The 72,089-nt window shown below is 38.7% G+C and overlaps 3 protein-coding genes across 4 annotated transcripts; 1 reads left to right on the forward strand and 2 right to left on the reverse strand.

Annotated features, from left to right (window-relative positions):
• Positions 1-26,614: 26,614 nt before the first annotated feature.
• On the forward strand, positions 26,615-29,101 carry LOC104086504 (uncharacterized). The gene is made up of 4 exons (XM_009590778.4): positions 26,615-26,790; positions 26,865-26,941; positions 27,893-28,115; positions 28,851-29,101. The coding sequence occupies exons 1-4, from the start codon at positions 26,700-26,702 to the stop codon at positions 28,886-28,888; spliced, it is 429 nt and encodes a 142-aa protein (XP_009589073.2). The 5' UTR covers positions 26,615-26,699; the 3' UTR covers positions 28,889-29,101.
• A 1,524-nt stretch (positions 29,102-30,625) lies between these two features.
• Positions 30,626-35,141, reverse strand: LOC104086505 (ubiquitin-conjugating enzyme E2-17 kDa). Of its 2 annotated transcripts, none has more exons than XM_009590779.4 (5): positions 34,983-35,141; positions 33,982-34,088; positions 32,890-33,017; positions 32,062-32,166; positions 30,626-31,012 (listed from the first exon to the last, which is right to left on the reverse strand). In XM_009590779.4, exons 2-5 carry the CDS (start codon positions 34,049-34,051, stop codon positions 30,869-30,871), a joined length of 447 nt encoding a protein of 148 aa, XP_009589074.1. In that variant the 5' UTR covers positions 34,052-34,088; positions 34,983-35,141; the 3' UTR covers positions 30,626-30,868. The 2 variants fall into 2 exon arrangements, with proteins under 2 accessions (XP_009589074.1, XP_070052474.1); XM_070196373.1 differs by having other exon boundaries at positions 33,982-34,107; positions 34,983-35,114.
• A 6,149-nt stretch (positions 35,142-41,290) lies between these two features.
• Positions 41,291-50,171, reverse strand: LOC104086503 (26S proteasome regulatory subunit 6B homolog). Its single transcript, XM_009590777.4, has 6 exons — positions 49,574-50,171; positions 47,717-47,947; positions 42,344-42,502; positions 42,093-42,245; positions 41,811-41,894; positions 41,291-41,560 (listed from the first exon to the last, which is right to left on the reverse strand). The coding sequence occupies exons 1-6, from the start codon at positions 50,051-50,053 to the stop codon at positions 41,426-41,428; spliced, it is 1,242 nt and encodes a 413-aa protein (XP_009589072.1). The 5' UTR covers positions 50,054-50,171; the 3' UTR covers positions 41,291-41,425.
• Positions 50,172-72,089: the final 21,918 nt, after the last annotated feature.

The raw sequence follows: 72,089 nt of genomic DNA on the forward strand, positions 1-72,089 counted from the left end.
TTTCTGCCATATTCAATCTTTCTTCGTACAGTAACTATCACTCCAAATAAAGTCCGTAGGACAAATCACATTCTATCGCGATTCCAAATCGTTCAACACTTCCTCTAGGCACGCGATTACCCTACCACATAATCCATATGCTAATATGCCACTCTTACTTCGGTTAAACCATCTCCTTTAAGCAACTTCTCAACCTCTACTTCTCCTACTTGACCTGCTAGTACTTCAACCACCACGAAACACTTCCCGTCATGTCTTCCCTCACACTTTGCTTCCCAACTGTTGCATCAAATCAAAATGCATCTCTGTCGCACCTGAACTAATAAAATGTTACCGATTCTAAGCCTCTCCGAAGATCATCTTTCTCGAGCCATCAATATTAGAAATACCCATTCGCAACCACAATTACTACATAATCACTTACTCTTCTTGAGTCCAAACTCATTGACAAGACATGAGAATTAATTTGTCCCAAAATTTAACAACGTGAAATATCGTTCAAAACATTCACACTCGAGACCGTATGTCGCATCAAAATGAAAATCAAGCACTCAATGGACTTTTTTTATATTTCAAGGAAACACTTCTCGTCACATTCAAATCGTCTTAACACATCCCGCAGTTATATCATACTCATCACAAAGCCATTCCACCTTTCATTGAGCCACAAATTCCACTCATAGGGACATTACCGGACATATGCGTCCAAATGTACAGGTTTCAACTGAAGTTACCGAGCCTAAGCTGCGGTCTAAACCTAGCCTCAAGTCCTCAAGACTGGCCTATCACCAGAACACGGAATACATATCTCAAACATTATTCATGGAATCACAAGCCGGCGATGCACAACTGATACCGAGCTCTCATGTGCGTATACAAATGCGTGGAAGGAATTCAAAGAGTTATGTTTCAAGATGAATCAATTCTGCACGATAGAATACAAGAAGGGAAATTTTTCCTAAGGGTTCGACAGCCTCTCGAAGATAAGTACAGATGTCTCCATACCCATCCGCAAGACTATACTAAACCTGCTCATGACTCGTGAGACCTATGTAACCTAGGCTCTGATACCAACTTGTCACGATGCCAAATCCTAACCTGTCGTAATTGTGCCTATTTCAATACTAGATAAGCCAAAAATCTCAATGAACCACAAATTCTCTTAAGTCTAAAAATGTAATGTTTTAAATACAATACATAATTCCACAAATACTAATACGAAAACTTCCCAAAACCTGGTGTCACTGAGTCATGAGTATCTAATATGAATACAAGTCTGAAAAAATATGGTCTATAATATATAGCCTGAGACCAAATACAGTAAACGAAGAGATAGAGAAGGAGAGACAAGGTCTGCGGAACACGGTAGCTACCTCAAAATCTCCTGAAAATTAACCACGCGAGAGGATCAACACCCGCTATATCCGGGAATACCAGGATCTGCACATGAAGTGCAGGGTGTAGTATCAGTACAACCAACTCAGCAAGTAACAATAATAAATAAGGAACTGAAGATAGTAATGAGCTACACAGTTATGATTCATTTCCAGTAATTCCAGCAAAGAATAGACATGCTATCAAATCTGGCAGTTTAATGTCAAATCAATTTTTATACAGTTCATGTTCATATAATCCGTATATAAAAATCTTACAGAGATTTCAAAACAATGACAGATAGAAACTAAGTGCAACAACAAATGAAAATCAAGTACAACCTCTGAGGATAACAATCACTCACTGGGCTCCCAGCCCTCATCACTCACTAGGCTCCTAGCCCTCATCACTCACTCTCAATGGGTACCCACGCTCACTGGGGCTGTACAGACTCCGGAGAGGCTCCTACAGCCTAAGCGCTATAATCCGCACGGATAACTCACGTGTCATAATATAAATATATGGATCCGCACGGCCAACTCACGTGATGCACAGCCAACTCACGTGTTGTAGTATAATATAAGGATCCGCATGGCCAACTCACATGCTGCACGGCCAACTCACGTACTATAGTATAATATAAGGATCTGCACGGCCAACTCACGTGTTGCACGGACAACTCACGTGCTATGATATCAATATCTCACAATCAGGCCCTCGACCTCTCTCTCAGTCATAAATCTCTCCAATCTCTCGAGCTCTCATTAATCATGAAATCAGCCCAAACAACAATGATATAATGTATCAATAATAATAACAGAGACTGAGATAAAATGTGCAAGTAAAAACTGAGACTGAGTACATATAGCATTTAGTAGGCAATTCAACAAGTACACGACATCTGTGGGTCCCAACAGTACTATCACATAGTCTAAGAATGATTTCTAACATGATTTACAGTCAAATTTTATTAACACATAGAGAGCATATAGCTAACAACAAATTATTCAACTTTACAGTTTTCCGGGACGGACCAAGTCACAATCCCCTCGGTGCACGCCCACATGCCCATCACCTAGCATGTGCGTCACCTCCAAAATAATCACATGACACCAAAATCCGGGGTTTAATACCCTCAGGACCAGATTTAAAACTGTTACTTACCTTAGAGCGTGAAATTCTTTACTCTGATATGCCTTTGCCTTGCAAATCGGCCCCCGAATGCCTCGAATCTAGTAACAAATAATTCGTTTTAGTCAATAAAATTTATTGGAATTAACTCCATAAAAGAATGCTAATTTTCCATAAAAATCCGAATTTTAGCTCAAAATCGCCTGTGAGGCCCACGTCTCGAAACTCGACAAAAGTTACAAAATCCAAAAGCTCATTCAACCACGAGTCTAACCATACCAATTTTATCAAAATCCGACCCCAACTCGACCCTCAAATCTTCAATATAAACTAAGAGGATTTTCCAAACTTTTCCAACTTAATTCACCAATTAAATGATAAAAACAACCATGGATTCGTGTAATTTAACCAATATTGAGTTAAGAACACTTACCTCGTTGTTTCCTCTGAAAATCTCCAACAATCGCCTCTATCCGAGCTCCAAATCATTAAAAATAAAAAATGGGATGAAGTCCCATTTTCTGAACTTAAACTTTCTGTCCAGACCTCTCTTCTTCGCGATCGCGACAGGTCCTCACGTTCGCGAAGCACAACTTGACTGCCCACAAATTTAACCCTTCGCGAACGCGACCACGGCTTCACGAACTTGAAGATTTACCAGCTCAGACCTTCGTGAACGCGACCACCACCTCGCGAACGCGTAGAACAAGGACTCGGGGTCCCCAATAGCCTCACTCCTCTTCGCGAACGCGACACCACTCACGCGTTCGCGATGCACACACAGACCATACCTTCGCGTTCGCGTCCTCCCCTTCGCGAACGCGAAGAACAAAACCTCACACTCAGAAAACACTCTTCGCGAACATGTCCTACTCCTCGCGTTCGCGATGCTTCCACTGTCCACACCTTCGCGAGCACGAGCTCTTTTTCGCGAACGCGAAGAACAAACTTCTGCAACAAAAGCCATAAAAATTTGCTACTTCTCTAAGTCCAAATATTACCCGTTGAGCATCCAAAACACACCTGAGGCCCTCGGGACCTCAAACAAATATACCAACAAGTCCTACAACATCATACGGACTTAGTCGAACCCTCAAATCACCTCAAACAATGCTAAAACCATGAATTACACCCCAATTCAAGCCTAATGAACTTTGAAATTTCTAGTTTCTACAAACGACTCCGGAACCTATCAATTCACGTCCGATTGACCTCAAATTTTGCACACAAGTCATAAATGACATAACAGAGGTATTCAAATTTTCAGAATCAGATTCCGACCCCGATATCAAAAAGTCAACCTCCCGGTCAAACTTCCCAAAAATTCAACTTTCGGCATTTCAAGCCTAATTCCTCTACGGACCTCTAAATAATATTTCGGATACGCTCCTAAGCCCAAAATCACCATACGGAGCTATTAGAATCATCAAAATTCAAATTCAAGGTCACTTACACATAGGTACATATCCGGTCCACTTTTCTAACTAAAAATATTTAATTATGAGACTAAGTATCTCATTTCAATCCGAATTCTCTCCGGACTCGAACCAACTAACCCGGTAAGTCTTAAAATGATTGTAAAGGATAAATTGAGCAGTAAATGGGAGAACGAGGTTGTTATACTCAAAATAACCGACCGGGTCGTTACACAAATAATTCATTTCAGTCAATAAAATTTATTGGAATTAATTCCATAAGAAAATACTAATTTTCCATAAAAATCCAAAATTTAGCTCAAAAATCGCTCATGGAGCCCACGTCTCGGAATCCGACAAAAGTTTCAAAATCCGAAAGTCCATTCAATCGCGAGTCTACCCATACCAATTTTACCAAAATCCGACCTCAACTCGACCCTCAATTCTACAAATCTTATTTCCAAACTTCTAAGTTCAAATCTCCGATTTACACCTCAAAAACATGTAATCTAGTCGGATTATTCGATGATAATTCAATATTATGGAGTAGAAATAATCACTAGGGACTTACCTTAAGTTTTCCTTGAAAATCTATCAAAAATCGCCTCTACTCAAGCTCCAATTTGCCAAAAAGGGCGAATGGGACAAAGTCCCATGCTTTATAATTCTGCCCAGACAGCCTCGGTCCTGCCTTGATCTTGGCCTTTGATCGTGGTCCTCGATCCTGGGCTTTGATTTTTGGGCTTGATTCTGGGCTCGAATCTGGGCTCAATCCTTTTCCAACCATACGTTGGGCCTTCAAATAAGAAATTACCCTGCTAGGAACAAACTCTAGAGAACCCCTCCATTCAACCTTCGGCAACCCCGTCATCGTCAACGTCACGAATTTTGCGTGGCAGTCCAGAATAGCATGACATGGAGACAACCAATTCATACCCAGGATTACATCAAAATAGACCATACCGAGTAATAAGAGATCAACCCTAGTCTCCTGTTCCCCAATAGATACCACACACGACCGATACACACAATACAGGGACTTTATATACCAGGGGCACTACCAGCCCAGCCGGCTGCAGGTGCTCAGGGCCCGGTAGTTCCCGTTATGGCAGATGATGAGCAGAGGAGACTTGAGTGATTTAAGAGGCTTCGACCTCCATCTTTTAGCGGTGCGGAGTCAGAGGATGCTCAGATTTTTCTGGATAGGTGTCAGCGGATGCATCTGGAGACCAGTGGGGTCTTGTTCACTACTTTTTAGTTTTCTGGGGCTGCCTTCAGATGGTGGGAGTCTTATGAGAGGCGCAGACCAGTTGGCGCAGTACCACTTACATGGCAAGAATTCTCCGTTCTCTTTTTGGAGAAGTTCGTGCCGCAGTCTCGTAGAGAGGAGCTGCAGAGATAGTTTGAGTAGTTACGTTAGGATGGCATGTCTGTGACGCAGTATGAGATGAGATTTTCTGAGTTGGCTCGTCGCGCAGTCTGGTTGGTTCCCACTGATAGGGAGAGGACTAAGAGGTTCATTGATGGCCTCGCATATCAGCTGCGGTTACTTATGACTAGGGAGAGGGTGTCTAGTGCTACGTTTGATAAGGTAGTTGACATTGCTCGGCAGATAGAGATGGTTCATAGCCAGGAACGTGGAGAGAGGGAGGCTAAGAGTCCTCGTGGTCCAGGTGATTACAGCGGTGTTCCTTCAGGGGATCAATTTTACCGCGGTAGGGGTCGTTCTTACAGACACGCTTAGACGGGTCGTCCAGCTCATCGTGGCACATCACCTAGCCACAGTTCTTATAATGATCACTCAGGCCAGTCTTCATTCAGTGCACTACCAGCGCAGAGTTCTCATCATGCCTCGTCCGCTCAGGCTTCTACAGGTAATTCCTCGGGATATCAGGAGCAGTTGTTCCGTCAGAGGAGGGGTTGTTTCGAGTGCGAGGAATTTGGTCATTTCAATAGAGAGTGTCCTAGGCTGTTGAGTGGGGCTCCACAGCAGAGTCCTTGACTTACAGCACCAGCACCAGCAGTTCCACCATCCACCCAGCCAGCTCAGGGTAGGGGTAAGGCAGCTAGGGGTCGCCCAAGAGGGGGAGGCCGATCAGGTGGCAGTCAGGTCCGGTTCTATGCTTTTCCTGCGAGGCTAGATGTCGTTGCTTCTGATGCAGTGATCACAGGTATTGTTTCAGTGTGTCACAGGGAGGCTTCTATATTATTTGACCATGATTCCACTTATTCATATGTATCATTGTATTTTTCTCATTATCTGGATATGCCCTATGAGTCCTTAGTTTCACCTGTTTGTGTATCTACACCGGTGGGCGATATTATTACTGAACTGGTCTAGAGTACGGGTAATAGGGGTATGAGTACCTCCCCCGGCCTGAGAAGCGGCATGTGCGGCCTGAGCCGAAACCACCTGAGCCAGACCAGTGCAAGCTACCAATATCTGGGCCAAAGTCTCCTAAAGGCCTGGAATCCCGATGGGCATAGCTGGTGCCTGAGCCGATCCTGTTGGCTCAGCTATATCTGGAATCTTCTCCTAAGCTAGAGCAACTGGTGGTACTATATGTGCTGATCCAACTGTGGTACGAGCTACACCTCGACCTCTACCTCGGCCCCGACCTATACCACGGTCCCGGCCTCTCGCGGCCCTAACTGGTGGCACTGGTGGCTGACCGTCTGATCCTGTAGTACGTGTACTCACCATCTGTGAGAAAATAGAATAACAGAAATTTAGTTTCCGGAATCAACAAATTCGCACGACAGAATACAAGAAAGTGAAATTTTCCAAAGGGTTCTGCAACCTCTCGAAGATAAGTACAGACGTCTCCATACCGATCCGCAAGACTCTACTAAACCTGCTCATGACTCGTGAGACCTATGTAGCCTAGGCTCTGATACCAACTTGTCACGACCCAAAATTCTAACCTGTTGTGATGGCGACTATCTCGAAACTAGGCAAGCCGAAAATTTCAGTAAACCACAATTTCTTTTAAGTTTGAAAATATAATATTTAAATAAAATCCATAAATCCTACAAATACCGATACAACCACTCCCAAAACCTGGTGTCACTAAGTACTTGAGCATCTAATATGAATACAAGTCTGGAAAATACAGTCCATAACAGTCGGAGACCAAATAGTGTAAATAAGGAGATAGGGAAGGAGAGGCAAGGTCTGCGAAACACGGCAGACCTCAGAATCTCCGTAAAATCAGTTGTGCTAAAGAATCAACACCCGCTATGTCTGGGAACACCTGGATCTGCACACAAAGTATAGGGTGTAGTATGAGTACAACCAACTCAGCAAGTAACAATAATAAATAAAGAAGTGAAGATAGTGACGTGCTACACAGTTATAGTTCACTTTCAATAATTCCAACAAAGAATAGACATGCTTTCAAATCTGACAGTTTAAGTCAAATCAATTTATACAGTTCAAATTCATGTAATCCGGATATAAATCCTTCAGAGATTTCACAACAATGAAAGATAGCAGCCAAGTGCAATAACAAATGCAAAGCAAGTACAGCCTCTTAGGCAACAGTCACTCAACTCATCACAACAACTCAACCACTCGGCTCTCGGCCCTCAGATCTCACACTCAATGGGTACCCGCGCTCACTGGGGGTGTACAAACTCCGGAGGGGCTCCTACAGCCCAAGCGCTATAATCTGCACAACCAACTCATGTGCTGCACGGACAACTCGCGTGCCATAGTATCAATATCTGGATCCGCACGGCCAACTCACGTGTTGTACAGACAACTCACATGCTATAGTATCAAAATCTAGATCCGCACGGCCAACTCCCGTGCTGCACGGACAACTCCCGTGCTATAGTATCAATATCTCACAATCAGGCCCTCGGTCTCACTCAGTCATAAATTTCTCTAGTGTCTCAGGCTCTCAATAATCATGAAATCAACCCAAACAATAATGAAATGATTGCATCAATAATGAATAATAGAGACTGAGATAAAATAAACAAGTCAACTGTGACTGAGTACAAATAATGATTTAGCAGATAATTCAACATGTATACGATCTATGTGGGTCCCAGCAGTACCAACATATAGCCTAAACATAGTTTCTAACATGTCTTATAGTCAAATTTTCACAACACATAGAGAGCATACAAATAACAACAAATTATTCAACTTTATAGTTTCACGGGTCGGACCAAGTCACAATCCCCTCGGTGCACGCCCACACGCCCATCACCTATCATGTGCGTCACCTCAAAAGTAATCACATGATACAAAAATCCTGGGTTTCATATCCTCAGAAACAGATTTAAAACTATTACTTACCTCAAACCGCGTAACTCTTTATTCCGCTATGCCCTTGCCACGAGAATTGGTCTCCAAAAGCCTCGAATCTAGTCATAAATAATTCATTTCAGTCAATAAAATTTATTAGAATTAATTCCATAAGAAAATACTAATTTTCCATAAAAATCCGAAATTTAGCTAAACAATCCCCCGTGGGATCCACGTCTCGGAACCCGACAAATATTACAAAATTCGAATGCCCATTCAACCACGAGTCTACCCATACCAATTTTATCAAAATCCGACCTCAACTCGACCCTCAAATCTACAAATCTTATTTCCAAATTTCTAAGTTCAAATCTCCGATTTACACCTCAAAAATATGTAATCTAGTCGGATTATTCGATGATAATTCAATATTATGGAGTAGAAATGATCACAAGGGACTTAACTCAAGTTTCCTTGAAAATCTATCAAAAATCGCCTCTCCTCAAGCTCCAATTTGCCAAAAATGGCGAATGGGACGAAGTCCCATGCTTTATAATTCTGCCCAGACAACTTCGGTCCTGCCTCGATCTTGGCCTTCGATCGTGGTCCTCGATCCTGGGTCTCGATACTGGGCTTCGATCCTGGGCCTCGATACTGGGCATAAGGAATTTTCAGCAGAAGGAAATTGCAGCAGCTGTTGTAGTTCAATTTTTTTGATCTGCTAACCATTCGAAACTCACCCAAGGCCCTCGGGACCTCAACCAAATACATCAACAAGTCCTAAAACATCATATGAACTTAGTTGGGTCCTTAAATCACATCCAACAATACTGAAAACACGAATCACACATAGATTCAAGCCTAATGAACTTTGAAACTTTCCATTTCTATAAACAACGCCGAAATCTATCAAATCACGTCCGATTGACCTCAAATTTTGCACACAAGTCATAAATGACATAACGGTCCTATTAACATTTTCAGAATTGGATTTCGACCCCGATATCAAAATGTCAACCCCCGGTCAAACTTCCCAAAAATTCAACTTTCGGCATTTCAAGCCTAATTTCTCTACGGACCTCCAAAAAAATTTCGGACATGCTCCTAAGCCCAAAATTACCATACGAATCTATTGAAATCATAAAATTTCAGATCCGAGGTCTTTTACACATAGGTCCACATCCGGTCAACTTTTCTAACTTAAATTTTCAATTATGAGACTAAGTGTCTCATTTCATTTCGAATTCCTTCCGGACCCGAACCAACTAACCCGGTAAGTCATAAAACAACTATAAAGCATAAATTGAGTAGTAAATGGAGGAACGGGGTTATAATACTCAAAACGACCGGCCGGGTCATTACATTAACCTTGAAAGATCCATTTCAATTATGGACTAGTTTGAAGGAACGATATGACCACCTAAAGGCCACGGTATTGCCAAGAGCTCGTCGTGAGTGGATGCACTTACGACTACAAGATTATAAGACCATAAGTGAATATAATTCTATTGTACATAAGATAATTTCCCAACTAAAATTATGTGGGGAACCTATGAATGATGAGGACATGCTAGAAAAGACTCTTTCCACTTTTCATGCCTCAAACATAGTGTTACAGCAGCAATACCATGAAAAGGGCTTTAAGAAATATTCTGAGTTAATTTCATGCCTTTTGGTGGTTGAACAACATAATGCCCTTTTAATGAAAAATCATGAAGCCCGCCACACTGGATCAGCTCCATTTCCAGAAGCGAATCTGGGAACGATAGATCCAAAGTCTGAAAAAAGACAAAATAATTATCGTGGACGTATAAATATACGTGGGCGTCGCAAGGGGAGAAATAATATTCTCCATGGTGGTGGTCGTTATAAATAAGAGAACAATAAGGGTACTCAGAATAATCCTTTAAAAGGCAAAGGTAATGTTTGCCACCGATGTGGTATGAAAAATCATTGGACATGAATTTGTCGTACACCTGAATATTTTGTCAAACTTTATCAAGCATCTATAAAAGGAAAACAAAATAAAGTTGAGACTCACTTGACTTTTCAAAATGATGTTGAGGCGGGCCCTATGAATAATCATGATAAAGTTGAAGCAAACCTTGCCTATAAAGATGATATTTTTGAAGGCCTTGCAAATATTACTCATTTAGAAGCTGGAGACTTCTTTGAGCATCATAACTGAAAACTTATTATTGGGAAAAATTATAAGAATAAATGTAATTTTTTTTATGAAGTTCATATTTTGAATAAAACTTTTTATGTTGTCAGTATTTAATTTCATAAATGTAGTTTCTTTTGTTCTTAAATTTTTCAATATTACTTATGATGTATTTTTTTTTTTCTTCTTGAAGAATATGAAAACTTCCCAGTCTTCAGTTGTCCGTATGAATAATAAAGAAGAAATATGTCTTTTGGATAGTGCTATGACGCACACCATATTAAAAGATAAGAGATATTTCTCTTATTTAATTAAGAAAGAAGCCAATATCATAACAATATCTGGTAGTACAAAATTAAATGAGGGATCTGGAAGAGCGACTGTATTACTACCAGGAGGAACTATATTGGCTGTTAATGATGCATTATATTGTAGTAGGTCTCAAAGAAACTTGTTGAGTTTCAAAGATGTTCGCCAAAATGGCTATCATATTGAGACTACCAATGAAGGAAATGTTGAATACCTTTATATTACTACAATAAAAGCGGAAAAGAAGTATGTGTTTGAAAATCTTCCCGCATTTTCCTCCGGATTATACTACACTAATATTAGTGTAGTTGAATCACATGACATAGTAAACAAGGAGTTTACTAATGATTTTATTATTTGGCATGACCTGTTGGGCCATCCCGGTTATAATATGATGCGCAAAATAATTGAAAATTCATATGGTCATTCATTGAAGAACCAGAAGATTCTTCAAACTAAAGAATTCTCTTGTGTTGCATGTTCTCAAGAAAAACTGATTATTAGACCATCAGTAATTAAAGTTAGAGTTGAATTTCCTGCATTTTTGGAACGTATATAGGGTGATATATGTGGGTCCATACACCCTCCATATGGACCATTCAGATATTATATTATTTTTATAGATGCATCTACAAGATGGTCACATGTGTGCTTGTTAACAACCCGCAATTTGGCCTTTGCGAGGTTACTAGGTCAATTAATAAGATTAAGAGCACAATTTCCAGATTATGCAATTAAGATGCTTCGTCTTGATAATGCTGGTGAATTTACGTCTCAGGCCTTTAATGATTATTGCATATCAACTGGATAACAATTGAGCATCCAGTTGCTCATGTTCATACTCAAAATGGTCTAGCGGTGTCACGACCCTAAATTTTCACATTCGGACCGTGATGTCGCCTAACATTTAACTTGCTAGACAAGCCAACATTAGAAAAATATTATCTATTTTTAAAATAATTTTTAAATTTATTAATAACAAAGAAACAAATGCGGAAGTAAAGTCTGAAATGTAGGAAATAATCCATAAAAACAACGGTGTCTAAATACCATCCCAAAATTAGTGTCACAAGTGCACGAGCTTCTAGAATAATACAAATAAAGGTCTGAATAAAATAAAGTTGTCTGGAAATAAACACACAACTAAAGTAAAGTAGACGGGGACTTCAGAACTGCGGACGCCGTGCAATTATACCTCAAGTCTCCTCTGATAGCTGAAATCCGAGCAAGTCTATGGTACGCCGCTGGGACCAACACTGAAATCAGCACAAGAAGTGCAGAGTGTAGTATCAGTACAACCAATCCCATGTACTGGTAAGTGTTGAGCCTAACCTCGACGAAGTAGTGAATAAGCTAAGGCGGGTCACTTATATTAACATGTACGCAATATTAGTAACAACAACAAATAATAGAAATTAATCAGATAACTCATTTATAATAATTGAAGCCAACTCGGCAGTCATAACCCATTATTATTTCAACCAATTTTTGTTGCAGCGTGCAAACCGCTCTGTAATGACCCAACCGGTCATTTTGACTTTTAGAACCTCGTCCCCTAAATAAAACTTCCCGTATATGCTTTTAATGATTTATGACTTGCGGGGATGGTTGGTTCGGGATTTGAAAATGTTTGGGTTGAAATCGGAACACTTGGTTTCTTAAGTTGGCTTTAAAAGGCCAAGTTTGACTTCGGTCAACATTTTGAGAAAATGACCCCAGAATAGAATTTTGACGATTCTAACAGCTCCGTATGGTAATTTTGGACTTAAGAGCTTGTTCGGAATTTTATTTGGAAGTCTGTAGTTAAATTAGGCTTGAAATGGCTAAAATAGGAATTTAAGTTTGGAAGTTTGACCGGAGAGTTGACTTTTTGATATCGGAGTCAGAATCCAGTTCCGAAAATTTTCATAGCTCTGTTATGTCATTTATCACTTGTGTGCAAAATTTAAGGTCAATCGGACTTGATTTTGACAGGTTTCGACATCGAATGTAGAAGTTGAAAATTCTAAGTTTCATTAAGCTTGAATTGGAGCATGATTCGTGATTTGGTTGAGGTCCCGGGGGCCTCGGGTGAGTTTCGGATGGTTAATAAATCAAAAATTGGACTTTAAAAGCTGCTGCAATTTTTCTCTTCTGCTTGATATTCTGGGTTGTGATCGAGCCCAGATATCGAGCCCAGGATCGACGGCCAGGGTCGCAGCCAGAGACAAGGCTCATCCTCGATGCCATGATCGAGGCCCTGATCGAAGGCCCAGGCTCGATGCCATGATCGATACCCTGATCGAAGGCCCAGGCTCAATGCCATGATCGAAGGCCCAGCCTCGATGCCATGATCGAGGCTATGATCGAAGGCCCAGTCTTGATGCCAGGATCGAGGCCATGATCGAAGGACCAGGATCGAGGCCATAATCGAGGCCATGACCGAGGTCCATGCTCGATGCCATAATCGAAGCCATGACCGAGGTCCAGGCTCGAGCCTGTGATCGAAACCACGATCGAGGCCCAGTCCCGAAGGTTGCCTAGGCAGATTTATAAAAGAGGGCATTCGTCTCATTCTCTATTTTTAACAAATTGGAGCTTGAGGAGAGGCGATTTTGGATAGATTTTCAAGGAAAGTTATTGGGGTAAGTGATTCTAACTCGGATTTGGTCTATATACACAAATATATCATTGTTTTCACCATTTAATTAGTGTTTTGAGATTGAAATTTGAAAAAAAATTTGAAATCGCATAGAAACGGATTTTCGAGATTTCGGTATCGATTCAGAGTTGGATTTGAGTGAAATTGATACGGTTGGACTCGTAATTGAATGGGTTATCGGATTTCATAACTTTTGCCAGATTTCGAGATGTGGGCCCCACAGATGAATTTTTAATTAATTTCTGAACTTTTATTGAAAATATAGTATTTTCTTATGAAATTGATTCTATAATTTTTGGTGACTGTATCGAATTATTTTTTGTTAGATTTGAGCCATTCAGAGTTGGATATCGAGGAGAGGGTCTACTAGTAGATTAAATTGGAGCAAGACGTGGTAAGTCTCTTGTCTAATCTTGTGAGGTAGAAATTACCCCATAGGTAATTAAAGTAATAATTGTTGCTAATTGTGGGGGCCACATACGCACGAGGTGATGAGAGTCCGTGCGTAGCTACTATTAATGCTAAAGTCTGGGTAGTTTATGACTCAAAGCATGAATTACTTGTGTAAATTGTATTCTTTGTTTATTTAATTTTATTCTATATATACATATATATATTGATATGTTAGATAAAAAAAATATTAAAGGATGAAAATCTATACTTGATTTTCTGTTTAAATTAATTAATTATAAAGAGAAATTATTCTTCCTCCCGAATATATCTTGTAATAAATATAGTCTCCTTCCGGAGGGACATAAGAAAATGTCCTCCTTTTTTCTGGAGCGGGCCGAATGCCTCGGCAGGATAGATGCATCTATGGATCGTGCCGCACATCCCTCGGCAGTGTACACGACACTCTGGATCGGGTCGTACAACCTCGGCAGAAATCGTGCTTAATAATAATAATTAAACGATATTTGGATAGTTTATTGCAGCTTGTGAAGCTAATTGATAAATTAAAAATCTTTGGAATTTAAAGAATTAATTATCTCTGCTTGTTGCATTTGAAGGAATTTAATTATTTCTGCTGATTAAATAAATTATTGTTAACTCTCTGAATCATGTTGATTTAGATATTTTAGTTTTATTTCAATTATTATTATTGACCCATAGTGAGTGTCAAAGTCGGTCATCTCGTCTCTACCACTTCGAGATTAGGCTTGATACTTACTGGGTACACGTTGTTTACGTACACATGCTACACTTGCTGCACATTTTGTGTAGGATCTGAGGCAGGTACTAGTGGAGGACCTATCATCGCACATCCACGTTTTCCAGAGGCATAGTGGTGAGCTGCCTTTCTGAGCCGTTCTGCAACTATTTGTGCCTCTTCTTACATTTTATTCTATTTATTTTTATTTCAAACAGTATTTGGAGTTTTGTATAATCTACTAGATGCTCATACACTTGTGACACCAGGTCTTGGCACACACATTGGTAGAATTTAGAATTGTATTATTTTCTTGGATTAAAGTTAATCGGTATCTTTTCTAATTTCTTAATATTGCTAGTAAAATAATAAAATTTCTTAGAAAATTATTCTGAAAATAATTAATATATGTTTAATTTATTTGTTGGCTTGCCTAGCTGTAGTGTTGGGCGCCATCATGACCTACAGGTGAAATTGGATTGTGACAACATGGTATCAGAGCACTAGGTTCACGTAGGTCTCACAAGTTATGAGCAGACCTAATAGAGTCTTGCGGATCGGTACGGAGACGCTTGTACTTATCTTTGAGAGGCTATAGGGTGTTAGGAAACTACCTTTCTTCATATTCCATCGTGCAATTAATGTAGTACTAAATATCCTTCTCTTATTCTCTCACAGATGGTGAAAACACGCTCTAATGAGGTTCCAGACCAGGGAAGAGCTACTCCCCCAGTTGCTAGAGGCTGAGGCTGAGGCCGAGGGAGGGCTCCAGCCCGTGGTAAAGGGAGAGGACGTCCCAGGACTGTTCCAGTTATGCCGCCAGTGGGTCCAGCAGAGAACCCCATTGTTGAGGAACAGGGTAAGGTGCCTGTGGCAGAGCCAGCTCCGATGGATTTCACATCTGCATCGGAATTCCAGGATGTTATGGATCGTATGCTGCGGTTCATAGACAATATGACTCAGGCCGGTTTATTTCTGGCAGACCCAGCCACATCCCAGGCGGGCGGGGGAGCATAGACCCCTACTGTACAGGCTCATGGATAGGCAGCTATTGTATATCATACCCAAGGTGCAGTACCCGTGGGTGGAGCCCAGCCAGTGGCAGCAGCTACACCTGAGCCCATGCCAGCTGCAGCCGCTAATCCGCAGAAACTATTGGACAGATGGACTAGACTACATCCTCCTATCTTTGGGGGTGACTGACATGAGGATCCCCAAGATTTCATTGATCGGTGCAAGGATAGACTGTACAATATGAGGATATTGGAGTCTCATGGGGTAGACTTTGCTACTTTTCAACTAGACGGCAGAGCCCGTAGATGGTGGCAGTCATATGTTCTTGGCATACTAGCAAATTCTCCTCCCATGACTTGGGACAGGTTCACCCGTATCTTCCTGGACAGGTATATTCCACCCTCCCAGAGGGAAGAGTTGAGGTTTCAGTTTGAGCAACTTTAGTAGGGTCATATGTCAGTGACCGATTATGAGGCGAGGTTTTCTGAGTTATCTCGCCATGCACTTATGATACTCCCTACTAAGGCGGAGAGAGTACGAAGGTTTGTTGCGGGTTTACATACTGGCATTCAGGCCACTATGGCTCGAGAGGTTGAGATGGGTACTTCTTATGAGCTAGTCATGGAGATAGCCCGTAGGATTGAGGGCGTACGTCAGCGGAGCCGAGAGCAGGTTATGAGAGTTAAATGGTTCAGGTATTCTGGAGAGTTCAGAGGTGCGCCGTTTGGGGGCAGAGGTCAGTTCATGAGAGGGCAGTCCAGTAGGCCCCCATATCCAGCACCACCACCTCCTCGGGGTGCTCCAGTGCGACCTTATTTTAGTGCTATACCAGAGAGTTCTTATCGCCCACCAGCTATTCAGGGTCCTTCCAGTGGGTATTCAGGTCCCCAGGTCCAAACACTTAGTCAACAAGCCATCGCACCAAAGAGTTGTCACGAGTGCGGGGATCCCAGTCACATACAGAGATTTTTCCCCAGGCTTCGGAGTAAACTAGTTCAACAGGGTCAGCAGCCTATGATTACCGGACCAGTTGCTCCACCAATTTTTCGACCACCAAGAGGTGGAGGACAGGTGGGTAAGGATCGTCCTAGAGGTGGAGGTCAGCTAGGTGGAGGCCAGCCAGTTGGCACTCCAGCTCGGTTCTATGCTTTTTCGGTCAGACCAGATGCAGAGGCCTCAGATGCCATGATTATAGGTATTATTTCTGTTTGCGGCAAAGATGCCTCAGTATTATTTGATCCAGGATCTACGTATTCATATGTGTCATCTCTATTTGCTCCATTCCTGGGTGTTTCTCGTGAGTCCTTGAGTACTCATGTTTATGTGTCCACTCCTGTGGGCGATTCTGTTGTTGTGAACCAGATCTATCGGTCCTGTATTATTATATTCTGTGGTTATGAAACTAGAGCATATCTTCTACTACTTGAGATGACCGATTTTGAAATTATTCTAGGCATGGACTGGTTATCTCCATATCATGCTATTCTAGATTGTCATGCCAAGACTGTTACCTTGGCTATGCCAGTGTTGCCTAGGCTGGAGTGGAAGGGTTCGTGTGTTAGTTCATTTAATCAAGTTATTTCTTTTATAAAAGCTTAACACATGGTTGAGAAGGGTTGTTTGGCTTATCTAGCCTATGTTCAGGATACTACTGCAGAGACTCCGGCTATTGATTCATTGCCTATAGTTCGGGAGTTCTCCGATGTATTTCCTTCAGATCTTCTAGGTATGCCACCTGATCATGATATTGATTTCTGTATTGACTTCGCTCCAGATACCCAGCCTATATCTATCCCGCCGTATCGTATGGCTCCGAAAGAATTGAAAGAACAACTTGAGGATTTACTAGCCAAAGGGTTCGTCAGACCGAGTGTATCGCCTTGGGGTACACCGGTATTATTTGTGAAGAAGAAGGATAGAACAATGCGGATGAGTATTGATTATCGCCAATTGAACAAAGTCACTATTAAGAACAAGTACCCATTGCCGCGTATTGATGATCTATTTGACCAGTTGTAGGGTGCTCGACTGTTCTCTAAGATCGACTTAAGGTCGGGGTACCATCAGTTGAAGATTGGGGATTCGGATGTTCCGAAGACTTCTTTCCGAACCAGATATGGTCATTATGAGTTTCTGGTGATGTCTTTCGGTTTAACTAACGCCCGGCAGTGTTTATGGATTTGATGAACAGGGTATTCAGGCCATATATTGATTCATTTGTCAATGTCTTCATTGCTGACATTTTGATCTACTCGCGCAGTAAGGAGGAGCATGAGCATCATATGAGAGTAGTGCTTCAGACGTTGTGGGAACAAAAGCTATATGCTAAGTTCTCCAAATGTGAGTTCTGGATAGAGTCTGTAGCATTTTTGGGGCATATTGTATCGGGCGAGGGGTATTAAGGTTGATTCCAAAAAGATTGAGGCAGTTCAGAATTGGCATCGTCCCACTTCGGCGAGAGGAGAGAGGGCAGAGGGCAGATAAGAGGCCTCGTCAGTTTGGTGGTTTCAGTGGTGCCTCATCTGGAGGCAGGGGTAATTTTGGTAGGGGTCATCCTCCCAGACCATTTCATTCAGCACTTCATCCATCTCCTGGTGCTTCAGGAAGTCACGGTCCTATTATGCCCTACTCTGGGCAGCCAGTATTCAGTGCACATTCAGCTCCTATTAGTGCACCACCACTCCAGAGTTACTACAATGGTTATCCGGCCCATCTGGGTCAACTTCAGCTTCAGCAGCCACGGCATCAGGATGGGTGTTATGAGTGTGGAAACATTAGCCACATCAGTGGTATTGCCCAAGATTGGCGAGTAACAGGTCTCGGCAAGATTCTCGTGCCATCATACTGGCACCGGTTGCTTCAACGCCTGCTCAGCCAGCTAGAAGTAGGGGTCAGGCATCTAGAGGGGGAGGTCAGGCCATTAGAGTTGGAGGTCGGGCCATTAGAGGTGGAGGCCAGCTAGTTAGAGGTCGTCCCAGAGACGCAGTTCAGAGTGGTGGGGCCTAGCCCCGATTTTATTCTTTTCCAGCTAGGCTTGAGGCCGAGTCATCTGATGCTGTGATCACAGGTATTATTCTAGTCTGCCATAGAGATGATTCAGTTCTATTTGATCCAGGATCTACTTATTCCTATGTGTCCTCCTATTTTGCTTCATATTTGGTTGTGCCTTGTGATTCTCTGAGTGCTTCTGTGCATGTATCTATATCGGTGGGAGACTTTGTTGTAGTAGATCATGTCTATCGTTCATGTGTGGTTACTATTGGTAATCTTGAGACTAGTGTGGATCTTCTACATCTTGATATGGTAGATTTTGATGTCATCTTGGGTATAGATTGGTTGTCTCCTTATCATGCTATATTGGATTGTCATGCCAAGACAGTGACCCTAACTATGCCGGGGTTACCTCGGTTAGAGTGGAAAGGAACTCCTGGCCATTCTGCCAGCAGGGTTATTTCTTATATGAAAGCTCGGCGTATAGTAGAGAAAGGGTGTCTAGCCTATTTGGCTTATATTCGCGATCCCATTATGGATGTCCCTTCTATGGACTCAGTACCAGTTGTTCGTGAATTTCCAGAAGTATTTCTTGCAGATCTACTGGGGATGCCACCCGATAGAGATATTGACTTGTGTATTGATTTGGCTTCGAGCACTCAGCCCATTTATATTCCACCATACCGCATGTCCCCGCCAGAGTTGAAAGAATTGAAAGAGCAATTACAAGACTTGCTTGATCAGGGATTCATTAAACCCAGTGTCTCGCCCTGGGGTGCACCAGTATTATTTGTAAAGAAGAAAGATGGCTCTATGCGGATGTGTATAGACTATCGGCAGTTGAACAAGGCCACTATCAAAAACAAATATTTGATGCCAAGAATTGATGACTTATTTGATCAGCTTCAGGGTGACAAGGTATTTTCGAAGGTCAATTTGAGGTCTGGTTACCATCATTTGAATATTAGGGCATCTGATGTCCCTAAAACAGCTTTTCGAACACGGTATGGGCATTACGAATTCCTAGTGATGTCATTTGGGTTGACAAATACCCCAGCAGCATTTATGGATTTGATGAATTGGGTGTTCAAGACTTATTTGGATTCTTTTGTGGTTGTATTCATTGATGATATCTTGATTTACTCCAGCAGTCGAGAGGAACATGAGCAGCATCTTCGAAGTGTGCTTCACACCTTGAAGAATAATCAGTTATATGCCAAGTTTTCAAAATGTGAGTTTTGGTTAGACTCAGTTGCCTTTTTGGGACATGTTGTATCAGCATAAGGCATAAAAGTGGATCCTAAGAAGACTGAGGCTGTTCAGAATTGGCCTAGACCTACTTTAGTTACAGAGATCCGGAGTTTCCTGGGTTTAGTGGGTTATTATCATCGGTTCGTGGAAGGGTTTTCATCTATAGCAAGCCCATTGACCAGATTGACCCAGAAAGGTGTCCCATTCAGAAGGTCAGACGAGTGTGAGATGAGCTTTCAAAAGCTCAAGACCGCTTTGACTACGGCGCTAGTGTTGGTATTACCCACAGGTTCAGGATTGTATACGGTATATTGTGACGCATCTCACATTGGGCTTGGTGTAGTATTAATGCAAGATGGCAAGGTAATTGCATATGCGTCGCGGCAGTTGAAAGTTCACGAGAAGAATTATCATGTCCATGACTTAGAATTGGCAGCCATTGTTCATGCGCTGAAGATTTTGAGGCATTACCTCTACGGTGTCTCGTGTGAGGTATTTACTGATCATCGTAGCCTTCAGTGTCTATTCAAACAAAAGGATCTTAATTTGAGGCAGAGAAGATGGATGGAGTTATTAAAAGACTATGATATCACCATTTTGTATCACCTCGGAAAGGCCAATGTGGTGGCCGATGCTTTGAGTAGAAAGGCTGTGAGTATGGACAGTCTTGCGTATATTCCGGTTGGTGAGAGGCCATTAGCTGCAGATGTTCAGACTTTGGCTAATCAGTTCGTGAGGTTAGATGTTTCAGAACCCAGTCGGGTTCTAGCATGCATAGTCGCTCGGTCTTCTTTATATGAGCGCATTAGAGAGAGGTAGTATAATGATCCTCACTTACTTGTACTTAAGGACATGGTGCGGCACGGTGATGCCAAACAGGTTGTTGTGGGGTAAGATGGGGTTCTACGAATGCAGGATCGTATTTGTGTGCCTAATGTGGATGGACTTCATGAATTAATTCTTGAAGAAGCACACAGTTTCAGGTATTCTATTCATCCTGGTACCGCCAGAATGTATCAAGATTTGCAGCAACATTATTAGTGGAGGAGAATGAAAAAGGATATAGTTGCATATGTAGCTCGGTGTCTGAATTGTCAGCAAGTTAAGTACGAGCATCAGAGACCTGGTGGTTTGCTTCAGAAGTTAGAAATTCCTGAGTGGAAGTGGGAGAGTATCACTATGGATTTTGTTGTTGGGCTCCCACGGACTCAGAGAAAATTTGACGCAGTTTGGGTTATTGTGGACAGGTTGACCAAGTCAGCACATTTCATTCAAGTTGCATTTACCTATTCTTCAGAGAGGTTAGCTGAAATTTACATTCGTGAGATTGTCCGCCTTCACGGTGTGCTCGTGTCTATTATTTCAGATCGAGGTATGCAGTTTACCTCATATTTTTGGAGGGTTGTACAGTGTGAGTTAGGCACGCGGGTGGAGTTGAGTACAGCATTTCATCCACAGACAGACGGACAGTCAGAGTGCACTATTCAAATATTGGAAGATATGCTCTGCGCTTGTGTTATAGACTTTGGAGGTTCTTGGGATCATTTCTTGCCACGTGCAGAGTTTGCTTATAATAATAGCTACCAGTCGAGCATTCAGATGGATCCATATGAGGCATTATACGGAAGGCGATGCCGATCGCCAGTTGGTTGGTTTGAATCGGGAGCGGCTCGGTTGTTGGGTACCGATTTGGTACAGGATGCCTTGGATAAGGTCAAGATTATTCATGATCGACTTCACACAGCTAAGTCTAGGAAAAAGAGTTATGCCGACCGTAAAGTTCGTGATATTGCATTCATGGTTGGAGAAAGAATATTGCTCCGAGTTTCACCTATGAAAGGTGTAATGTGGTTCGGAAAGAAGGGCAAGTTGAGCCCTAGGTATATCGGACCCTTTGAAATTCTTGAAAGGGTGGGTGAAGTAGCCTACAAGCCTGCATTACCACCTATTTTATCAGCGGTTCATCCGGTGTTCCATGTGTCTATGCTCCGGAAATATCATGGTGATCCGTCCCATGTGTTAGACTTCAGCTCAGTCCGATTGGACAAAGATTTGACTTACGAGGAGGAGCCGGTGGCTATTCTAGTCCGGCAGGTCCGACAGTTGAGGTCTAAGAGTTATCCTTCAGTTCGGGTGCAATGGAGAGGTCAGTCGGTAGAGGAATCTACCTGAGAGTCCGAGTCGGACATGCGGAGTAAATATCCATATATTTTCTCCAACTCAGATACCTTGTTTAACTCCGTTCGAGGACGAACGTTTGTTTTAGAGGTGGAAAATGTGATGACCCAAAATGTCATCTTTAAATTTAATAAGTAATTTTGTATTCTAAGACATCGAAAAGCATCATTTAACATTCCTCAACTTGCGTGCGCAGTCCGTATAATTTTCCGGAAAGTTTTCATGTAAAAAATAGATTAAAATATGAAATAGAGCCTTAAAACTCAACTGAGTTGACTTTGGTCAATATTTTGAGCAAACAGACCCAGATCAATATTCTGACAGTTCCAGTAGCTCCGTATCGAGATTTGAGACTTGGGCGTATGCCCGGAATTTAATTTGGAGGTCCCTAGCTCAAGTTATGACCATTTAACGGAAACTGGTAATTTAAAGGCTAAAGATTTCCAAGTTTGACCACGGGGTTGACTTTTTGATATTGGAGCCAGAATCTATAAATTTGAACAGCTCCGTTATGTCATTTATGACTTGTGTCCCAAATTTGAAGTCATTCCGGATTCATTTAATATGTTTTGGCACGAGATTTGCAAATGAAAAAGTTTAAAACTCAAAGTTTGAATCGAGATATAAATTGTAATTTTGACGTTATTTGACATGAATTGAAACCCTGAGTAAGTCCGAATTATGTTTCTGGATTTGTTGGAATATTTGGACGAGGTCTCGAGTGTCTCGGATGAGTTTCGGACAAGCCACGGAGCAATTGGAACCTGCTGCCCAGTGTTGGTTCTGGTGTGTCGCACCTGCAACATGTTTTGCGCAGGTGCGTGGCCGCTCCTGCGGAATACCAATCACTTCTGCGACATTGGACAGCCTTTCCGAGCTCCACTTCTGCAGAGAAATGAGCGCAGGTGCGAAACCGCATCCGCGATGGACAAGCCGCTTCTGTGAGGACGACCGCTTCTGCGGTCACTTGTGCGCTTCTGCGATGTCGCAGGTGCGAACCTGCGACATTTTTGGGCGCAGATGCGGCCACCGGTCAAGATGCCCTGTTCCGCAAATGCGATCTTTGTCTCGCAAATGCGACACCGCATGTGCGAAAATATAGCCCGCAGATGCGAAAATATTGGGCAGAATACATAAAATCGGGTCTTAGCCATTTTTGCTCATTTTTGAGTTTTAAGTCTCGGATTTTGGCGATTCCAAAGGGGGTTTTCATGACTTTGAATTGGGTAAGTGTTCTATAACCAAAAGTGATTATATTTCACAAATCCATGTCTATATTAATCATTTATTTTGGATTTAGATGGAAGAAATTGAAATTTTTGTAAAACTTTCCAAAAACGAAAAATTAAGATTTGAAGGTCCATTTGATATCGGAATCGGATAATTTTTATATGGTTGAACTCGTATCGGAATGGGGTATTCGAATTTCATAAGTTTTTTCGAGATTTGAGACGTGGGTTCCACTGTCGAATATTTTAATGAATTTTGGATTTTTATCCGAAAAATTAGTAAATTCATATGGAATTAATTCCTAATATTCGTATTGAATATATCGAATTGTTTGTGAATAGATTTAAAACTTTTGGTGACAAATATAAAAGGAAAAGTTGTGGTTGAGTAATTGATTGAAATTTGCAAAGCGAGGTAAGTGTCGTGGTTAACCTTGACTTGAGGGAATAGAATCCTTAAATTATTTGTTATGTGAAATGCGTGTGAACGACGTATAGGCGAGGTGACGAGTGTCTATACGTTGTTAAATTAATTGTTAGCCTGCTTACTTGAAAATCATAAATTATTTAAATCATGAATTAATTATTATAATAATTGTTTCTCTCCTATTCTTTGTCAAATATTAATTCTCAAATGCCTGCATTAATTGTTACATGCTATTTGAAATATGTGCCTTAATTGTTATTTGACATTTAGCATATTCAATATTAAACTACATATTTTCTCTCTGATTTCCATAATAATTTGCTATTTGCCTTTGTTTGTTTCATAATTAAATCATAATTATTGTATGCTTGTTATCTTATAATTTTATATTAATTATTGCATATTGGGAAAATTTCTTCTATAAGAATTGATAAATGAATATGTTGGAGGAGCGGGTTGCACGCCGCAACAGAATTAATTATAATGAATATATTGGAGGATCGGGTTGCACGCCGCAACAGACTTATTAAAAGTCCATATTGGAATATCGGGTTGCACGCCGCAACAGACTTATTAAAAAGTCCATATTGGAGGATCGGGTTGCATACCGCAGCAGACTTATTTAAAAGACGACATACAGATTTGATTAAAAATGAATATATTGGAGGAGCAGGTTGCACGCCGCAATAGAACTGAATGTGAATATATTGTGAGAGCGGGTTGCACGCTGCAACAAAACTGAATGTGAATATATTGTGAGAGCGGGTTACACGCTGCAACAGAACCGAATGTGAATATATTATGAGAGCGGGTTGCACGCTGCAACAGAATTGAATGTGAATATATTGTGAGAGCGGGTTGCACGCTGCAACAGAATTGATGGAAATGATAATTGATTATGACTGCTGAGTTGGCTTCAATTATTATAAATGAGTTAACTGATTTATTTCTATTATTGTTGTTGTTACTAATATTGTGTACAGGTAATGTAAGTGACCCGCCTTAGCCTCGTCACTACTTCGTCGAGGTTAAGCTCATCACTTACCAGTACATGGGGTCGGTTGTACTGATACTACACTCTGCACTTCTTGTACAGATTTTGGAGTTGGTCCCAGTGGCGTACTATAGACTTGCTCGGATTTCAGCTACCAGAGGAGACTTAAGGTATAACTGCATGGCGTCCGCAGTTCTGAAGTCCCCGTCTATTTTACTTTAGCTGTGTGTTTATTTTCAGACAGCTTTATTTTATTCAGACCTTTATTTGTATTTATTCTAGAAGCTCGTGCACTTGTGACACTAATTTTGGGATGGTATTTAGACACCGTTATTTTTATGGATTATTCACTATATTTCAAACTTTGCTTCCGCATTTGTTTCTTTGATTATTAATAATTTAAAATTTGGTTAATATTATTCTAATGTTGGCTTGCCTAGCAAGTGAAATGTTAGGCACCAACACGGTACGAAGGTGGAAATTTCGGATCGTGACAGAACTGTGGCACAACATAGGCATAAATATTAACCAAATAATCACTAATAATGGCAGGTGGCTCGACTGTCTTAAATATATAGACCCAAACATCCCCACTAAACTCGTCCCTTGGAGTATCCTACTTCCTTTAATTATATGGAACCTATGGGTTACTAGAAATAACAAAAATGTCAACAACACATCAAAAGGTGTCTCCTTAACTTTTAAACTTAATCAAGCCATTGAATATAATTTCTTAACATAGCGAAAAAAGAACCTAGACAGACACATCCCCATTTATGTAAGTTGGTCAAAACCACCAAGGGAATGGTACAAACTCAACATAGATGGTGCCTTCAAAGATGGAGATGTACATGGTAGAAACTCCAGTGACGATTGGGTAATGGGATTCCAGATGAAAACTTACTCAAGAGCATCTATCCACTCTGAATTACAAGACTCTACCAAGGTCTACAACACAAGTAATAAATTATACTAACCATGGGTGTATTACTTACAACTCTTTAATTAATAATTGTAGGTTTAAATATGCCCCAAGCGTTAAATGCTTAATTAGTCCAGCTTTCTTTTTTCTTTTCTTTTTAAAAAAAAAAAGAGGCATGGCTGACCTGGGATCAATCTTAAAGACCCGCTTTATTTTGTACATACCCACCGGACCCTCATGATTTTATATAACAGAGTAAATAATTTTTACATAGAATTTAATAGGCTACGGCAGTATTACTTTATTTTCCAAGTTATCATATTATGGTTGCTTTGAGAATTACATGTTGCAAGTCAACTTTATCCACTATAATAGTAAAATAACAAAAAATAAAATAACTGAATTATGTGTGAATATGAATTATCGAGGTCAAATTTTCGATGTCAGATTATGACATGTTACTGATCACGTCGGCACTTTATGACATCTCTATAAATTCCACATCATAAAATTTATAAATTTCCACCTTGTAAAATTTTTGACTACCCATATTTTAAACAAAAGAAAATAAAAAACCATTTAAATGAACCAAAAAAAAGAAAAGAAAATTACAATAAAAGTGTAAAAGAAGGGATTTGAGTATGAGAATGTTTTAGAATTGACCCAGTTTCTTAATAGACTATCTTAGAATATGATAAATACTAATATTCTTCCCATAATACAAGTTTTATATCTCGGTTACTCCAATGAAGCTTTTGTCTCTCTTTTTTTCCCAACATAAAAGGCCAAAATTATTCCTTAAATCTACTTATTTGGGACTTCTCGACGGGAATATGGATTTAATCAAGCGCAATACAAATACTAACAAAAACATATTCAAGACTTAAGAGGATTTTTAGGAATTCAATCTTTAAGGATTTTAACATTAAATTCATTTTACTTTTAGAATAATGGGTTTAAAATGTAATATTTGTTAAATTTTGGAGGATTTTTACTATATATTTAGGCTTCGTGAGAAACAAAGAATAAATCTACTTATTTCACCTTGTTCTTGTTTTCCTCAATTCACTTTATATTCTAAGCATATGCCACTAGAATGACACTACCTATTTTACAAAGAAATCATCCCCTCTCCAATGCTTCTTCTTTTCTAGATATAAAAATCTAATTATGGATTCAGACACTACACATTCTTGTAACAACTTTTTCATTATCTTGAGATTTAGAATTTGCTTTTTCTCACAATAAAAGATGGAAAATTCTCAGAGTTATGGCAAAAGAATTGGCATCCTCTTCTTATTTTGGGGCATGTTCTTATTGCTATCTGGTGTCAGTGCAGAAGGTATATTTTCAAGATTTTTTTTGTGTTTTAGAAAAATAATTCAAGTTTTAACATGTCTATATTTCATTCATTAGATAGGCAAAATCCCACCAAAAATGTGAATTTGGCCCCATTTATGCAGTGGCGAAGTGCTTATTTCTGCTTGCTAAATGTAAGTAACTTCACTCTGTTTCAATAGTCTTTCAGTTTTTCTTTTCTAGTTTCATTTTTATGTATTGATAGTGGAAAAAATTATTTATACGATTTACCATTTATAAGGTAATTACAAATAAATCTCTATAATCAAAGGAGGACTCAGGCAGTGGGGAAGCAGGCTTTTCGCCAAGGGGATTCCAATAATAAAAAAAAAGTAAATATACAAAGAAACTAAGGGGATTCAATACAACAACCCAGTATAATCCCACTAGTGGGGTCTGAGGAGGGTAGTGTGTACGCAAACCTTACTCCTACCTTGGGGTAGAGTGGCTGTTTCCGATAAACCTTCGGCTCCCTCCCTCGAAGAACTCCCCACCTTGCTCTTGGAGTGACTCGAACTCACAACCTCTTGGTTGGAAGTTGATGGTGCTCACCACTAGAGCAAGCCACTCTTGTCGAAAGAGGTTCGACTGAACCCCCTTCCGCTCACCTAGCTCCACCCCTGGATCCAGAATATAAACTTGATAGGTTTAGATTTTTAGCATTAAACTCATTGTTGTTTGAAGTTATGAGTTTAATATTTAATATTTATTTAATTATATATATATATATATATATATATATATATATATATATATATATATATGTACTATTATAATAATAAGTTATAAAATTATATTTTGTCATATTAAAATAACTAATCTTTACCCACGTAAAGTCACACAATTTTATTCGCGTTAATGCAACTGAACTATACCTACCTTAATAATAAAGTCCCAAAACTCTACTCACTGTAACACTAAAGTCACCTTGATGGTAGGTTAATATTTACAAAATAAAAATACTTTTTTTGACTTTACTGTTACAGTGAATAAAGTTCAGGAACGAAATGTAAAATTTTCTAAATTTTTTTATCTTGCTTGAATTTCGTGTAAAATTACTCATATGTTTTTATGATTCAACGCAGACATCTCCAGTTTGTTCAAAGAATCACACACTCACATTATCTGGATGGCTGAATGTGAAAAAAGAAGAAGGAAAAAAATTCTGTGAAAAAGGAGGATGCGCAGAACATACAAAAGGAGTACTCGACTGCATTAATCATGTCAAACGTGATTTTTGGTTTGCAAATAAGGCTACTGTTCAACATATCTATGACACCATTGACATTGGCTGCCACACCCCACAAGGTTTTTCTTTCTTATTTTTCGAGTTTAACTTCTCTGCATCAACGATATAAAAGAACATTTACGCTATTACATTACTTAAAAGAGACTATCCATTATAAACGGTGCTAATTACATAGAAAATGAAGTAGAGTACCTAATATGTTATAACAGATTAAATTACACTAATAATCTAAAAAGTTCTTTATACTATTTTTGAGCCGGGGATCTATCGAAAACAACATCTATACCTTCACAAGGTAGGGGTAAGGTCTGTGTACACTCTACCTTCCCCAGATCCCACTACGTGAAATTACGTTGTATTTGTTGTATATACGTGTTTCTCTTTGGTTTATGAGTTCAACTTGTATGCACATAAGTGTAAAATCTTATATTTAAAAGATACTAACTGATAACTACGACAAGGTGGGTTGCTCTGATGGTAAGCACTCTCCACTTCCAACCAAGAGGTTGTGAGTTCGAGTCACCCCAAGAGCAAGGTGGGGAGTTCTTGGAGGGAAGGATGTCGAGGGTCATTTGGAAACAGCCTCTCTACCCCAGGGTAGGGGTAAGGTCTGCGTACACACTACCCTCCCCAGACCCATGTTGTTGTAACTGATAACTACTCATAATACGTAGGAAAATAAGGCAAATAAACTGTTACAACATACTAAATTACGTTGGTAGTGTGATATTTACATGTTCAGATTAAATCCTTTTTCTATTCCTATTCCATGATTTGGTTAATGTCAATTGCAGGTTTTAATGGAACAAGCTTGTACCCCACTAAGGGTTAAAATCAGCCTCAGCTTACTCTCTCTATACAGAATCCTGTTTGCTTTGGTGTGACGTTTTGTTGAGAGACCTAAAAGATCGTGTACCTGATAGACAATAAAAGGCAACAAATAATGCAATAATATAGGATGCTATAAGCATACTTGCCTTCTATATTTTTTCTATTTATGATAACAAATGTGTCTTCGTTGTTTATTATGACATTCATCTCTTCTAAACCAGTTTACCTTATGTGTTCTCACTAGGTTGAAGTGAGAAATAGCAGTTTATGTTTATGCAGAATTCAACAGAGCTGAAAATCTAGTATTTGATGGCAGTCACAAACTAATACGGTAAAATTGTCTCTGTGTGACCTATAAGTCACAGGTTCGAACCGTGAAAGCAACCGCTAATACTTGTATTAGGGTAGGCTGTCTATATCACACCCCTTGGGGTGCAGCCCTTCCCCCGAACCTGCATCAATACGGGATGTTTTGTGCACCGGATTGTAGTTATTTACTGTAGGTAGAATTTAACAACACATTAATTATCACTCACACCAACTTAGTCTATAATTAGCGAGAGCTTATTTGTTCACATCCGCATACTGTAGTAGAAGGATCAGCAAAAATCAGAACAAATGTCTCAGAGCAGCTTGCCAATTACATGAAACAACAAACCCCTGTCGCAGTCTATGTTTTAACAAAATGAAGACTTGATTTCTTACTTGTTGATTTGCAATCAATAAAATCACAAACATGAAGCTTTTAGACCCGATCCACTGCATGGTACAGAAGGAACCTGACCGTGTTTCATAAACAGCTCCATGGCACTATTGCTTGTCCAACACCGATAGACTTGACATACCATTATTCTATTTCATTTTAATAGCCATGACGTTTAAATCAGCTTTCGCACACCAATTACCCAAAGTACATGGTACCATACCATTATTCTAATTGCAAGCAAAAAAAATACTTGCGTCTGTCAAAATCTCAATTACCCACCATAAACATCTTAAAATGTACTGAAATTAATTCATATGCTAACACATAAGTATGCATTATTTTAGTGTATTTGTTTTGACAACAAATTCCTTTGTCACTACTACTATTTGTTATCACTGCCTCTTTTTTCATCATTTTATATGAGGCTTGCTCGCTCATTGCTCCTTCAACTGACCATTCACTAGTTTGGCTATTCTCGATTACAACACTATTTTCCCTATTCATGCACCTTGGCCCCTGCCATTGGCAGATAGCAAGCCAGCAAACATAACTACTTAGCCTATAATTTTGGCTTTGGAAGGGAAGCATGCCTAAACCCTTTGACTTCAATAAACAACTAAAGCTTTACGGTAAAGCGAAAAACTTCACCATCTGCCATTCAGCAACAATTACATTTTTCCTATTTTTGGCAAACGGTCTCATGTATCTGAACCTTCACAAAACTGAAGAAATAATACAATCAAAAATAGCACAGTAGCATAAAGTTGGTGACCTCATCATACATTTATATCTGTGCGAATTACCACGCTATTCTACCTACCATAAACTCTTGAACCATTTCTGTCGTACTTTAGACAGACCTAATACCATTTACTGATACAATAATTCACCATACTACTAACAACTTGTAATATTACGGTAATCAGTAAACCTCCGTTTTCATTTTTAATATTTTGGTGTTAGAAAAGAGTTGAGGTCTATAATTGTGAATCAATACCAACTTTGAACGCAGAACCAAACAAGCCAGGCAAATTGGAAAAACTAGAGAAAGGCTCAGGTAAACTGGCAAACAAAGTAAAATTACATGAAGTTTCTCCCTTACTAATAGTCATCAAATAGATATTCACAAATTGAAAAGACATGTCTCTTGACAACCCACTTTAAGGGAGATTAAGAAGTAAACTAAGTTCTTTCGCCGAATTTATTCATTCACCACCAGCACAATAAGACATTGCTGTTACAAATACTCAGACATGCCTGGTGACGCCTTTGCCATTATCCCATAGCATATTTCTGAGTCCAGCTACGAGCAGTGGTCTCGTATTTGGACCTGTCGGTCTTGTACATGTGAGCAATTTCTGGTACAAGCGGATCATCTGGATTTGGGTCAGTCAATAGGGAGCAGATGGAGAGCAGGACCTGTAAGCATATCACCAGATTGGTCACACCTTCACACCCCAAGGCAACTCAAAAGGAAACAAAAAAGATCAAAAAAGAAACAGAAAAAACCCAAAAGCTTCTCCACTCCTTCACCCCCCCCCCCCCCCAAACCCCCGTATTACAGAAAGTTCTTCTCGTGACACTGTGACAGATAAACCAACTATCATCCATTTTTTATGATAAAATCTTTTCTGAATGGTCAATTCTTCTATTAGTTTCTTACTTTCTTCTAATTGGTATTGTTACCCTTGTTTATCTCTCTTCAAATCCAAACATAGTGATAAGCTGTCATGTTCCTAGGCATTTTATCCAGATATTATCAACTTACAATTTGCATAATGTGAAACTTTCAGTGTCAAGTATTAAATAATGCACAACTTTGTGTCAAATTTTTTGGCAGATTCTTCAAAATATTCTAGGTGGCTCTCACTACTAGGCAATAGATAAACCAACTATCATCCATTTTTTATGATAAAATCTTTTCTGAATGGTCAATTCTTCTATTAGTTTCTTACTTTCTTCTAATTGGTATTGTTACCCTTGTTTATCTCTCTTCAAATCCAAACATAGTGATAAGCTGTCATGTTCCTAGGCATTTTATCCAGATATTATCAAACTTACAATTTGCATAATGTGAAAAACTGTCAGTGTCAAAGTATTAAATAATGCACAACTTTGTGTCAAATTTTTGGCAGATTCTTCAAAATATTCTAGGTGGCTCTCACTACTAGGCAATAGAGATTGTAATAAATTCCTCAAATAGAATCATTTGGCTGACCCAAGGCCATGATTCTTTTAAAAAAGAAGAGATCAAATTTGTGCAGGTGTTAAAAATCTTTTTTTGAGATCACATGGACAATTCTTCTCAAATCTTTTTTTGAGATCACATGGACAATTCTTCTCAACTATATTATGCACCACAACATCAATTCATCTTTGAGAACTACAAACATCATATAGGCTTTGGATTCATTTCAGTCATAAAAATAGAATTAAGTTGAGCTATGAAAGAAAGGCAAGCTACAAACCTTAGATATGGTTAACGCTGGACTCCACTGCTCTTTTAGAATATCCAGACAAATACTTCCATTGCTATTGATATTAGGGTGGAAAACCTTAGTTCTAAAGGCAACCTGAAATAACCAAGACAAAAATTTTAAAAACACCAACTCAAAATTCAAATGATATTATCTGGCAATGGAGAAAATTTATTCTCACAGTTTCACAAAAATGCAAATTGCTTGATGCAAAATTAACTAATCACTTTTTCTTGATGAAGCAGATTAACTACCAATTTAACTTGTTCTAACATTACATTAATGAGACGCCAGCTCCCTAGTACTGATAAAAATACAGAGACCAAAAATAGGAAGAAAAATTGTGACCATAACTCTGACACCAGTGGAAAAAGAGAATTGATAGAAGGCCAGGGACTTCAAAGAACTCTGCCTTACATCCCAAGTGGTGCGAAATATCAGGAGGAAGAGCGTTGCCTATGGAACGTAAATTCAACAAATTCACAAGCACATACCAATATAACAAATATCAACAATGCGCAAACACTAACACACATGTTATATAAACAAAAAGAATTTGAGAAGTAGCCAATTTGAGTTAATTTTCTCAATATATACATGATCACTGCAAAATTTGTCAGACCTACATGTAAAAAAGCTTTACAGCTTATGCAAGGAGAGAAGTTTGAACAACCAACCCAAATAGTTGAGATGGATTTCCCAAGGCTCTCTATATATGAACAAATGCATGCAAAATGATTATACGTCTCCTTGTCCAGTTTAACAAGGAAATACAAGTGAACACGAAAGCAACAATGGATCTCTAAAGCTAAAGCATACCTTTGGAGGCTTGAAAGGATAATCCGGAGGGAAATGAATTGAAACCAAAAATACACCTCCAGCGTACGGGCTATCTGTAGGCCCCATGATTGTTGCTTGCCAATGGAACATATCCTCTGCCACTGGACCTGAATTAAACCAAATATCCAAGTGAACATGAGCATAAGGTTTCTTCCAGATTGCCGCTGAAAACAGTGAAGCCTAATACATTTGAAGTGCATTCCATTACATATAATGACATTCGACAAAGGCTACAATCAATGACATCATATACACGCTAGGTCTTCCTTTTACCCATTGTTAAAATGAAAAATTGGTATTCACAGAAGGGGGAAGCAGAACATGAAAAAAGACACGAAACGAAAGCATTAAAGTCAATAACACCTAAGGCCTAACCCCATCCATAAAGAATAATGCAGCTCCAGGGGCCAAATATGAACCGTGATGCCAATCAAACTGAGAAAAAGGAAAAGTACAACAAAGAATGACAGAATAATTGAAGCACCATTCTTCACTTTAAAATGGTTCATCTCCCCCCCCCCCCCCCCCCCAAAAAAAAAAAGTGAGGACATTACAAAGAGTTAATAGTGACACCAAAAATGCAATACGATCAGTTCCATTTCATTATAACGCACAAACCAGAAAGGAAAACTGAAACCACTAATGTTATTCAGACAACATTTTTACAATGTGATTCTGCTTACTATATAGGCATTAAAAGTAGACAGCTTAAAGTATTTTGATGTATCCACTTAAAATTAACCATTACCCTCAAAAAGAAGAAACCCCTATTTTCTTTTCCTTTTTTCCAATATAGTAGACTCCATAATCCACTCCAAACACCTAAGTGGAGCCCAATAACAGCCCTTTGCCGGGTGGCCTAAAACCCCCAACCTTTGGGTTGAGGTGAAGGGTCTTTACCACTAGGCTATCCTACCATGTCAAACCAACCTTCCGATATATTATTGAACAGTTACAACAGCATCAGCAATCCATGCATACACCTTCTATTCCAATTGGCTAAAAAAGTTCTACAGGTAACCCCAGAAACCAATAAATTGAACAATGGAAGAAAAGGTCTATCCAACATACCAGCACTGCATGATGTGGGAGGATCCTTCTGCAGATCCTTGAGCTCCTTCAATATCCTCTTCGACGCCATCAATTAGCCCCTTGAACCCTCAAATCCAAACACCGACCTGATATTCAATTCAAAACCTTCAGCCACAACCCATTCTATTTTATTTTATGTTTTAAGGTAAGGACCTTTTATCCAAAGCATAGATTTTCAAAATTCACAAAAGCGCCAACCAACAGGAACAAATCAGAAGGAAAAAAAATTATGCCAAGATAAAGACCGAAAGTAGGTTCGAAAATATTAATCACCAAGGTAAACTCCAGCAAAAAGTAAACAAAAAATAAGAACATCTACCAAAACAGTACAGATACATTATGAGCAGATCCACACTATTGACAAGGCATATCGTAGCACCCACTACTTTCAGCTAGTGACACATATTCGTATAGGTGAACATTACCAAATCTACTAACTCTAAAACCTGAATCCAAGCTAAGCACAGTATTAGTTAATTGTTCATAAGATAAAAACCGTAGATCTGATTCATTCCTCAAATAGAGCCATAAATTCGAGTGGATATATGCAAATTACTGCTTTCACCTCGTGACACATTAAAATAATAAACTGTACTTGCTCTGTTTCCACTTACTCTAAATCCTGAATTCTCAGCTCAGACACGTATCCAAAATCTAATTATTTGTTAATAATTAAACAAAATTCTAGATCTATTCCATTCCTAGAATAGAACCAAACATTCAAGTGGATATATATACAACCACTGCTTTTTCAGCTCGTGAAACATATTTTGCATAGGTAAAAAAAATATTAAAAATCGTAAATACAGTAAATTTACTAGCTCCGAATCCATGACTCTAAATCCTGAATTTGCAGCTCAGATACGTATCCAAAAAATTAATTAATTGTGAATAACAACAACAAAAACTAGATCTGTTTTTATTCATTAATTAGAACAAAAAGAGATGTAGATTGAAGATTTTTAGGGTTTTTGAAATACCTGAAGGTGATGAACAGTGAGAGAGGTGGATTTGATCGACTGAAATTGAAGGAGACGGAGATTGCAGAGCTGGAAGAGGATTTTGAGGCAATAATAGTAGTACTACTTTGGAAGAAGTGGAAGAGAAGTTGAAATAGGAAATTAGATTTCAATATTATACAAGGAGAAGGAGAAGTGGGGTCCATTAAACATGTTCTAGAATCCTCTTGCGTAGTCATTATTTTTGGCGTACAATCAACGCTAACGCTACCCCCCTCAGCTTTATACGTTGCCCTCTTGTTTTTCCTATCCGTTGGTGTTCTGGCTTGGATCCTTTTAGCTTCTTTTTTTTTTTCCTTTTTAATACTTCACTTAATATAATTTACGTGATGCAATTTGATTGGTCAAAAAAATAACAATAATAACAAAAAGTTTAGAACTTTTGATCTAAAATCAATTATAAATTTTTGAAGCTAGTGGAGAGCAAATACGAGGAGGAGAAGAGGGCGTTTAGATAAGAGTATAACAAGGCAAAGAAGGAGGCGAAGTTAGCAATTACGACGGTCAAAACTATAGTGTTTAGTCGTTTATATAAAGAACTTGGGAACAAAGGTGGGAAAAAAAAGTTACACATGTTAACCAAGGTGAGAGAGAAAAGCCCGTGACCTGGACCAAGTGAAGTTCATCAAAGACAAAGAAGGTAAAGTATTGATAGAGATAGCAAACTTACTTTCATAGACTCTTAAACGAAGAGGGGGGACAGGAGCATTATGATGGGGTGATTTGGAGCGCGTTGAGAGTTGCCGAGATTTTAAGTTTTGTAGGCGGATTAACGTTCAGGAGGTTATATGGCTATCCGTAAGATGAGTAGAGTAAAAGCAACTAGGCCAGAAGAAATCCTGCTAGAATTTTGAAAGAATGTGGGTAGGGTGGGCGTAGAGTGGCTTACTGGGTTGTTTAATATTATTTTTAGGACGACAAAGATACTCGAATAATGGAGGTGGAGCACGATGATTTTATTGTACAAAAACAAGGAGAATATCCAAAATTATAATAACTATAAGGATATCAAGCTTCTACGGCACACTACGGAAGTTTGGGAGAGGATTGTGAAAGTGAGGGTAAGGAGGTGTGTGTCTATCTCCGAGAACTATTTCGGATTCATGTCGATTGGTGGAGCAGTATAGGAAAAGGAAACGGGACTTGCATATGGTGTTTACTGATCTAAAAAAAACATACAATAAAGTCTCAATAGAGGTTTTATGGAGATGTTTGGATGTTAGCAGCGTACATGTAGCTTACACCAAGGTAATTAAGGATATGTATGATGGAGCCAAGATTCGGGATGAGGACGGTGAGAGGAGACTTAGAGCACTTTCATGTGGTGATGGGGTTGCATCATGGATAAACTCTTAGCCCGTTTCTAATTGCCTTGGCGATGGACATACTGACACAACACATTCAAGGGGAGGTGTCATGGTGCATGTTATTTGCAGATGACATAGTACTAATTAACGAGACGCAAGGCGACATTAACACGAGGCTGAAAGTTTGGAAACAAACCTTAGAATTAAAAAGGTTTCAAGTTGAGCAGAACCAAGATAAAATACTTGGAGCATAAGTTTAGTGATGGGACTCATGAAGTGTACGTGGAAGTGAGGTTGGATACACAAGTTATCCCAAAGAGAATTTTTTTTAGGTACATTGGGTCAGTTATCCAAGGTAAAGGGAAGATTGACGGCAATGTTATCCATTGTATTGGGCATAGTGGATGAAATGGAGGCTCGCATCCGATATTTTGTGTGATAAAATTGTGTCACTTAAACTTAAGGGTAAGTTCTATAAAGTGCTGGTTAGACTGATCATGTTGAATGAGACAGAGTATTAGCCGGTCAAGAACTCCAATGTCCAAAAGATGAAAGTAGCATAAATAGGGATGATGAAATGGATATGTGGGCACACCATGTGAGATAAGATTAAGAATGAAGAAATCCAGGAACAAGGTGAGAGTGGACTCCGAGGTGGACAAAAATCCGGGAAGTAAGGTTGAGATGGTATGGGCACGTGAAGAGGAGAGACACAGGTGCCCCAGTAAGGTGGTGTGAGAGGTTGGCCTTTGGTGGGTATAAGTATTGAGGAGAAGTGATCAGGCAACACATGTCGCATCTTCGGTCCTTGCTAAGAGGGTGTGGGGTAGAAAATAAGGGTAAAAAGTTAGTAAGTAGTCAAACGTATTTTTTATTATATACCTGTAATTTTCGTGTTATTTTTCGTATTCTCTTATTCTTAGTTATCTATTACTACCTATTGTTTATTCCACTTTGGTATCTTATCATTTTATTTTGTTGTTGTTACTGCTTATTATCACTACTTTTGTCATCTTTCGTTGAACCGGGGGTCTATTGAAAATAGTATCTCTACCGTCACAAGGTAGGGATAAGGTCTGCATACACACTATCTTCCTTAAACCTCACTTATGGGATTACACGAGTTTGTTATTATTATTGTTGTTATTAATCTAAATTGATTATAAATATTTTGTACTATAAATTATCTTATTAACATAATGGTAAGTTTAAATTCAATCATTTCTACTTATAAAACATATGTTTTTGGACAAACTAAAATAGAAAGTATGTTACATATATTGGGATAGAGAGAGTATTGCCAATGCAAGACGAATGTACCACTATAGCATAACTTTATATGTAAAACTTTATTAAAATTGCAGAGATAGTATATATGAACCTATAACTTTAAAAATATAATAGATTTAATGCTAAAAACTTTAATTTAAAGATTGAACTCATAAAATTTAAATCTCAAATCTGCCTCTGTGATAACGGTATTTGGATCAGCTTGTGTACATCACTACTAATACCACTGCACCGGGCACATGTCCAACAACACCAAGAGATAAAAAAATAAAAAAAATTATACACCTGGTGTTTATTCTAATCTACTACTAGTATATAAGTAATTATACCTATCCTCCCTTTGTTTTTATTACTAATCATATAACTAATAGTATAATTTGATACAAACACCTTATCTAAGTAATTTCCTTTTCTAAGATGAAAAAAATTCACCTGTTGTGGCCTTTATTAAGGGATGCTCAGCTAAGTTTGAGAATATAGGTCTTCTATTTTCGAAAAAGTAGTAATAGTTTGAGTTGTTTTTGCAAAAAATGAAAAGAAAAACACGATGTTATTATTGTTTGTATACGATTTTCAAACCCAGTTTTCCAAATTTAGAAGCTCGAAATGGTAAGGCTTTTTCAGGAAAATTAGGACCCGTTTGGCCATGAGTTTTGCCAAAATAAATTTGAGATTTATTTGGCAAACACATGTTTGGCCATAGATTTTGCCCACATTTTGGCAAAATCTCAAATCCCAAATTCAAAATCCCAAAATCACATCAATTGGTGATTTTGGGCCAAAACATGACCACTACATTTTTAAAATTTTTTAAATATTACCCTAAACTTTTATAGTTTGTAAAAGAGCCCACATTTATTACGACCAACTAAATATTTGATGAATATGCTCCCTTATCAGCTCAATCCTTTGTGCATCTTACTTTTACTTCTGATTTGTAGGCTAAATGGCTTTCTGAATACTCATATCAGTTAACTTTTTCTTTTTAATTAGGAGCCGTAATTCTCTAATGGAATTTCATTGTAATTAATGATTTATATAGTTCATTATAAAAATAATAATTTTATACCAAACTTATTTATGTTCAGGACTATGGTTTGTGATAATGGTACTATTGGGTATTTATGATAATTTTTAGAACTTGTGGGGTATACGTCATGTTTCATGTTTTTTCAACTAAAAAGTGAAATATGTTTTAAAAAATCATGTCCAAACACATATTCATCTTCAAACCAAACTTCACCCAAATCAGATTTTTCAAAACAAATTTGGAACTCTACGGCCAAACGCTAGCTTAGAAAACCGATTTCCGCCATCTTCAAAACTACTTCGTGTAGTGAATTTCTGCTAACTCCTAAGCAAATGTGACCTTATTATTGGGACTTTGGCTTTAAAATTTTCAAATTCTTCTGCATTTTCAAACTTTGTTTTTAACAAATGTAAAAAAATTTATGGGCACCCTATTTGGTCGTCACTATTTAACTTATACCAACTTTATTTAAAAATTATAATTAGTGGTTGTTTGGACATAAGAATTGTAAAATTCCAAATAGGGAAAAAAAATTCAGGTAAAAATAGTATTTGAAATTTAGAGTTGTGTTTGGACATGAATATAAATTTGGGTTGTTTTTTAAGTTTTGTGAGTGATTTGAGCGAAAATTTTGAAAAACAGCTTTTTGGAGTTTTTCAAATTTTCGAAAATTTCCAAAATGCATCTTCAAGTGAAAATTGGAAATTTTATGAACAAACGCTGATTTCGGAAAAAAGTGATTTTTTTTTGGGAAAAGGGAAAAAAATTCTTATGTCCAAACCAGTGGTGGAGCCAGAATTTTCGTTAAGGGGTATCAAAATATATAAAAGTAAACATACCAGGAAATTAAGGGGAGTCAATACATAGTATATATACATATAATTTATTTTTTTATCTAGCTACACAGTATATTTTTTCTGCGAAGGGGCCTTCCTATAAGGTGGCTCCGGCACTGTCCAAACGTGCTCTTAGTACCCCAAAGTACAAATAACTTCAGACTTTTTTTTCCTTCTTTTTTTTAGTTGCTGTAAAAACAAAGAGTTTCTTCCTCCTCTTCTTCTTAGTTGCAAAATGGATTTGTTAGATTTGTTATTGTTTTGGCAAACGTTGGGATTTTTTTTTATGATATTAGAAAGTTATGTTTCAAATTTGAGCTCATTTGAAAGAGATTTGGATGTTGCATCTTGTGGTGGATTGTCGAAATTCGAAAAAACAAATTTTTGTTTCGAGCAATTTGCATTTTAAACTAAAAGGTGTTAAGTGCATGTAAAAATCAGCTGCACTTCAAATCAATAATGTCTTAAATGCATCTTAAATACAAGTTTTGCATTACAAATTAAAAAATTAAGTGCATCTTACGTTTGCAACTTCATACGCGAATTTTTTTAACTTCAGGTCCATTAAGTCTGAAGTTGATCATAAAACGAGTAAACTTACATGTTTGATATGCAATACGAGTATAGCATCTCAAAAATGGGTATATATGCAAATCCTTTACAAATTCGGGTCCGAATCTGATCCCTTTTTTGTATTTCTTTCTTTTCTTTTTCGTTGTCCTTGAAAGTTGAAAGGACCAATGGAATATTTTATACTCCAACAAGAAGGAAGAAAAAGAAAAGATGCGGAGACTGTTTTCTTTCGGTGGGCAATGGAATCTTGTAGTAACTATTTCCAAGTTATATTATGGAGAAAAAGTTGGAGTCGGCACTCGGCAGTGGAAATTGACCCACGAATACATTAGTAAAATATTATGACGCGTCGCGCGTAGCCATGGTCAATTATTATGCAAAGAATATTCACATCTTACTAATGAAAATTTGAGGGAAGCAAGTGCCACTCAATCATTACTTTTAAAATCAGTACTCCTTACACTTGTCAAAATGTTTATGATTCTCGCCATTTTAATCAAACTATTGATGTGTATGTCTATATTATTTTTCTCTTCCAAGTGTCTAATTTTTCTGAAACAAAGTATAACTGAAAGAGTAGACTTCTTCCATAAAATGAGTACTCTTAACAATTTACTTGCACCACTGAAAAGGACCAAAAACAAAACTAAGAAACTAAACGCAACAGTTGGTTAGCTCATGCATCGGAGTTGAGGGCTAATCCTAGAGGCAGAGACAGGACTTAAAACTTATGGGTTCGGGATTCTAAAACTTTTAAGTTATTGGATTCTAAATTAATAATTTATATATTGTTCAATTAATTTCTTAAGACAAATACATGATTTGGACCAAAACTATTGGATTCGGCCGAACCCGTAGGTTCTACTCTCCCTCCGCCCCTGGCTAACCCATTTGGTAAGCTCTCTGCCGTCAACAGTTGAAGTTGAAATTGAGGGTTCAATTTCTTTAAAGTTTTCATAGTGGATCTCATTAATTTTGGCAAATTGCTTTTCTGACACTACAATATGGAACAAAATAATATGCACACTTTCAACTCAGAACTCAGTGCCTAGTTCTAAAACCGCCACTACTTGTGGGACAACAAGACATCCCACAGGAAATGCATCATTGGAAACTCAATGTATCTTAGCAAACCTCCCTTACAATGAGAAAAACTTATGGCTTGAGACAGCACGTGAACAGCAAATAAGATGCGCGCACCCAAATTCAAACAATAGACAGCCTAACTAACACTTTCAGAGTGAAAGAACTATTGTACTAAAAGGCTGCAACCAGCCATTTAATATCCAATACACCAGGACTACAAAGAAAACATTCAGGGGCATACATATTAGATTTCTAAAGTATTTGCTTAGCCTTTAACAATAATCACTTGTAGAATTCAAAGTCAGTGTCAGGCTTCTTAACGTTGGTCCTGTAACCCTTTTCGAAGTCCTTGGGAAGTATGACATATCGATTCTTGCGCACTGCATGCATACCAGCTTCTTGACAGATGGCCGAAATCTGCAAATATTGCAACATACATTACTAATGCACCCACAAATTTCAATTCATTTTCATTTCGCATTAGTAGTCCAGCATATTTTATTTCTGTCTTGCAGAAATGAAGGAAAAAACTGTTACAGCCAATTAAAAAAGAAAAATTAGCTCATTGGGATTGGAGGTTGGGGGTTTGGTGGGGGCTTCCAAATTTTTTATCATTACCAGAGCATCCTACAGTCGCCCAATAAAATTATAGAGTTAAAAGACAAACCTCAGCAGCACTGATTTTATCAGGGCGAGAAACATAATCTTCCAAGTCAACCTCATCACCTAAGTTCATCTTAGCAGTGCATACCTGCCAAAAAAATAATCCAGCATTAGCTTGGTTCATTTGTACGAAACACAGGTAGACTGCAGCAGAAGCAGAAAAGCAATTCAGAAATCCATCTATCTAAACTTTCTACAATATTTTTCTCTTCACTTCTTTTTAGGGGAGGAGAACGAATAAGAAGAAGAAGAAGACATCATAATATAACATAAACCAAAACCCCACCTGAAAAACGAGCCTCTTTTGACGTCTATCAGGCAAAGGAAATTCGATCTTCCGATCAAGCCTTCCAGGACGTAAAAGTGCAGGGTCCAGTGTGTCAGCTCTATTAGTTGCCATAATAACTTTCACATTCACCGTTTGGTCAAACCCATCCATCTACAGAATACAAACCCAAGGGGAAAAGGTGGCTCATCAAACAATGCAGAGTTTTGTATTCTTCCAGAACTACTTTAAATCTATGTACAAAAGCCTACCTGATTTAGTAGCTCCATGAGGATACGCTGGACCTCTCTATCAGCTCCAGTCTGAGCATCGAACCTAGCAGTAGCAATTGCATCAACCTCATCAATAAATATGATTGCTGGAGCATTTTCTTTGGCAAGGCGAAAGACATCACGAACCATTCGTGGGCCCTGCAAGAATCAGTGAATAAGTGTAAAGTGAGAAGACAAAAACTAGATTAATAGAAACAAATGGCGTCTCATCACTCTTCATGGACACAATCTGATCTAATATCATTCTTCAGTCAGGAAGAGAATGAAATTTTAACATGAACAAAGTTGTATGTTATCTGAAGTTGCATAGCAACTTGCAGTGACATGATATTGATCCGAAAAGCTGCATAAAGACTTGGGGAACATGATTGAATTCAAAGCTACTTGCCGAGAGAGCTGAACTGATCGGCTAGATTGGGTGCGATGAAAGCAAGATCTGTTTCTACAGCCACTTCTACATAAACTGTTGTATACAAGGTGTTTTACTAGTCAAGATGATCGGGGCAGGGGAAGTCCATGTTTCTATATCATTTCTATGGAGGAATATCAAGGACGTTCTATATTACTTTGTAGTGAGAGGATCTGAACAGGGCTTTTGTTACGCCGAAGAAGCTAATCAGAAATTAAAAGGTATTTAGGCAATTGCTATTGAGAGAGGTCTTGATTTTAAGTTCTAGAGAGCTACACTAGATACGGGAATTAGTCCATACACCAAAGACTGAAGGTGAATTGATCGTTGGGAGGAGATGAATTCTAGCATGGAAAAGGGGTCAAAATTACTCCTATCGTTTGGTAAATGATTTAAAATTACCCTTCATTCACTTTTTGGTCCAAAATACCCCCGTTGTTATTTGACTGCTAAAATTACCCCTCGAGCCTTGTAGCAACTGTAAAGTTATCTACGAGTGACTTATAAATCACGATCCGTGCCGCGGAAGCAACCACTAATGCTTGCGTTAGGGTAGGTTGTCTACATCACACCCCTTGGTGTGAGGCCAGACCCTGCGTGAATGTGGGATGCTTTGTGCGCCGGGCTACCCTTTTAAAATTACCCCTCGATTTAACGGTTGAACCTGTGGGTCACGATTTTAATGTGTTGGCATCTTTTTATTGGGCCACGTGGCTCTTTGGGTAAGACAACAAATATGGGTAATATTACACGCCCCATTATCCGACCCACCCCATTTATAATTCTCCTCCAATTTAGGGCTATCTACTAAGCTCTCTTTTTTTCTCTCAAAATTTTCCTCTTCGTTGGAAATTTAGTAATTCCGAACAAGAACAAGTACCATCTTGATTTCCTCCCCGATGAAGATGATAAAGCTGATGGTAATGGTGATGGGATTATGGACATTTTATCGCTGCTAATTACTGGAAAATTCCAGTAATTTCATCGTTTGTCACTTCTTCCTCCTCTTTTATGGATAATGAACAAGAATTATAAGAGCCTCTCTTTTTCTTGAAATACTCTCTTCTGCAAAATGTAACAGGGATGATGCATTCAAAATGGTACCATTTTTTCTGCTTTCTTGACCTGCTGTTTGCAAGATTTTGAGGGTTTTCCATAGCATCTCTTTTCCAGTGAAACTGAAACTGACAAATAGCCGAAACTTTCCAGCCAGGTAATGATCGCCGATTTTTCCTCACTCGCTCCTGAATTTATCTTCGAAAATATTCTGCCGCTTTTGCATCTAAGGTTAGGATTTTTGTTTTTTGTTTTAAGTTATATTTCAGATCTACCAATGTTGAATAAGTAAATATAGAATTTGGAGTTATGAATAATTTTGGTAATATTTAAATGTGACTTTTGCATGGGGATTATGAGATTTAGTTTATGTATTAAGGTATGAAGGAGGATAGTGTGAGATCAGGAGGGGTTGTACCGAAGAAAAAAAGCTCTTCTGGTTGTTTAATTATTAAAAAGAAAGATGACAGAATGGACATAGGAGGAGGGATCAGTTATTCACAAAAGAGGCCAAGGTTTGTAATGAACGATTATGAGTCAAGTGATGAGATATCGGAGTCAATTCAAAGAAAAACTTAGTTGGGCTATATTTTGGTAATGGTTATGTTGTTTATAAAAGGTTATTTTTTAACCGGTAATAAAGGAATGGGGCGGGCGGATAATGGGGCAGGCAATATTACCCATATTTGTTGTCTGACCCAAAGAGCCATGTGCCCAGTAAAAAGATGCCAACACATTAAAATTGTAGCCCACAAGTTCTGCCATTAAATCGAGGGGTAATTTTAGCAATAAAAATAACGATGAGGGTATTTTTGGAGCAAAAGGTGAATGGAGGGTAATTTTAAACCATTTACCAAACGATAGGGCAATTTTGACCCTTTTCCGATTGTAACAACATTGCAAAGTCAAAATACATTTTGAATTTACATTTTTTAAACAAAAAAATACATACATATAGGAAGGATTTACTTAGGGAAATAGGGGGTCAACCTCTGTTTTAAAAGGCGTTTCTGGGGCGAGCCCCGGGGCGAGGCGTACCAAAAACTCTCCGGGGCGATGGTGTGGGGCGAAAGTCTCAAGAGGCGTACGCCCCGCAATTTGGGGCGTACGCCCGGGCGTTCGGGGCGTACACTCGAGCGTTTGGGGAGTGTTTTTTTAGTAAGGAGTAAGCCCTAGAGACTTTTTCAAATTAAAACAAAATTTGTTGAATTAGTCCTTCATATAATACCCAAATTTTCAAAAGTCAGTTTGGTAATTACTCAAAAGGTTTAAAAAGGAACTCAAAAGTATTAAATTTAAAAGTAAAGATCATTTTTATTGATTTAAGCTCTAATTCATGGTTTTCCCAATTTTTTATCTTGTCCGCTAGTCTGCTTATATCTCCCAAAAGCAACGAATATTTAATTTTTTTTACAAATACAAAGAGAACTACATTTTTCTTCATAGCAGCAAATCCAAAGTTCAAATTGCAGGTTAATCATCCTTTTTGTTCCTCCATATAGAAAACTTTATTCTTTTAGATTCAAATTACTTGTGTTTGTAAGTAACGTATAATAGATTGTTTGATTAGTTTTTTGTGGGGATGGAACACACATATATATAATTTTCTTCAATTTTTATGCAATTTTACCTGTTTATAAATATTAACTGTCATTATATTATTTTATAAAATATTAAAAATTAAATACCTACGGGGCTTACGCCCCGCTGAGGCATATGTAAAACGCCCCGCCTTACGCCCCCGCCTTTTAAAACATTGGGGTCAACAACACCAAGCCTCAGCCATTTTTAACCACTATCATCTTCTTCCTCCCATAATCACCTACAACCGAATCACCCCCCCCCCCCTCACCCACCTTTTTTCAGTAAAAATATATTGTTGTTCCACCAACCTAAATCAACCAAAAAGCCTAAGAAATATTTATTTTAAAAGTATTTTCACTAAATGCCATCTGTGAATTACTTTGAAGACAAAAAATTACACTTCATTTTTTTGTTCTTCTATCAAAGCAACCTAATTTTTTCTCAATTCACAGAAGAAGAGAAGGGGGGAAGGGGGGGGGGGTTGATGGCAACGAATAATGGGTGAAGGTGCGAGTTATAGAGGAATTGAGGGAGGTTGGGACTAGAAAGGTGGGTGGAGACTAACAAATAAGAGAGAAAATTATTGAAGGGAGGAGATGAAGGGAAAAAGAAACGGGGAAAGGGGAGGGGGAGGGAAAGTAGGATAGAAAATGGAATTTTTGTTCGGACATGGGGTGGGAGTTTGCTAGGGAAGACGAGAGAAGTGGGAGGGGAGGGGAGGGAAAGGTCTTTTTTCTTTTTCTTTTTTCTTTCTCATTTATGTTTTATTCTGATTCTAATATTTTTTTAATTAAAAAAAAATTATCCACGCGCCTTGGCAGCGTGATTTGCACACAATTTAGCCATGTCAGCTATGCTACTTCCACATAAGCATGGTCAACAATCAAATGTGTTTCTTCGTATCTATTATGTCAAGTTGGAGTGTTCAAAGGGGAAAAATATAAGTTTATGTATCGGGTTTACAAACTGATACAAGTTTAAGTGGTCACGAGGCCATTTGGCCTATAGAATAAACTTAAAAAGTAACAGTAACTCCGACATTTTAGGTTTATAGGTCAGCAGACAAGGGAAGTGCATTATGGATCTACCAATTCCAAGATTGTTCTTAGAAATTGAAGAATCTTCAAATAGTAGAAATCTAGTAGAAGTTTTTCTTTAATTGATCCTGCTTTATCTAGTTCAATCTTAATAATTTAATATACCAAGACTGCTGATGAAAAAGCAACCCAGAATAATATGAAGGAAGTATTCTTGTGGACTGTTGTTTAGACCTTCTTTTTAACATTGTTAAGCAAGTTAAGAGTCCCATGGACCTCCCTTCTCTATTATGATCCAGGCATATGATTCCGTTTTATCTAGTTCACTTACACTTGCAACTGGCCTTAAGGATGGGTACTATTAAGGTCAAAGAGTTTATATGAGGTACTCAGCACTTTTCTTTTCGAACATGCTTCTGAAACTACTTTATGGTCAAAAAATTGACTATATAACAACAAGTTCTTAGCAATTATACTGCCCTTGTCAACGGAGTAGTATGATCAAAGAAATGCATCACCAAGCACACGTCTATATGCCTATATGGTGGTTGTGATGCAACAACACTTCTGTATGACGGACAGACTGGAAGAGTTTAGGATGGTGAAAAGCAAACATATTTGATTCTGACGAAAGCTGTTCTGCTAATCACCTCTTTTCAACTTGTCCTTTATTTGGATTTATATTGGATAGGTTTGCTGAACCCAACGCATCAACAAGTGCAGGGTGACAGCCTAAAGTAGCAGGATCATGCCCCCCAGTCAACAATTTTTTTTTTTTGATAAAGGCAGTCAACAATATTCTTCTTTAGTTGCAACTTTCTTGATGATTTCTATTTTTTTTAATTTAAAAATCGGGTAGCATCTTTCATATGGTTTCTATATTTGTAGCTTCTTTCAATGGTTTCTATATTTATAATATTTAATTTAAAAGAAACAAATAAATCAATATCCTATGCTAGACATTAATCTAGTGAATCCTCATAAAGCGAACTAGGTCATACAACTTCGAAGGAGATAGTAATAGCTCATTGCCTTATTCTCACTCCCAAACAAGGTTACTACATAGGAAATTAAAAAAATATAGACCATAGGAAGAGACTGAATGCTCTTTCAAGCTCTTTTAAGGAAATATAAGAACTTTAAGTGACAACTCTTTGTCCCATATGTTATTAAGATAGATTTAGCAGACATTTACACTGGTGATTAACAATATATTGATGCATAAAAATGACAATGTTTTGGGAATTCTAAGGCTTCAATACATACCTCACCCAAGTACTTCTGAACAAATTCTGAGCCAACAACCCTTATGAAAGCCGCGGTAGTATGATGTGCTACAGCCTTTGCAAGCATAGTTTTCCCAGTGCCAGGTGGACCGTAGAGCAAGACACCACGGGGAGGATCTATACCAATCTGCTTGTACAAGTCATGATGAGTCAGAGGTAGCTCAACAGCTTCACGGATTTCCTGCTTTTGTATGTCACATCCTCCAATATCCTGTTGTTAGAAAATATAAGCTCGGTAACTAACAAATAAATCATGACCTGCGAAAAGGTGGACAATGTGAAGGAAACATAATCGAAAAGCCTTAGAAGTCTATAAGAGTTCCTTTTCACAAAACTTGGAAGATGGTCCCTTTAGAAGTCCAACGATAATTTGCAAGGAAGGGTGCCAAAGAGCTTTCAAAATCTATAAAACAAAATGGTTTATTGAAGCTTTGCAAACATAAAAACTACTCTTCTTCCGTCCTTCAGCAAAAAACACAACTTATCTCAAGTATACAGAATGGGCCCTGAAAGCCAATTGACCAGCTCTAGAACAAGCTAATTAATAGTTATCCAGAAACGTCATAGAACCTACAAGATTTTTATTTTCTAACCGAGGAATCCTTGAGGACAGTGACACAACAACAACACACCCAGTAAAAGTGGGATTTTACTGGGGAGAGTACAGTGTACGCAGACCTTACCCTTAACCCTACCCCAGAAGGGTAGAGAGACGGTTTCCGGGATACCCTCAGCTCAACAGAAGAGACAATAATATCATAAAAGAAACAAAAGAATAGATTTGTAACCACAAAAGAAACCAGAAAAATAATGTCGTAAGAGACAGCTAATAAATAGAAGAGCAATAGCACAATACTATGCAAAACAAAAAAATATTGTGAACATAACATAAACCGCTAGCAGTCTTAGACAAAACTCTATCAGACTATCCGATACAAAGAGGGAAAAATGCTCGACTACCCCCTAACCCTAATGCTCGACCCCCACACAGAAATCTGAAGCCGCGCCATGTCCTGCCTGATCACCTCGTCCCAATACTTCTTAGGTTGTCCTCTAACTCTTCTCGTACCTGTCAAAGCCAACCGCTCACACCTCTTGAAGACAGTGACACAAGGTGCGAAATTAGGTGGAATATGGGACCACCCTTCTACCTTCTCCACTTAAACACAACTTTTGTCTACGACATGGTTCAAACCCAAGATGTGTGCCTAACCCACATATCACGTAATGTCCTCTTACCGCTATACCAAAGCCTTAGGAGACCATAGTGCCTAAAAATATTAGTAGATTATGACTTGCTCTGTAACTACAGATATTCTTCTATGCCCAACAGCCACATGTAGCTAGGTGTCTCATCGATAAGATGGTCACTAAAATCTACAGAAATTTGACTTTCTACTATATGAGATAAGTGAAGTTTGTCCCATAAAAAAATCAAGATCAAAATTGAGCTGTCTTCTTTTTTTCCCGAGGATGAAGCTACAGAAACCTCTAAGTAAAATTTATGCTGAAATATGTGTGAGATTCAGAAAACTTCTAATTTGCCCTAAAACACAAATGACTTACCAGTATAGGAACGAAATTTGGCCAAATAGAGTTAAGAAAATACAGAGAATTCATATAGACAAACCCAACTAGTTTCAAGAATGAGTCATGGTTGATTAACTGATTGATTGAATAAGACCCTAATAGTAATTACTGAAACAAGCAGTACACAATCCCTAAGCAGATTTAACATATTTAAGCAGCACACAACCATATTTAAGCATAATAAACCCTAATCAACGTATAATTAAGCATAAACCCTACTTAAATAGTTCAAAGTTACAAAACTCACATTGTACGTAACATCAGGCTTCTCCGATTGACTAAGCAACGAAATACTCGAGTCAGCTTCAGGCGGCAAAACATCAACGAGCGCATTCGAATGGCGGTGCAAAGCGACAGAAGCCGAAGGCTTAAGCAGCTCGCGATTAATGGTACTTAATATCCTAACATAGTAATTCGACCCCGTAGTGGACCCTACAATAGCGTTATTCGTATCAATCATCTCCATGAACTGGCCGATCACTAACGGCACCGATTGGATCCGTTTAACTTCTTCCTGCGCACGTAAGTGTTCGCGGCGGAGATTTTTGAGCTCGTCTTTAACGTATTCTTCTTGGATCTCGATGAATTCGAGTTGGCGTTGAAGAGATTTGAGACGAGCGTAGAGGTCGTCTTCGCCGTCGGAGGGGGAGGAAGGGATGGAGGGTTCGGGTCGGGTTGAAGGGGGTTTGGGTAAGGGTGTTGGGTCGAGGACCATAGGGGAAGCCATTGTTAATGGATTGAGTGGGAGGGGGAATAGTAGGGATTTTTGAGGAAGAGAGAATGGGAGCTTGGACTCGGGTATGGATACGAGTGATCACATTTATGGCTGGGTGTTTTGTCGATCAGTACCGTAATGCATTTTTGTTTCTTAAAATGTTATATTAAGTGTACCTAATTAAATTCGGTATTATTCGATTTTTTTCTTTTCGATTTAAGTTTATTAGGTTCAGTAATTTCGGTTTATTCAATTTGAATACTAATTAGTATGTAGAGTAAGAGACTGTAATATTTTTAATTAAAGTACTCAAAAGTACAAAACTAAAAGTGTTTGTTGACAAAAGTTTTGTCCAAAACTAACAAATATCAATCCGGAGAGAGAAAAATGTACATAAAAGAATAAATTTGATCATTAGAAATGTCTTGTTGCTTGTTTAGGGTTAATTGATGAACTTAGAGAATAAAGAAAAGTAAAATTTTAGATTTCTTATATTTATGTTATAATTAATAATATGTGTATTGTGCAAAATAATATATATTTTGGTACGGTGTCGGTATTTCGGTATTTTATTTTAAAATACCAAATACCATACCTAATACCACTCTTTTTAAATTAAATCAAATACCATACCGAATACCAAAATATCGAATACCAAATACCAAAATTTTCAGTTTCGGTACGGTAATTCGGTATTTACCAAATTATGCATAGCCCTATTTATGGCTATGTATTTAGGAGTTCGACACTTTTTAAAAACGGAAAAGGGTCATTTATATCCCTCAACTTTTAAATATTGTATAAAAAAATCTTCATTTTACTATCTCACCTCTAGGGTCCTTACTGTCATAGTTTCAGTCACAAATATTCTTATTTTAAACAGCGAGCCACGTGTCGCCTCCTAAACGAATAACCCACCCCAAACAAAATAAACTCATATATTCCATGAACCGCCCCGTTACCCGACCCAATACCCTTTTAATTAATTAGACTCGCACACAAATCATATCTTATTTCTACATAACATCTCGTCTGAACCAAAACAACCTCTTCTCTCTCACTACAATGTCGGTTTGTTAGTAATGCACGAGGCTTTCCATGTAAAATCTTCGACTGGTTATGTAATTTTCTCTTACATCTGTCGTTTATTTCAATATTTTTGGGTTAGTGGTATCCTTTTTAAATCAATCTTATTTGACTCTAGGGTTTTTGGATATTCTTACAAATGAAAATTTATGTGTTTGGATGTGTGTATTAAAGGTATTAACCGGACGGGCTGGTCCGAGCTGGACACGAAAAAAAATAACCCGTCCGGTTATTGTTCCGGGCTGGTTAGTAGGTTGGGGTTCCGGACTGGTAGTGGGCTGGGATTTTGCGATTTTTTGTGAGCACGTCCGGGATCGGGCTTAACGGGTCCGGACCGGGCTGGGTTACTTATATTTATCTTTTTTAGTATATTTTATTTTTCTTATTCAATGTTATTGATACTTAAGTGTTTGCAAACTTTTAAGGCTTAGAATTAAAATTTAAAATTTAAAATTTGAAAGTAAGTGGCTACAAAAAATTATTTAATAAGACAAATAGGCAATATACATGGATCAAACTCTGAAGGCTTTCGTTTTATATTTTTATTGAATAATAAATAATACTTCAAATTAATTTGCAAGTTCTATTTTGATTTTTTTATTTTTGAACTTGCAAATTAAAAGTTTACAATAATTATAAAAATTAAGAAAGAGTACATCACATGCTTTGCATCATTTTTGTAAGTTCATCTATGTCAACATGAGGTTCTTGATTTCCGACATCGCTTGAATCGGAACCATAAACTATTATATCTCCATTTTTTTGGTCCTCCGCTTCATCTATCTCTTCACGCCCTTGATTTCGCCGTTCTGATCTTATCTAATATCTGAAGCACACTAGAATTTTCAAAGCGTTGCTGCCCAATGAATGACAGGTATCTCCTAGTTGCTGCCTTGCTTGGCTAAATGCGCTCTCTGATGCGACTGTTGAAATTGGCACATTTAGCACGTCTCGAGCCATGGCCGAAAGAACAGGAAATTGATTTGAGTTGCTCCTCCACCAAACCAGCGGTAAAAATTCCTTTGTGCGGGGCTCTGGTGACTTTTGCAAAGAGAATTGGAGTTCATCAATGTTCTTGCTACTGGTTTGTTGATGCTCTCCTAGTGTAGACCAAATTAAATAATCTTCAACACCATCGTTATCCTCCAAAGTACCGGATGCATATGTTGAAACTGAATTTGAAGGAATATTTACATCTACAGCAGCAGAAGCATCAACAATGTTAGCATAATAATTATATAAAGTTTTGTAAATGATTGTGTAGATTAGAAATACAAGTTTCAATATCAGGGGTTTCAGTTGGTCCAATATCCATATAAACATATAAAGCAGTGATTAATTGGCGATAAATGGCCATTTTGATAGAAGGGTTTGAAATAGCACCAATTAGGTAAATAGGGGGGATTGGGTAGAAATATTTTTAAAATTTATCTAACATAGATTCAACAACAAAAGTATATCCTTCTTTCTTCTTCAAATTATGGAGTAAAAGAGAAATTTCACCAATATGAACTAAACCATTTGCAATAGTAGGATAATAAGCTCCAGAAAATTCAAGTGTAGCCATTCAGGCATGAGTCTTGGTTTTAGTCCATATTGTACACATTTTTCCTTAAATACATTTAACCTATCACTTCTATTATTCCTTGAATTACACCAACGGCTCTTCTAATTAAAGTGATCTCATTTCTAAATAATTCAAGGTCACTATTAACAATTAAATTATAAATATGACATGCACACCTCACATGAAATATTTCAGGAAGTGGTGGGTGTAGATACAATTTTAATAGTGTAATAGCAGAATTGTTGTTAGAAGCATTCTCAAATGACATACACAAAACTTTTTCTGAAATATTATAAAATATAGCAACTTCATGGATAGTATTACTTATAAATGCACCAGCGTGACTTTAATCTTCATCATATTTAAAAGCAATAATAAGTTTTTGCATACAAAAATTATCATCTATCCAATGGCATGTAACAGTCAAATAATCATTTCCATTAACAGCACGACCAATATCAGAAGTAAGATAAACTCTACAAGAAAGACTAGCGAACAAATAACGGATATATGTTTGATATTGTTCAAAAAGCCTAAAGATATCAACTTTATAAGTACTTTTGGGAATACTTTTAAACAACGAGTTATAAATTCTTTGAATATAAGTAACAAGATATGGTGAAGCAGCAAAACTATAAGGTAAACAATCTAAAACAATTATTTTAGTTAATTTTTCCTGTTCTTTCACTATATCGTATTTACCCATTAAACCATCAGTACCCGAGTTAAGTTTTTGCTAGACACCTTCTTCATTAGCACCCCATGCAATAGGCTGGTTATCTACCACGTGCCAACGAAGTTGACATGTTCCCCCTTGCTTACCTCCGGTCTCATGTTTATAAACTTCCTTACAAATTTGACATTAAATATTACATATTTTTATCTTCTTTTAGTTTTCAAAAAAAATTCCAACATTTACTTCTTAATCTTCGATTCTTCTTAATAGGAAGAGAGGCCTACTTGTATTACCACGACCTCCACCCCTAGTATTTTGACTAGTAGTACCATGTGTAGGTGATGGTGTTTTACGATTATCAAGTAATTGAATATCATCTAAATTATCATCTATACCATAATTTTCTTGAAGTCGCTCATAATCTACATTTAAATTTGTAGGTGAACTTTCAGAAATATGTGTAAAGCTACTAGAAGAACCAGCACCACCTCTTGATTTTTTAGACGTTTTACTCTTACTACTACCATCCATACTAGTACACGCTTTATTGGCTGCTCTAAATATATCCATTATGTAAACTAATTTAAGAAATTAAATTAATAATTCTAAATAATAAAATAAAAATATACACCAAAGAAGAAAAACAGATGAAACGAGTGTACCGGGATTCTGGATGCCGCACTAAATTTGATATCAACCTTCCGTTGATAGACTAATACTTGATATTTGATGATATTGAATTATTGATACCACACTTCACTTGAATACTTGATATTTGATAATTATAATTTTGTAGTGACTAAAGTAAATATTTGATGAAATTTAAAATAATAAGTAATTGAGAATTTAAGAGTAATAAAAAATATTATCAAGAGAGAATTAGAGTAGTAAGAGAGTAAATTGTGAGAAAAATAAAGAAGAAGGGGGGCTATTTATAGTTTTTAAAAGGTTAAAATTATAATTTATCAATTATTAGGGGTAAAGGGCTATTTTCTTAAGGGCTAGGCCGAAATGGCCATTTTGCAAAAAATGGTTGTTGCCCAACGGTCATTTTTGAATTTGACCGTTGGCAACGGTCCAGAAATTAAAAAAAATAAATTATAACGGTAACCGGGATGTAGCTCGGTAAAAATCCGGTAACGGATAACTAGGCTAATCGGGTTCTAGTTACCAAAATTTGTTCATTACCCCCCGACTCCCCGCCCAACCCTTCCTAACCCGTACCCACCCCCTAGCGTACTGGGCTGACCCGGGCTGAATCGGGCTGTGATTGGGCTGGGCCGGCCCGATTAACAGGCTTAGTGTGTATTTCTGATATATTTTGTTGTTTATTGTGTCACTTTGGTATTTATTTTGTATGCATGTGCTTTTAACATGTGGCTCCGAAATGGTAATTAGTGTTTAATGCATTTTGACTTTTGTTTTATTGTTTTGGGGACCTTTATGTTAAACAGTTATTTCATAAGTGGGAAGATATGTTATTTGTTCCATTGTGCATGTTGTTTGTCAACAAGCATTTGATTGATGTCGGGAGTGTGTGTGAAAATATAGTTCATTTCAGTTTTTTTAATCTGCACAGTTCATTAATGTGGTCCCTTGTTGGTTTAATGTTTCTGAAATAGTTGTATGTATCTTTATGGAGGGGGTCCCTTGTTGGTTTATTTATTCTCAATTGATGATGTATCTATGTGGAGGGTGTCCCTTGTTGGTTTTGGTTATTCTTGTGGTCCCTATTTCCAGTTATTTTATTTCTTAATTTGCTTTCTTCTTTTTAATATTATCTAGATTATTAATATTGTTTACTTAATTATTTTTAGGTTATTAAAATGGTTAATATTGACTTGAGGTTCAATCATGATGGTGAGTGGATCAAGGAACCACATTTCCTCTACAACAAGAAACTAGTTCATTTTTGGAAAGGGTATGATCCTGATTTACTATCCTTTAATGATATAATTGATGAGTTTATTTCTGGGTTAGGTTTTATAGGTGTTCAACAATTGATAATAATTGGTCCTTCTGGAACTTATTATGAAATAATAGGGGATGATAGTATTAGGAAGTTAATGTCTCTTGTATCTGATGAATATTGTACAATTGATATATTTGTTATGGATTAATGTGAGGTAGCTGTAGATGTTCCAAATATATCCCACAATGTTGAATCTTTTTTATCTACAGTTATTAAAACTGGAACATATTGTAGTGAGGGTAAGAGTGAGTCTGAACATGTGCATGGTTCTAAAGAGTATGACTCTGAAGAATTAGAGTCAATTGTTGCACAAAAGAAAAAAGAATTGTCTGAAGGTCTGAATAACTTCAAAGAGTTAGTTAAAGGGATGGCTTTCAAAGATATACCAGAAGAAAGAAAACAAATTTAACTTTATTCACTAGCTACCAAGAAAGAGTTAAGGGTAGATAAAAGTGATAAAAAAGATTGAGGTATGAATGTGTTGATAAGGGGTGCCCATTTGTATGTCATATATCTGGGGATGGGAAAAATCATGGGGTTAGAATTAAAACCTTAAGGCCTCATAAAGATTGTGAGCCGACATTTGATAATAGTATGGTAGACTACATCACCATAGCTCATTATTTCAAGAGAAAGTTACAAGATAATCCAAAAATGAAGGCTAAGGAAATGAGAGCTAAAATGAAAAGTTTTAACTTAAATACCAGCGAAGCAAAGTGTAAGATAGCTAAAAGGGTGGTCCTTGAAATATTAGAAGGGAGCTTTAATGATGGTTACAACAAACTGGAAGCTTATGCCAATGAATTGAAGGAATCCAATCTAGGCTCTGATGTTGTGATTAATCTGTCTAAAGAGGCACTTTCACAGGGTAAAAAAAATTCTTAGGATGTACATCTGCTGCAATGCACTGAAGTTGGGTTTTAAGAAGGCTTAAAGACACTTTATTGGGTTAGATGGTACTTTTCTCAAAGGAAAAGCTAAGGGACAATTGTTAGTTGTTGTTGGTCAGGACAATATGAACTACTTCTACCCTTTAGCTTGGACAATTGTGGATAAGAAAACTAAGAGGACTTGGAAATAGTTCCTTTAGCTTCTTAAACATTCATTGGAACTCCAAAGTGGGGAAGGAATAACCTTCATGTCAGCCATGCAGAAGGTATGAGATTTCAATTGTATATTTGCTTTTTATCTTTGCTAATTTTATCATTGAATTCTTTAATATTTCAATTATTTGTCTGTTATATGTAGGGATTGATTGATGCTATAAAGATTGTCCTTCCTGAAGCACATCATTGGTTTTGTGTAAGACACATTGAGTCAAAATGGTGCTGAAGATGGGGTAAAGGTAAACTAAAGAAGTTGTTATGGTGGTGTGCATGGTCAACTTATGAAGAGGAGTTCAAAGACCAACTGAAAGACTTAGGCAATTTAGATGCAGTTGTGCAAAGGATCTGTTGGATTATTCTCCCCAAACGAGGTGCAGAACTTACCTTGACACAGTATGCAAGAATCAAGCAGTTGACAACATTCTAACCGAAACTTTCAATTATTGTATACTAAAAGCAAGGCACAAGCGCATCATTGGGATGTTGGAGACTATTAGGGTCAAAGTAATGAATTTGTTGAGAGAACACGAGGAGTCAGTTGTGAAATGGACTGGTGAATTCAGTCCTCGGTCAATGAAGTTGTATAATGAGTAACTGAAGATAGCACATATCAGTTGTAAGGTTAAGAGCAGTGAAAACCATGGATATAGGATATTAGAGGGATCTGACAAACACATTATAAATCTAGTGATGAAGAGGTGCACTTATAGGTCATGGTACCTTGTTGAGATCCCATGCCCACATGCAATTAAGGCCTTTCAATACAAGAAGATTGATCCTTTTACTGAAATGCATTGGTATCATAACAAAGAGACATTTCTGCTAACATTCAAGCATAAGTTGCAACCTGTGAAGGGAGAAAATTCTGGAAAATAGACCCTTCTCAAGCAATGGCACCACCGGAAATGGTCAAACTTGTTGGTAGGCCTAAGGTGGAGAAAAGTAGACAAAAAGATGAGGCTATTAAAAGGAAAGGGGAATGGTCTGCTGCAGGGAAGGGTAGAGTAATGGCATATGGCAATTTTGGACAGCCAAATCATAACATTAGGTGTCACGACCCAAAATTTCCACCGTCGGGACCATGATGACGCCTAACATTTCACTTGCTAGGCAAGCCAATGTTAGAAAAACATTAAACCAAATCCTTATTTCCATTTAGTAAATAACAATAACTAGCTAAGATGAAATATAATAAGTGCGAAATAATATAAAATTACCTTAATTACTACCACCCGGATCTGGAGTCACAATTCACGAGCATTCTAGAATTCACTACAAGCAATAGTCTGAGAGAAATACAACTGTTTGAATGAAAAGAACAGTAAAACATAAAATATAGACGGGAACTTCAAGGTTTGTGAATGCCGACAGATCTACCTTGAGTTTCTGGATAGCGGGTCCAACAACAAAAATCTCGATCAACCCGAACCGGTACCAAAATCTGCACAGAAAGTGCAGAGTGCAATATCAGTACAACCGACCCCATGTACTGGTAAGTGTCGAGCCTAACCTCGACGAAGTAGTGACGTGGCTAAGGCAAGGCACATACAAATCAACTTGTGCAGTTTAACAATGTATATACAAATAACAGTAATGAAGAATTAAACAGGAGATATCGGGATGGGGAAACATGCTGGTGGAAATACGAGATAAAGAACTACAGCAGAATGATAACTGAAACAACCAATATATTATGAATCAACAGGAACACGGATACAGTAAAGGAAAAATACACGGCATCACCCTTCGTGCTTTTACTCTCAATCTCACCATAAAATCAATAGAAACGGCACGACATCACCCTTCGTGCATTAACTTTCATATCATGGCACGACATCACCCTTCGTGCATTAACACTCACAATATGGCATGCCATCACCCTTCATGCTTTTACACTCACAATATGGCACGACATCACCCTTCATGCATTAACACTCACATTATGGCATAACATCACCCTTCGTGCATTAACACTCTCCCTTACCATAATGCAATGCATAAATAACAACAGGGAGATAGAATAACAAGTACAAGCCTTACTTCAACATTTGGTTCCACAATATCAATCTCAACTTTGAAATAAATTTTCAATTTTCACCAAAAAATCCGTAAACATGATAGGAACGATCAATTTAACAACGCTAATATAAACACGTAGCAATTAGGCATAGGAAAGAGACAATATAAGAAAAAATAGGAGAAAACACGGAAAACATGTAAGTTGGCAGCACATAAGTACTCGTCACCTCACACATGCGCCGCTCACATAAATTTCACATAACAAATAGTTTGGGGTGCCTAATTCCCTCAAGTCAAAGTTAGACATAATACTTACCTTGCTCCGAAGGCCACTTAATACTCAATCACATCTTTTCCTCTAGAATTCACCTCCAAACCACTTATATCTATTCAAAAGCGACTCAATAATATCAAATATTGCTAAATGAATTAATTACATTGCATAAATTTAGATTTCCCAAATTTTCCTCCAAAAAGTTAAAAATCGACCCCGGACCCGCTTGGTCAAAACCTGAGGTCCGGACCAAAATTCATTTACCCATTCACCCCCGAACCCGAATATATAATTGGTTTTGGAATCCGACCTCAAATTGAGGTCTAAATCCCTAAATTTTCGAAATCCCTAGTTTCTACCCTAACCCCTAATTCTACCATGAAAACTCTAGATTTTAGGTTGATAATTCATAAAAAGGTAATGGGTAATTGAAAGAAAATGGTTTAGAATCACTTGCCAACACTTTGGGAAAGAAAATAACTCTTGAAAATCGCCTCTAGTCCGTTTGATTTTGAGAAAATAAAATAAATGGCCAATTCCCGTTTTTTGATTCTGTTAAGTGTTGGGCGACAGTGTGCATCGTGTTCGCGAGGCCACTGTCGCGTTCGCGAAGAGCATTGGCTGTCAAGCCTTCGCGTTCGCGAGACAGTGTTCGCGTTCGCGTAGGCTACCCCCCAGGCCTTCGCGTTCGCGAGACATTGCTCGCGTTCGTGATGAAGGAAAGATTGACCCCCCCCCAACCCCCATCACTTCACGTTCGCGACGAGCTTGTCGTGTTCGCGAAGGGTAACACCCTCGTCACTTTGCGTTCGTGAAGAAGAAAATTCTGGCCTCATCAGTTTACTCTTCGCGTTCGCGGGAGTACCCTCGCGAACGCGAAGAAGGACATGCCAGAACACCTGCTGCAGCAAAATACCAGATTTTTCCAAGTCCAAAACATCCCGTAGCCTATCCGGAACTCACCCGAGCCCTCGGGGCTCCAAACCAAACATGCACACAAGTCTAAAAATATCATACAAACTTGTTCGCGCGATCAAATCACCAAAATAACACCTAGAACTACGAATTTAGCACCAAATCGAATGAAATTTTCAAGAAAGCTTTAAAATTCCTATTTCTACAACCGGACGTCTGAATCACATCAAATCAACTCTGTTTCTCACCAAAATTTCACAGATAAGTCATGAATATTATATTGGACCTATACCGGGCTCCGGAACTAAAATACAGACCCGATATCAACAAGGCCAAACATCAACCAATTCTTAAAAATAATTAATTTTTAGACTTTTAAATTTTCATAAAAAAAATTCATAACTCGAGCTAGGGACCTCCGAATTCGATTCAGGGCATACGCTCAGGTCCCATAATTCGATATGAACCCATTGGGGCTGTCAAAACACGGATCCGGGCCTGTTTACCAAAATGGTTGACCAAAGTCAACTAAAATCAACTTTTAAGGAAAATATTTCTTATTTTCATAAATTTTCAACATAAAAGCATTCCAGAAACACGCCCGGACTGCGCACGCAAATCGAGAAGGGTAAAAATGAGCTTTTTAAGGTTTAAGAGTGGAGAATCGAGTTCTAAAACATAAGATGACCTTTTGGGTCATCACATTCTCCACCTCTAAAACAACCGTTCGTCCTCGAACGGACATAGAAAAGTACCTGAGCTCGTGAAAAGGTTGGAATATCTACTTCGCATATCGGACTCGGACTCCCAAATAGCTACCTCAACAGACTGAGCTCTCCACTGCACTCGAACTGAAGGGTAACTCTTTGATCTCAACTGGCAAACTTGCCGGGCTAGAATAGTCACCGGCTCCTCCTCGTAAGTCAAATCCTTGTCCAACTGGACAGAGCTGAAATCTAACACATGGGACGGATCGCCGTGATACTTTCGAAGCATGGACACATGGAATACCGGATGACCAACTGCTAAACTAGGAGGCAACGCAAACCTGTAAGCCACCTCCCTCACCCTCTTTAGAATCTCAAAGGTCCGATATACCTAGGGCTCTATTTGCCCTTCTTTCCGAACCTCATTACATCCTTCATAGGTGATACCCGAAGCAACACTCTCTCCCCGACCATGAATGCAACTTCACGAACTCTGCGGTCGGCATAACTCTTCTGCCTGGACTGAGCTGTGCGAAGTCAATCCTGAATAATCCTGACCTTATCCAAGGCATCATGTACTAAGTTTGTGCCCAACAACCGAGCCTCACTCGGCTCGAACCACCCAACCAGCGACCGGCACCGCCTACTATATAATGCCTCATAGGGAGCCATCTGAATGCTCGACTGGTAGCTATTGTTGTAGGCGAACTCTGCAAGGGGCAAAAATTGATCCCACGATCCTCCGAAGTCTATAACATATGCGCGGAGCATATCCTCCAAGATCTGAATAGTGCGCTCGGACTGCCCGTCCGTCTGAGGATGAAATATTGTGCTCAACTCAACCCGTGTACCCAACTCATGCTGTACTGCCCTCAAGAAGTGCGTGGTAAACTACGTACCTCGATCAGAAATGATAGACACGGGCACACCGTGAAGACGGAGGATCTCACAATGTAAATCTCTGCCAACCGCTCCGAAGAATAGGTAATTGCCACATGAATGAAGTGCACTGACTTGGTCAGCCTATCCACAATGACCCAAACTGCGTTGAACTTCCTCTAAGTCTGTGGGAGTCCAACAACAAAATCCATAGTGATACGCTCCCACTTCCACTCAGGAATCTCTATCTTCTGAAGTAAATCACCAGGTCTCTGATGCTCGTACTTTACTTGCTGACAATTTAGACACCGAGCTACATATGCAACTATGTCTTTCTTCATCCTCCTCCACTAATAATGCTGCCGCAAGTCCTGATACATCTTGGTGGCGCCCGAATGAATAGAATACCGGGAACTGTGGGCCTCCTCAAGAATTAACTCACAAAGTCCATCCATATTAGGCACACAAATATGACCCTGCATCCTCAAAACTCCGTCATCTCCAACAGTAACCTGCTTGGCACCACCGTACACTGTGTCTCTAAGGACAAGCAAATGAGGATCGTAATACTGTCGATCTCTGATATGCTCAAACAAAGAAGACCGAGCAATTGTACAAGCTAGAACACGACTGGGCTCAGAAACATCCAACCTCATGAACTGATTGGCAAGGGCCTGAACATATCATGCAAGTGGTCTATCACCAACTGGAGGCTACCCATACTAGTTGACTTTCTACTCAAAGCATCGGCCACCACATTGGCCTTCCCGGGATGATACAATATGGTGATATCATAGTCTTCCAATAGCTCCAACCACCTCCCCTACCTCAAATTGAGTTCCTTCTGCTTGAACAGATACTGCAAGCTCCGATAATCCGTGAATACCTCACATAGCACGCCATAAAGATAGTGCCTCCAAATCTTCAACGCATGAACAATGACTGCCAGCTCTAGATCATGAGCAGGGTAATTCTTCTCGTGAACCTTCAGCTGCCGCGAAGCATATGAAATAAACTTGCCACCTTGCATCAATACCGCACCCAGACCAATACGAGATGCGTTACAATATACTGTATAAGATCCTGAACCTATGGGTAATACCAATACCGGTGCCGTAGTCAAAGCTATCTTGAGCTTCTGGAAGCTCGCCTCACACTCGTCTGACCACCTAAACGAGGCACCCTTCTGGGTCAACCTGGTCAACGGGGGCTGCTATGGATGAAAACCCCTCCACAAATCGACGGTAGTAGCCCGCCAAACTCAGGAAACTATGGATCTCTGTCGCTGATGTGGGTCTAGGCCAGTTTTGAACTACCTCAATCTTCCTAGGATCCACCTGAATACCCTCTGCTGATACAACGTGACCCAAAAAAGCAACTGAACTCAACCAAAACTCACATTTTGAGAATTTAGCATATAACTGGTTATCTCTTAGAGTCTGAAGAACGATCCGAAGATGCTACTCATGCTCCTCTCGGCTGTGGGAGTAGATCAAGATATCATCAATAAATACAATCACAAAGGAATCTAAGTAGGGTTTGAACACTCGGTTCATCAAATCCATGAATATTGTTGGGGCATTGGTAAGCCCAAATGACATTACTTGAAACTCATAATGCCCATATCGAGTCCGAAAAGCTGTCTTAGGAATATCGAATGCCCTAATCCTCAACTGATGGTAGCCAGATCTCAGATCAATCTTCGAAAACACTTGGGCACACTGAAGCTGATCAAATAAATCATCAATCATCGGCAATGGGTACTTGTTCTTGATGGTGACTTTGTTCAGCTGTCGATAATCTATACACATCCTCATCGATCCATCTTTCTTCTTCACAAACAATACATGTGCACCCAGGGCGAGACACTAAGTCTAATGAAGTCCTTATCAAGCAAAACTTGCAATTGTTCTTTCAATTCTTTCAACTCTAGCGGGGCCATGCAGTATGGCGGAATAGAAATGGGCTGAGTGCCCGGAGCCAAATCAATGCAGAAATCAATATCCCTGTCGGGTGGCATTCCCGATAGGTCTGCAGGAAACACCTCTGGAAACTCATGAACAACTAGCACTGAATCCATGGAAAGAACCTCCGCACTAGAATCGCGGACATAAGCCAAGTAACTTATATACCCCTTCTCGGCCATATGTCAAAACTTCACATAAGAGATAATCCTGCTGGTAGAGTGGCCAAGAATCCCTCTCCACTCTAATCGAGGCAACCCCTACAAGGCTAAGGTCACCATCTTGGTGTGACAATCTAATATAGCATGATAAGGTGACAGCCAATCCATACTTAGTATGACATCAAAATCAACCATATCGAGAAGTAGAAGATCTACATGAGTCTCAAGACTCCCAATGGTGACCACACACGAACGATAAACACGATCTACAACAATAACATCCCCCACGGACACATACACAGGAGCACTCAAAGAATCACGGGGCACAACCAAATATGAAGCAAAATAGGATGACACATGGGAGTAAGTAGACCCCAGATCAAATAGAACTGAAGCATCTCTACTGCAAGCTGAAACAATACCTATGATAACAGCATCAGATAACTCAGCCTCAGGTCTGGCTGGGAAAGCATAACACCGGGGCTGGGCCCCACCACTTTGAACTATGTCCCTGGGACGACCTCTAACTGGTTGGTCTCCACCTCTAACGACCTGACCTCTACCTCTAACAGTCTGGCTCTACCTCTGGCTGCCTGACCCCTACCTCTGGTTGGCTGAGCAGGTGGTGCAACAACTAGTGTCGGAACCATGGCACGAGAACTCTGATGTTGTGATCTGCCTATTGCCCTTAGGGCAAAATCTAGCAATGTGCCTCGGATTACCACAAGTATAACATAACCTCGGTTGCTGTGACTGCTGACCCTGAAACTGACCTTGTCGACCTTAATAACCACCCTGATAACTCTGGAGTGGAGGTGCACTAATAGGAGCTGGTGGTGCACTGTAAGCTAGCTGGTCGGAATAAGGCATATGAGGACCACGACCACCTGAGGCACCATGGGATGCCTGAAGTGCTGAATGAAACAGCTTGGGAGGATGGCCTCTACCAAAAGTACACCTGCCTCTAGATGAGGCACCGCTGAACTCACCAGAATAACGAGGTCTCTTGTCAGACCCCTGACCTCCCTGAGTAAGAACCATCTCGACTCGTCTGGCGACATTAGCAGCCACCTGAAAAGAAATCTCACTCCCAGTCTCCTTAGCCATCTGCAATCTGATAGGCTGAGCAAGTACATCAATAAACCTCCTCACCCTCTATCTCTCGGTGGGAAGCAGAAGAATAGCATGACAGGATAAATCCACAAAACGGATCTCATACTGAGTAACAGTCATACTGCCCTACTGGAGACGCTCAAACTGACGGCGACGCTCCTCTCTCAATGTGATAGGCAGAAACTTCTCTATGAAGAGCTGAGAGAATTGGTCCCAAGTAAGAGCAGGCGACCCAGCTAGTCTGGTCAGCAAATAATCTCTCCACCATTTCTTGGCGGAACCAGTCATCTGAAATGCAGCAAAATCGACCCCATTGGTCTCCACTATACCCATGTTTCGTAGAACCTCGTGACAGATATCAAGATACTCCTAGGGATCCTATGAAGTAGCACTATTTAAGTGAACTGGGAAAAGCTTGGTAAACCTGTCCAATCTCCATAAAGCCTAAGAAGACATAGCTGGCCCATCTCCGGCCTATGCCGCAATAACCGGATGAGCTACTCTGACTGGCTAAGCTTCTGGAGTCTGATACTGGGAGCTATCTGCTCCAGAGCGGGAGTAGTAGGAGTCTGGGCTCCTTCTCCAGCCTGAAAGGTTGCCCGCTGCTGGTGCCATGGGAAATGCGCCAGTCTGGGCCACACTCTCCATAAGGCCCGCCAAACGGACCAAAGCGTCCTGAAGTACTGGGGTGGCAATGAACCCCTCCAGAACCTAAGCTGGCCCAGCAGGAACAGTCTGGGCTGGAACCTCCTCGTCAAGCTCTATCTGAGGCTCCACGACTGGGGCTGGTGCTCGGGATTGGGCTGAGCCCTGCCCCTACCTCGGCCTATGGCACGACCTCGGCCTCGACCTCTGCCCCACGTAGGAGCTGCCACTGGAGGCTCTGGATGCTGCTCAACTGAGGAAGCGGTATGTGTTCTCGCCTTATGCGAGAGAATAAGAGTAGAAGAGTTCAATCAGTATTGAGAAAACAACATCGCATGACAGAGAAGAATATAAGTGAAATTTGTTCCTAAACTTCATAGCCTCCGGAAGATAAGCACAGACATCTCCGTACCAATTCTCCAGACTCTACTAAGCTTGCTCGTGAATCGTGAGACCTACGCAACCTAGTGCTCTGATACCAACTTGTCACGACCCGGAATTTCCACTGTCGGGACCGTGATGACGCCTAACATTTTACTTGCTAGGCAAGCCAATGTTAGAGAATCATTAAACCAAATCCTTATTTCTATTCAGTAAATAACAATAACTAGCTAAGATAAAATATAATAAGTGCGGAATAATATAAAAACTGTCTTAATTACTACCACTCAGATCTGGAGTCACAATTCACGAGCATTCTAGAATTCACTACAAGCAATAGTCTGAGAGAAATACAAATATTTGAATGAAAGGAACAATAAAACAGAAAAGATAGACGGGAACTTCAAGGTCTGTGAACGCCGACAGATCTATCTTGAGTTTTCGGATAGCGGGTTCAACAGCAAAAATCTCGATCAACCCTAGTCGGTACCAAAATCTGCATAAAAAGTGCAGAGTGCAGTATCAGTACAACTGACCCCATGTACTGGTAAGTGTCGAGCCTAACTTCGACGAAGTAGTGACGAGGCTAAGGCAAGGCACCTACAAATCAACTTGTGCAGTTTAACAATGTACATATAAATAACAGTAATGAAGAATTAGCCAGGAGATATAGGGAGGGGGAAATATGCTGGGGGAAATATGAGATAAAGAACTACAGCAGAATGATAACTGGAACAACCAATATATTATGAATCAACAGGAACACGAATACAGTAAAGGAAAAATGCACGGCATCACTCTTCGTGCATTAACTCTCATATCATGGCACAGCATCACCCTTCGTGCACTAACACTCACAATATGGCACGGTATCACCTTTCGTGCTTTTACACTCACAATATGGCATGGCATCACCCTTCATGAATTAACACTCACATTATGGCACGACATCACCCTTCGTGCATTAACACTCTCCCTTACCATAGTGCAATGCATAAATAACAACAGGGAGATAGAATAACAAGTACAAACCTTACTTCAACATTTGGTTCCACAATATCAATCTCAACTTTGAAATAAATTCTCAATTTTCACCAGAAAATCCGTAAACACGATAGAACGATCAATTTAACAACACTAGTATAAACACGTAGCAATTAGGCATAGGAAAGAGACAATATAAGAAAAATGGGAGAAAACAGGGAAAACAGGTAAGTTGGCAGCGCATAAGTACTCGTCACCTCATATATATGCCGCTCACATGAATTTTACATAACAAATAGTATGGGATTCCTAATTCCCTCAAGTCAAAGTTAGACACAATACTTACCTTGCTCCGAAGGCCACTTAATACTCAATTACAGCTTTTCCTCTAGAATTCACCTCCAAACCACTCGTATCTATTCAAAAACGACTAAATAATATCAAATATTGCTAAATAAATTAATTACATTGCATAAATTTAGATTTCCCAAATTTTTCTCCAAAAAGTTAAAAATCGACCTCGGGCCTGCTTAGTCAAAACTCGAGGTCCGGACCAAAATCCATTTACCCATTCACCCCCGAGCCCGGATACATAATTGGTTTTGGAATCCGACCTCAAATTGAGGTCTAAATCCCCAATTATACCATGAAAACTCTAGATTCTACCATGGAAACCTTAGTTTCTACCCTAACCCCTAATTCTACCATGAAAACTCTAGATTTTAGGTTGGTAATTCATAAAAAGGTAATGGGTAATTGAAAGAAAATGATTTAGAATTACTTACCAACACGTTGGGGAAGAAAATAACTCTTGAAAATCGCCTCTAGTCCGTTTGATTTTGAGAAAATGAAATAAATGGCCAATTCCCATTTTTGGATTATGTTAAGTGTTGGGTGACAGTGTGCATCGCATTCGCGAGGCCACTATCGCGTTCGCGAAGAGCATTGGCTGCCAAGCCTTCGCGTTCGCGAGACAGTGTTCGTGTTCACGTAGGCTACCCTCTGGCCTCCACGAGACATTGCTCGCGTTCGCGATGAAGGAAAGACTGACCCCCCTCCCCCCAGTGCCTAACACTATGCGTTCGCGACGAGTTTGTCGCGTTCGCGATGAAGGAAAGACTGACTCCCCCTTCCCCCACACTCCCCCAGTGCCTAACACTATGCGTTCGCGACGAGTTTGTCGCGTTCGCGAAGGGTAACGCCCCCATCGCTTCGCATTCACGACCAAGCCTTCGCCTTCGCTAATAAGAAAATTTCGGCCTCATAAATATACTCTTCGCGTTCGCGGGAGTACCCTCGCGAACAGTAAGATGGACATGCCAGAACACCTGGTGCAGCAAAATACTAGATTTTTCCAAGTCCAAAACATCTCGTGGCCTATCCGAAAGTCACCCGAGCCCTCGGGGCTCCAAACCAAACATGCACACAAGTCTAAAAATATTATACGAACGTGTTCGCGTGATCAAATCGCCAAAATAACACCTAGAACTACGAATTTAGCACCAAATCGAATGAAATTTTCAAGAAAGCTTTAAAGTTCCTATTTCCACAACCGGGCGTCTGAATCACGTCAAATCAACTCCGTTTCTCACCAAATTTCACAGATAAGTCATGAATATTATATTAGACCTATACCAGGATCCGAAACCAAAATACAGACCTGGTATCAACAAGGCCAAACATCAACCAATTCTTAAAAATAATTAATTTTCAAACTTTTAAATTTTCATCAAAAAATCATAACTCGAGTTAGGGACCTCCGAATTCGATTCCGGATATACGCCCAGGTCCCATAATTCGATACGGATCCACCAGGATAGTCAAAATATGGATCTAGGTCCGTTTACTAAAAATATTGGGCGAAGTCAACTAAAATTAACTTTAAGGTAAAAAATTCTTATTTTCATAAATTTTTAACATAAAAGCTTTCCAAAAATACGCTCTGATTGTGCACGCAAATTGAGGAGGGTAAAAATAAGATTTTAAAGGCTTAAGAGTGCAGAATCGAGTTCTAAAACATAAGATGACCTTTTGGGTCATCACATTAGGAGTTGTGACAAAGTAATTACTTCATATACTAAATTTTGTTAGTTCTGTTTTACCATTTCTTCATCTAACTGATCTTTTTATATGGCAACCAAAACAAGAAAAAAGTGATCCCTAAGGGAAAGGAGAAGCATACTAGAAGGGGTTTAATTGGTGAAAAAGTAGGGAATCCAACTGAAGAAGACCTTAATTTGTCAGACCCCCAAGAGACACAAAACAGTCAAACCAGGAATGGTATATTTATGTCTACACCAATTTCAGACTTTGAGGAGGAAGAATGCCATATTCTAAGGCCTAAGGTTGTCTCAGAAACCCTCACAGACTTCAAAAGAGACAGCAACAAACAATATCAACTACTATAATGGAAATCAGCTTCAGAGGAAACAATGCAGGTGTTTATGAACCAACAAAACTTTCTGACTCACCAAATAACTTAACTTTGAAGGAAAAAACTGTTATGACTACAAATCAATTGGAAGTAGAATGTCAAAAAAAGAGAAGCAAGTTGAAGCCAATGAAGGGACAATATCAATAGTGTTTCAGAAAAAGTATTAGTAGTATTTTGATGATGTAATTACTGCTTATGACAATACTCATACTTAGGCGATTTGGTAATGTACATATATAATTACTGCTTAGTGACAGTACACTTAAAGATTTAGATGCCATATTATGATTCAAGTTGTGTAAGTTTTTAGTGATGTTATAGTATGACATCCAAATATCTATTTTAACTATAACTGCTACTGGGATTAAAGTTGTATGAATCTTCAGTTACTTTGTGTATCTTTTGTATTTGTGTGTGCTGATTCAATAGCTACTTTGTGTATCTTTTGTGTTTGTGCCTACTGATTCAATAGCTGCAACCACATACATTAATCTCCAGTTATTTTGTATTGGGTTTTGACTCATTTAGTGCTGAAAAAACCAATTCAATAGGGATCAATTGGCAGTGACGTCTCTACATTTTTATTATTATTAGGAAAGACATTAATTTGTCATTTGATGTTGAAATTATGATGTAAAGTGTTGCCAATGAATACTAAAAAAAACATGTGCAAACTTTACCAATGATGAAAAGAGAGTTTAGGATGAACAATGGAATACATCATATTATCGGAAAAATTGACTACAACATCAATTTTATCCAGTCAAAACAAAACATAACATAAAAAAAATACAAAAAAACTAACATAATACATCACTTCATCAATTGTGATACAATAAATCCAACCAACAGAGCAAATGAAATCATAATCAACATCTTCAACTTCACCATTTTTTCTTCTAATTCCCTTGATTTGTTGACTTGATAGTTGTTCAAACCTTCCATAGCATAAACTTTTTGCTTCCAATTGTCTCTTTCTATCTTAACCGCATCCAATGAAGTATTCAAAGTATGGATTTGAAATGATGTTGCCTCTAATTTAGCCTTTAAATTACTAATTAACACTAATGCTCTATCTGGTTGCTCATCATCGTGCCACTCGTAACCACAAGAATCTTGTTGTCCAACCAAAACCAACAAACATCGCATTACCAACCATTATATAAAGAGTAAAAACTGAAAATTAAAAAATAACAAAATTAAAAATAATCAAAAATATAACTTACTTCAAGTTTCAGACATGTGTAAAATCTCCTTCCAGAATTATCAATGCTTTTAGAGGTGAAGAAGTTGTCAATTTTATCACAATAATATGTCCTCTTCGATGCACAATTTTTTCTCGACATTATACAATTCTTAATGGTTAGATAAATACGAAACTTAGAAGAAACAAGGTGAGAATAACGCTAAGACTCAATGAATCGAGGTGGAAGAATTAAGAAGTTCAATTTTTGAAGGAACCCTAGAGGAAAAGCTACGCGACGAGATTTTAGGTGGAAATGAGGTATGATTTGTGTGTGGATCTAATTAATTGAAGGGTATTGGGTCGGGTAACGGGGCGATTCATGAATATATGGGTTTATTTTATTTGGGGTGGGTTATTCGTTCAGGAGGCAACACGTGACTCGTCGTTTAAAATAAGGATATTTGTGACTGGAACTATAACGGTAGGGACCATAGAGGCTAGATAGTGAAACAAAGGGGTTTTATACAATATTTGAAAGTAGTGGGATATAAATGACCATTTTTTGTTTTAAAAATTAGACTCCTAAATTATTAATAGGATAATACATAATTACCCATTTGGTAGTAGCATTACCTAATGCACCCTCTAACTCTGTGGGGGGTCCTATGACCCCATATAATCGTTTAAAATCGTATAAATGGCCCCTTTTCTAACAAGCACCAATTTCACAAATAGATGTGAAACACACGCACCAACCATGTGATGCCACATCATTTTAATTTTTATTTTCTCTATTTTCTGATTATTCCTTTTTCTTTTTTCTCCATCATTGATTTTAGTCACTTTCAGTGTCCCCTTCATTGTATCCACCACCACCATTGTCATAGCTATCACCTTCATTGTAGCCACCACCGAACACCATTTAATCACAACTAAAATAGAAAATAAAAATTGAATCATCACAAAACTATAACTAAATCAAATTATGAAAATTAGAATTGCCACCAAATCACCACCACAAAATCCGAAAATTCAAAAGTCACCACCATCACCGCTACTGTTCCGTCATTTTTCGACCACCTTGTATCCAAAGCTTAGTATCCTAAAAACCCATAAGCTTGTGAAGATGAAAATAATAGTTCCTTTACCGTCTTTATATATTCATATTTATTTAATCTTTGTTTATAAGATTCCATTTCTGGATTCCAAGCATTTGACAAAGGAATTCCATAAAAAGGCCATGAAATTTGCCAAGAAGTTGAAGGTCTGGAAATTTTGTGTATACTCCAAGGACAACAATCATCGAAAAATTCATGTGATAAAAAAAATCCAAATATTTAAGCAAAGGCAGAGAGCAAGCTCGGAAAAACTGAAAAGGTAAAGAAAAGAAAAAGAAAAAGGGGAAAAGTTTGGTGGAAGATGCAGAGATGTATGGAGATGGTTAAATGGATAAAGAGTAATAGAAAAAAAGAAAGCAATAGAGAGAAAAACAAAAAGAAAAAAAGAAGAGGCTATTTTGGAGCTCTTCACGCGCACGCATCAGGTGCACTACGCAACAAGTGCCACGTAAGGTCAAAATGAGGTAATAATTACACTAAAAATAAAGACAATGGGGTCACAAGACCCTTGTAAAGTACAAATGCATCGTATAATATGATATAAACCCAATTGGGTAATTATATATTATTTCTAAATTAATTTTTATAATTTTGAAATGTTAAACTTAAGGGGTGTGTTTGGTACAAAGAAAAATAGTTTTCGAAAAATATTTTTTAATTTTTCTATGTTATGTTGGTTTAAATGGTCTCTTTTCGTCTTCTTGAGTTGTGGATCTTTCGGAAACAACATCTCTATTCTCTCGGGATAGGAGTAAGGTCTGCATACTCACTACCCTCCATATACCCCACTTGTGAGATTTCACTGGGTTGTTGTTGTTGTAGGCTGGTTTAAATGATAAGGAAAATATTTTCCCTATCAAG

This window comes from Nicotiana tomentosiformis, chromosome 2 (genome assembly GCF_000390325.3).
Source record: "Nicotiana tomentosiformis chromosome 2, ASM39032v3, whole genome shotgun sequence".
In the NCBI taxonomy this organism is placed as follows: domain Eukaryota; kingdom Viridiplantae; phylum Streptophyta; class Magnoliopsida; order Solanales; family Solanaceae; genus Nicotiana; species Nicotiana tomentosiformis.

Bases quoted from the DNA above. Each gene is read 5' to 3' on its own strand.
- LOC104086504 (XM_009590778.4), top strand. From the start codon at position 26,700: ATGGAAAATTCTCAGAGTTATGGCAAAAGAATTGGCATCCTCTTCTTA. The intron at 26,791-26,864 runs GTATATTTTCAA...TTCATTCATTAG, and splicing joins ATCTGGTGTCAGTGCAGAAG to ATAGGCAAAATCCCACCAAA. The intron at 26,942-27,892 runs GTAAGTAACTTC...GATTCAACGCAG, and splicing joins CTTATTTCTGCTTGCTAAAT to ACATCTCCAGTTTGTTCAAA.
- LOC104086505 (XM_009590779.4), bottom strand. From the start codon at position 34,051: ATGGCGTCGAAGAGGATATTGAAGGAGCTCAAGGATCTGCAGAAGGAT. The intron at 33,018-33,981 runs GTATGTTGGATA...GGTTTAATTCAG, and splicing joins TCCCACATCATGCAGTGCTG to GTCCAGTGGCAGAGGATATG. The intron at 32,167-32,889 runs GTATGCTTTAGC...TGGTTATTTCAG, and splicing joins ATCCTTTCAAGCCTCCAAAG to GTTGCCTTTAGAACTAAGGT.
- LOC104086503 (XM_009590777.4), bottom strand. From the start codon at position 50,053: ATGGCTTCCCCTATGGTCCTCGACCCAACACCCTTACCCAAACCCCCT. The intron at 47,948-49,573 runs GTGAGTTTTGTA...TTCTAACAACAG, and splicing joins AGCCTGATGTTACGTACAAT to GATATTGGAGGATGTGACAT. The intron at 42,246-42,343 runs GTAGGCTTTTGT...TGTATTCTGTAG, and splicing joins TCATGGAGCTACTAAATCAG to ATGGATGGGTTTGACCAAAC.